At 46.8% G+C, this 60,480-nt stretch overlaps 5 protein-coding genes across 9 annotated transcripts; 1 reads left to right on the plus strand and 4 right to left on the minus strand.

The window, feature by feature from the left end:
• Positions 1-374: 374 nt before the first annotated feature.
• On the minus strand, positions 375-18,771 carry USP21 (ubiquitin specific peptidase 21). Of its 2 annotated transcripts, XR_014493881.1 has the most exons (16): positions 18,555-18,771; positions 15,697-15,790; positions 14,625-15,456; positions 10,377-10,436; positions 10,134-10,257; positions 9,301-9,412; positions 8,569-8,706; positions 7,211-7,275; positions 6,414-6,517; positions 5,576-5,662; positions 5,054-5,132; positions 4,589-4,696; positions 3,750-3,864; positions 2,121-3,494; positions 996-1,246; positions 375-462 (listed from the first exon to the last, which is right to left on the minus strand). XR_014493881.1 is itself a non-coding variant. In XM_083374709.1 (14 exons), the coding sequence occupies exons 1-14, from the start codon at positions 18,748-18,750 to the stop codon at positions 3,404-3,406; spliced, it is 2,205 nt and encodes a 734-aa protein (XP_083230835.1). In that variant the 5' UTR covers positions 18,751-18,771; the 3' UTR covers positions 1,818-3,403. The 2 variants fall into 2 exon arrangements, 1 of the variants encoding a protein (XP_083230835.1); XM_083374709.1 differs by lacking the exons at positions 375-462; positions 996-1,246 and having other exon boundaries at positions 1,818-3,494.
• A 1,377-nt stretch (positions 18,772-20,148) lies between these two features.
• On the minus strand, positions 20,149-22,574 carry UFC1 (ubiquitin-fold modifier conjugating enzyme 1). Of its 2 annotated transcripts, none has more exons than XR_014493886.1 (6): positions 22,323-22,574; positions 21,949-22,016; positions 21,470-21,533; positions 21,238-21,314; positions 20,932-21,132; positions 20,149-20,389 (listed from the first exon to the last, which is right to left on the minus strand). XR_014493886.1 is itself a non-coding variant. In XM_083374749.1 (6 exons), the coding sequence occupies exons 1-6, from the start codon at positions 22,443-22,445 to the stop codon at positions 20,318-20,320; spliced, it is 495 nt and encodes a 164-aa protein (XP_083230875.1). In that variant the 5' UTR covers positions 22,446-22,574; the 3' UTR covers positions 20,149-20,317. The 2 variants fall into 2 exon arrangements, 1 of the variants encoding a protein (XP_083230875.1); XM_083374749.1 differs by having other exon boundaries at positions 21,042-21,132.
• Positions 22,575-24,166: 1,592 nt separating this feature from the next.
• Positions 24,167-27,881, minus strand: LOC310647441 (uncharacterized protein). The gene is made up of 3 exons (XM_083374740.1): positions 27,304-27,881; positions 25,290-25,461; positions 24,167-24,895 (listed from the first exon to the last, which is right to left on the minus strand). The coding sequence occupies exons 1-3, from the start codon at positions 27,353-27,355 to the stop codon at positions 24,778-24,780; spliced, it is 342 nt and encodes a 113-aa protein (XP_083230866.1). The 5' UTR covers positions 27,356-27,881; the 3' UTR covers positions 24,167-24,777.
• A 4,016-nt stretch (positions 27,882-31,897) lies between these two features.
• Positions 31,898-42,365, plus strand: TOMM40L (translocase of outer mitochondrial membrane 40 like; the record flags this gene model as incomplete). Of its 3 annotated transcripts, none has more annotated exons than XR_014493884.1 (10): positions 31,898-32,003; positions 32,728-32,795; positions 33,105-33,197; positions 34,366-34,467; positions 35,220-35,325; positions 35,998-36,120; positions 38,265-38,341; positions 38,948-39,050; positions 39,640-40,302; positions 42,227-42,365. XR_014493884.1 is itself a non-coding variant. In XM_083374731.1 (9 exons), 9 exons carry the CDS (start codon positions 31,898-31,900, stop codon positions 39,777-39,779), a joined length of 918 nt encoding a protein of 305 aa, XP_083230857.1. In that variant the 3' UTR covers positions 39,780-40,829. The 3 variants fall into 3 exon arrangements, 1 of the variants encoding a protein (XP_083230857.1); XR_014493885.1 differs by having other exon boundaries at positions 42,094-42,320; XM_083374731.1 differs by lacking the exon at positions 42,227-42,365 and having other exon boundaries at positions 39,640-40,829.
• On the minus strand, positions 42,223-55,081 carry NR1I3 (nuclear receptor subfamily 1 group I member 3; the record flags this gene model as incomplete). The annotated part of the gene is made up of 8 exons (XM_083374726.1): positions 53,917-55,081; positions 53,492-53,622; positions 49,824-50,020; positions 48,684-48,889; positions 47,319-47,464; positions 44,616-44,732; positions 43,339-43,444; positions 42,223-42,361 (listed from the first exon to the last, which is right to left on the minus strand). The coding sequence occupies exons 1-8, from the start codon at positions 54,063-54,065 to the stop codon at positions 42,223-42,225; spliced, it is 1,191 nt and encodes a 396-aa protein (XP_083230852.1). The 5' UTR covers positions 54,066-55,081.
• Positions 55,082-60,480: the final 5,399 nt, after the last annotated feature.

Raw genomic sequence — 60,480 nt, forward strand, 5'->3', positions numbered from 1 at the left:
GGTCTACAAATCACACCCTGCTCTTCCGACAGCCATAAATCAAATTGATGGGTTGGAAGGGCAGGTTCTCACCTTAGATGCCAGGGAGCTTCTGGCCAGGTAATAGCAAGCGGCGAGACCACTCACCCCTCCGCCCAGGACAGCCACCCTCAGCTGCATCGGGAACCTGATGGGAGAGAGGATGCGATAAAGCCGGGTGTCCAAAAGCTGGGTGAATCCCCCCAAACTGGGCGGAAGTGGTTTTTCTTTGGGTTGACGGCACACAAACCCATGACCCAATCAGAGCAGGGGCCAGGAAATTAAATGTAATTAATGACATTGCCTCTAGAAATTGTGGGTGTCCCAACCTGGGAGGTTTTTCAGAAGAGACTGGGCAGCCATTTGTCTGAAATGGTATTAAGTATAAGGTCTCCTGGTTCAGCAGGGGGTTGGACTAGATAACCTCTGAGGTCCCTTCCAGCTCTGTTATTGGGAAGGAAGGAAGGAAGGAAGGAAGGAAGGAAGGAAGGAAGGAAGGAAGGAAGGAAGGAAGGAAGGAAGGAAGATCAGAAGCTGATCCACATGCAGCATTAGGCTGCTCTTCCTGCATTGCTTTATTTACTGTTTATTTACTATACTGTTATTTCCATCTCCATTTCACACACCCACACCCAAAGTCTTAACTCTTTTCACTTTTCACGGATCTTTCCTTCCTAAACCTTGCAGGGTGTGAAGCTTTGGGTTGCACCGATCCTGGATTTATTCCTCCCCTCCCTAATCGTAGATTAAAAACGCCTTTTTAACCTGCCTTTCAACTTTCCCCACGCTTGCCAGAGGCTTCGATAGCCATCTTCTGCAAGCTTTCCTCTCCGCCCCGCTTTCCCCGCCCCACCCCGCTGTTCTGACCGCTATTTTTGCAAGAAGCAATCCCTCCTGCGTCCAAATCCCGCCTTCTCCAACTCCCGGTTGCATTCATACGATCAGCGATGACCCGCGAGTCGCAGCGACCCCTTTACCTGCTCTTCCCACGCCGAACGAACACGGGCTTTCAATCCCCCAGTGCAGCTGCCATGCAAGCTCCTCCCCTCGGCCGGGATTGGTCGAAACAGGCGGTGACGCCACGCATCACGGATTGGGCCGATCGCCTCCAATCGGAGGTCGAGGGGCGTGGCCAGCATGGGCGGAGACACCGGATTGTTGACGGAAGCGGCGTGGGGCAGCATTGCGCAATCCGTAGCTTTCCTTCTCCAAATCGTGCCTAAATTACCTTTGAAAGCAAATCGATCGGATCTAATAGAGATGAATTCATGAGGACTAGGATTTTCACCTCCTTTGATAGCAGATAGGAAGATTAAAAACCACCTAAGATGTGATGGCAACACTCTGCAAGGCTGTTGTACGGTTTAGAATGAGGCAGTATAGATTAATGCAGTTATTTATCATCTCTGCCTTGTAATAATTTTAGTTACATTTTGACTCGCAAATGTTTCCAGTGAAACACTGGCCTTCCCTATTTACTGAATGCTATTTTTTAAAAAAAAAATACTCTGGCCAGCTCAGGCCTATAGACTCCCTCTGTCACTGGAGGTTCTACATCCTGAGGGACCTCTTGTGCTAATTTTGTCCCAATGAGGTGGTTCCAGATGGGTCGCAAGGCCTAAATTCAAAATATGGGGATTTTTTTATTCATTATTAGCAATGAAATGACATCAAAAATTAGTTTTATTAACTTTATATGCCTCCTGTCTCGCTATCCAGTTTCAGAATTGTGCAGGAATTACTACAATCCCCACCCCCACACACAGCCATGCACACAAAGAAACACCATACACACACACACACACACACACACAGCCTTTTAGCCTAGAGGAAATTGCAAATTTGCAGAGAAGTGAAAAACAGGTTACAGAGGCAGCAACAGACCTTAAATTAAGACACATAAGCCTGCATCGCCAAACTGCTGGCATTTTTGCTTTCTACCACTTTGACCCCGAGGGAAAGTAATTCAGGTTGTAGACAATTCAGTGCCAGATGTTTTGAAAAGGGGATCACTAACTGATGGGAAATGGCAGTTCTCGGCAGCTGTTGAGAATAGATGCCAGCTTAATGGAACCTCCACAATGAGACGCAGTATATCTCACTTCATTAACTCCAGCAGAGCAAAAAGAGTTTGTGTGTTTCACATCTGACTGGAATAGCTTGCGCTCATCAAGATGCCCCTATCAATTAGGATGTGCGTTGTTTTTTCTCTCTGTAAGCATCAGATGGTTAGATCAGTTAAAACACAGAAATTCTCAGTCCCCCCCTCCCCAATTCTCCAGGGATCTCACAACGAAGACCCTTTTCAAAAAGCCAGCCCTTTGGGGACTCATATCCCTCTCCCCAACAGAACCAAGACAACATGGAGTGTTTCTTTTTTCTTTTCTTTTTGTTAAATAAATTTATTCACAAAAGTTTCAATCTCTTCATTTTCTCTCAATCGTCTACTGCATATGTTGAACAAACCCCCCTTCATTGTGTAGAAAGTTGTTAAAACCAAGCACGATGCCCCGGTCTCTGACTGGGGTGTATATTTGTGTGTCGCAGCACACCTTAATTTTGGCCCTGAGGGTTTTAGGAGGAAGCCAGGAAAGGAAGGGAAGGAGGCGAAGAAAGGAAGAAAAAAAAAAAACACAGATGCGCAGGCGAGGATAATGCTGCATCCCTCTCTGAGGTTTCAATCCTCCAATCCTCAATTTCCTACCAGGTCCATTTTTAGTAATAATAATTATAAAGGTGGAAGGTACCTTGGAGGTCATCTAGTCCAACCCACTGCTGGAGCAGGGAACCCTATCCCATTTCAGACCAATGGCTGTCCAGTCTCTTCTTAAAAACTTCCAGTGTTGGAGCGTTCGCCGCTTCTGGAGGCAGGTTGTCCCACTGGTTAATTGTTCTAATTATCAGGAAATTTCTCCCCCTTATCTTATAAATTCTGGGCAGTTCAGGAGCAAGGAAAACTGTCCCCCAGAGGCAAAAAAGAAAAGAAAAGAAAAGAAAAAAAAGAAAAGAAAAAAAAGAAAAGAAAAGAAAAAAAAGAAAAGAAAAGAAAAGAAAAGAAAAGAAAAGAAAAGAAAAGAAAAGAAAAGAAAAGAAAAGAAAAGATTTTAAAAGCAAAATAAACCTGGATAAAATCGTAGGAAACGGAAGCGGAGATCCAGCCTGGGGAACGCGGGGTGGGGGGTGGGCCCTTTGGAGAAACAAATCTCACGCGGATATCGTTCGTTGGTTTTATTACAATTATTTTTCCCCTCGCCACTGCTTTCCCCCCCCCTCCCCACCACCGCTTTTTCTTTGAAGGTTAAAAAGACCCAGGTGTGAGTCTCTTGAGGTAAAAGGGGTCTGAGGGTCAAAAAGGGGGCTGCCAGTCAATACTTAATTTTTTTTTTTACTGTTTCTTCCAGTGGAAGTCATCCAGCTCGTAAAAAAGTACATAACCTTCGCTGGAAGGGACCTGATTCTCGCTGATCGGTGACACCCTGCGGAAAGAGGGCAGAAATTGGGGGATTGGGGGAGAAGGAGAGAGTTAATATGCTTGGATGCATATTAGTCCTCAACTTACGTACCACAAGTGAACCCATATTAAACGAGTGGCTGTAGGTCAAGGGCTGCAGCTGTACGGCACGGCTGGATGTTAGTTTTATGCCTTTCCTTTCTCCGCACATCGCTGAGAACTTTCCACCCAAGTCTCAACGGTGCGCGCGCCGTTTTAAGTGCACAATGCGCACGCTTACCGGGAATCGTTAAACACTCGCCAGCCAGACTGATCCTTACAGAAGGCTGTATAATGACCGTAGTGGACACTTCCGGAGTGATTGCACAAGGCGTAGAGGTTGTATACTGGGGTGCCTTCAAAAGAGAGAAAACGGCATGTAAGGTACGCTAGAATACTTTTCTCTGCTTCCTGGATCCTTAAAAGGCCATGTTTAAAAACACAGGTTTGATGCTACTAATGAGATTGGATTGGTTTAAAAAAAGCTTTTTAAAATTCGGGGGTGCTGGTATTTTGGGGGGATTGGATCAAGATTAAAATTATCTATTTCGTTCTATATTTTCTATTCTGTTCTATTCCTTTCCATTCCATATTCTGTTCTGTTGTTCTATTCTATTCTATTCTATTCTATTCTATTCTATTCTATTCTATTCTATTCTATTCTATTCTATTCTATTCCTATTCTAAATTCTATTCCATTCTTCAATCCTCTATTCTATTCTATTCTATTCTATTCTATTCTATTCTATTCTATTCTATTCTATTCTATTCTATTCTATTCTATATTCTATTCCATTCTTCAATCCTGTATTCTGTTCTGTTCTGTTCTATTCTATCCTATCCTATTCCTATTTCTTATTCTATTCTATTATTATTAAATTCCAATTATTGTTCTTTTCCGCTCCGCTCCACTCCATTCCATTCGTTGCTTGTCTGTACACTGAGAGCTTCTGCACCAGAGACAAATTCCTTGTGTGTCCAATCACACTTGGCCAATAAAAAATTCTATTCTATTCTATTTTTTTTAAAAAAAAGACACCCCAAAAAAAGAATCATCCCCCAATCCCGGAAATGACTTACCGGCCTTTTCGCTGGCAAACTCCTTCAGGTTGAGCTGCTGGAGGGGGAAATCCACATATACAGAACATTTCTTAATGGAATAGCGGGTGGTGGAAAACCGGTTGAGATCTGAGACAACCGAGGGGTGTGTGTGTTAAGGAGCGAGTTAAACTCACAGCTTTGCCTATGTCGGTTTCCCCCCCAAGGGATGCACAAAAAGCAGACTCGACTCAGGCTGGGCTGCTTTCGAAGCCACACTTCTAGATTTCGTTTATTTCGTTCATTGGATTAAATTTACAGGCAGCCCATTCTTGCGGTTAGGTGACTCCGTGGGGTGGGAGGGGGGGGGAAAGGGGCTTACAACACACGTCACCTTTCTCACTCTTTCTCCTGGACTTCTCCCCTGCCGCCGCCGCCCCCCACATAAAAAAAACAACAACCCCAAACCCCAGGAGAGACACAGAAGCAAATAATGGGAAAGGATACGTAGCACGAGTATACGGGGGAATCGCTGGATGGTCAGTTTCTTGGTGCTTCGGGTCCTCTGTCGGCACTTGTCACATACCTTGGCCGAAAGAGAGAGAGAGAGAGGAGAGATTGAAGAGAAGAGAGAGAAGAGAGAGGAGGAGGAGGAGGAGACAGAGACAGAGAGAAGAGTGAGGTGATTGAGTGTGAAAAACACTCCTAAGTCCCTTTCTTCAGGGCCGTCGTAACACTGGTCGCTAAATGAATGGCTGTAAGTCGAGGACTATCTATACCCGGGCTGAGACCTGCTCACTTCATCCCTTGGCTGCGTACTGCTGGTGCGGCCTCCGCTTCCTTCCCTGCCTCGTTTGGCAGTTTCAGCCCGTATCCACAACCGACCGAATCAAAGCCAGATGTCGCAATCAAAGCAAGCCAGCATGACTGCATTCCTAATCTCCTGGGCTGGAATTACCTCGCGGCACCCAGAAGTGGAATGCCCAAAGAACGGGGGGGGGGGGGGGGGGGAAGAAAAAAAAGTCTTACTGGGGCGTTTTCGGAATCTAACTCCTCTTCTTTGGTGAACAGATTGAAACAGTCGAGCAGGGAGACCTTCCCGCTGGCAAATCCTTTCTGCGGAAGGCAAATGAAGCGTTGGGTTGGGGGAGGAAAAAAAACAAACTCCCTGCCTCGCCATTTGCCAGGCAGAAGCCCGAATACAAGTTAATAATAATAACAATAATAATAATAATAAAAAAGTTGGAAGGGACCTTGGAGGTCATCTAGTCCAACCCCCTGCTCAGGCAGGAAACCCTATACCATTTCAGACCAATGGCTGTCCAGTCTCTTCTTAAAAACTCCCAGTGTTGGAGCATTCACAGCTTCTGGAGGCAGGTGGTTCCACTGGTTAATTGTTCTAACTGTCAGGAAGTTTCTCCTTAGTTCTAGGTTGCTTCTCTCCTTGGTTAGTTTCCCTCCGTTGCTTCTTCTCCTGCCTTCAGGCTCTTTGGAGAATAGCTTGACTGCCTCATCTTTGGGGCAGCCCCTGAGATATTGGAACGCTGGTATCCTGTCTCCCCTCGTCCTTCTCTACGTTAAACTGGACATCCCCAATTCCAGCAACCGTTCCTTGTAGGTTTTAGCCTCCAGTCCTCTAATCATCTTTGTTGCTCTTCTCTGCACTCTTTCCAGAGTCTCAACTTCTTCGTTAGCACATAGTATTGTATGTGCTGCTGATAATCACCGTTGTATCCCGTCTTTCAAACTGGCAGACACGGTTCTTGCCTGCTCCCATTTTATCCTCGGGCACACGTGTCTTCAGGTAGGCCACCAGACCGAGGGTGTGGACTGGCTACCCGCCCTGGGTGATCCCTTGGAAACTCACCTTGGGGATAGGCAGGGAGAGGTCGCAGAAGACTTCAAAGGTGGTTGACCGGTAGCCACAGGCCTGACACTTGAGGCAACTCTTCAGCTGGCCGACGAAGAGGTCTGGAGGAAAAAGGTGGAGGAGGAGGAGAGAGAAGATAGGATACGAGGTTCTGTTACTACACGGATCAGGGTGGAATCTTGGGATCCAAATATTTTGCCTGTTAGACCCGAAGCAACGGTACGGTCAGTCCTTGCTTAATGACTGCTCTCTTGGTGACTATTTGATCTCTCCAGGGCTTCTTTACGATGCGGTTGCTGAGTTCTGAAGGCCCGCACACCCGTAGGTTCACGCCTACCTGGCGGACACGTGAATATACAGGGAGTCCTCGACTTACGAGAGATTTCACGACCGTTCGAAATTACAATGGCACTGGAAAAAGGGACTTGTGACCGCTTTCCCAGAGTTACGGCCGTTCCGGCCTCCCCGTGGTCGCGTGATCAAAATTCAGAGGCTTGGCAACTTGACTCATTAGCCAGATCCGATTTAACAACTGGCTTACTAGCTTAACAGCTGCAGGAATTCTCTGAACAACCCGTAGCCCAAAAGATTGCAAAATGGAGCACAGCTGGTTTAACAACTGTTTCGTTTAGCGACAGAAATTTTGGGCTCAATCGTAGTCCTAAGTCGAGCACTACCTGTGTTTTGGGTGCTTGGCAACTGGCTCGCATTTGCAGGCATTTGCAGCACTCTGAAGTCACGTGACTGCAATTTGGGGGGGGGGCTTTTGCCAGCTTCTGTCAGGGTCTACTCACCTACTATTTTGCTGTCTTCTCTTTCTAAGTAGCGTTTCCACATCTGGTTAGCTTGTTCTTCGTCACTGGAAGGAGAGCAGAAACCCAAGGGGGGGGGAAATTGAGAGAGAGGAAGGAAGGAAGGAAGGAAGGAAGGAAGGAAGGAAGGAAGGAAGGAAGGAAGGGGTGTTGATGGAAGGGAAGAGAGGGAGAGAGAGAATGGGAAGGAAGGAAGGAAGGAAGGAAGGAAGGAAGGAAGGAAGGAAGGAAGGAAGGAAGGAAGGAAGGAAGGAAAGAGAGGGAGAGAGAGTGGGAAGGAAGGAGAGGGAAAGAGTGGGAAGGAAGGAAGGAAGGGAGGGAGGGAGGGAGGGAGGGAGGGAGGGAGGGGTGTGGATGGAAGGGAAGAGAGGGAAAGAAAGTGGGAAGGAAGGAAGGAAGGAAAGGGAAAGAAAGTAGGAAGGAAGGAAGGAAGGAAGGAAGGAAGGAAGGAAGGAAGGAAGGAAGGGAAGAGAGGGAAAGAGAGTGGGAAGGAAGGAAGGAAGGATGATTGGGGGCCAAAATGGAGTTATTATTTTGTGTCAAGTAATGCACCCACATTTTTTAAGCCAAGAAAAACTAGCAGGTCGTTTCCTTGGCATTCAGTTTTTGAAGACAAGAAAACAAAAGGTGATTCATTTATTTATTTATTTTCTAAAAATAGTAATTTGTTTATTTTAGGACAAGTTTTTTAAAAATAGACCACGATGCAGAAAGGTATATCCAGCTCACTTCCAAAAATAGAACAAGGGGGGGGGGGGGGAAATGTTACGATGAAGTCAACAAACCTTATCGAATATATAAAGCTGATACAAAAAGGCAAAGCAGATACCAAGAAAATTTCACGTGCAAAAAAAAATAATATGTCAGAATTAAGTGAAAGGAAGTTTAAAAAAAAGTAATAACCCACCATAACGAGGCAAAAAAGAAAAAAAAAGCTATTTTAAAAAGCATTTGCTGATGTGTCGAACAGTAAACCACGTCTGAAAAGTTCAGATTAAAAAAAAAGGGAAAAAAGCCTCCTCTAGTGTTGTAAAACGCCCACAAAATTTGTGCAATGGTGACACCAACCAATAAATTAAAACCGTCTGGATACGCAAGGAAATAACAATAATAATATTAAGAAGAAGAAGAAGAAGAAGAAGAAGAAGAAGAAGAAGAAGAAGAAGAAGAAGAAGAAGAAGAAGAAGAAGAAGAAGAAGAAGAAGAAGAAGAAAAAGAAGAAGAAGAAAAAGAAAAAGAAGAAGAAGAAGAAGAAGAAGGAGAAGTAGTAGTAGTAGTAGTAGTTGGAAGGGACCTTGGAGGTCATCTAGTCCAACCCCCTGCTTCCTGCCCTGGCTCACCTCAAAGTTTCGGATTCCTCTAGTACGGAGGCCCACTTGGCATCCGAGAGAATGCAGGGACTCTTACGGCCCTTCCGGTTAATCTCCACGTGGAGCCGATCCATGAGGAACTTCAGAAATTCCTGAGCGTCTTGCTGGCTAGAAGGAAAAGGGCAGGAAGATCACAAGTTGGTGTTAATTTCCCAATGTGTGCGATAACACACCCCTGGACAAGAGAGACTGATCATAAATCCTTTTTAAAAATTCAGGGGGGAGCACATGACCTGGCCTCTAACAGCAGCGTTTCCCACATCTTAGCCATTTTTAGCTGGTTGGGGAATTCTGGGAATCGACGTCCACCTCTCTGAAAGCATGCTGGCTAGGGGATTCTGGAAGTTGGAATCTACCCAGCTTAAAGCCTGCTGGCTGAGGAACTCTGGGAGTTGAAGTCCACCCATCTTAAAGCATGCTGGCTGGGGAATTCTGGGAGTGGAAGTCCATCCACTTTAGAACATGCTGGCTGAGGAACTCTGGGAGTTGAAGTCCACCCATCTTAAATAAAGCTGGCTGAGGAACTCTGGGAGTTGAAGTCCACCTATCTGAATACGCAGCTGGCTGGGGAATTCTGGGAACTGAAGTTCTCCCCCTTCTCAAAATGGCTAAGCTTGTGAAAATTTGTAAGAGTGCAACGTTTGCTTCTAGTGAGCATTGGGAAAAATAGGTTAGGCGCTGAGGGGACCGGGCGCGTCTCACCTGTATCCTGTAAAAGATGGGACGTATTTCTGAAAGACGGACTTAAAGCGGCTGGGGTTGGCGGCCTCGACGGTATCGGGGTGCCACAACGTGGCGATGACATCTGCAAAGGCTGGAAAGAAGACGGGGGACACACCCAGCCCTGGTCATTTTCTCCACCTTCCCATTCCAACTATCAGCAGCTTGCCCAAAAGCTCACACAGCGTGGACTCTTTATACATAATTCACTAGGTCAATAAGTTAATGGGCCTAAGTCTGCACTTCTGTACATCCTGTTGGGGATGAATTTCCTAAAGCGTACTGAACTGAGAGGAACTTAATTTTAATTGGCGACACAATTGTACAGTGAACAGAAAAGCTTCTCTCTCTCTCTCTCCCCCACCAATGGTTTAATTAATGGCTGAGATATTCTGGGGTTTATCAGAGAACTGGGCGGCAGAGAAATGTAGTCAGTCAAGGAAATAAATTGTCCCCGAGAACAGACCCCGTGGGCTCTGCGAGGGTCTTCAAGCAAGCTCAAGAGAGCATCCCGAGCTACAAAGCTTCTCTCCGGGCTGTTCTGAGGCTTCGTGGGGCGGTGGCTCTCCCATTTGCAACCCCGGGCTAAAAACAGCCCCCAGGTGACCGAGGGACAGGATTGCCCTGGCATTAAGGCTTCTAATTATACCCTGAAGACCGGAGTGCTTATATAATCGCAGCCTGCAAAACTCGGATTAAGCTTCTCTCGGGAGACCAATTAAGCTCTCTGGGTGGCGGCGAGCGTATTTACGAGGGCGAGAAAGAGGGCTGGTGTGTGTGTGTTGGCAATCTTGTCGCCACCCCTCTTTCTTTACCTTCCGTCAATTCCTGCTGGGACCGGAGCGTGCATGGCTGCTCCTGCCGAAACTCTCGACGGAGGCAGTAGTCTCGTAAGGCCTTGGTGCTACTCAGGCATTGCAACACCGCGTTCATGAAGCACTAGGAAGGAGGGAGGGAGGGAGGGAGGGAGAAAAAGGGCAAGGTGAGACCTCCCACCTGCAGCCCAATTGTACTGGGGTGGGGAGGTGAGGGCGGTTGACTCCTCACATCTTGCTTACTGTGTTGCCAAGGTTGCGTAGACCTATGTGCCCGGAGCCTAGCAGGAGCGTGTGATGTGTCTAAAAGGAAACAAAACAGAGAAAATGAATCGGTGACGGGCTTGTTGTGACAGCTGGCGTAACGAGGTAGTTTGATTCACGTCCCACCCCCCCACCCACCCCCCGTTAACGTGGACTAAATTCCTATATGCAAATAGACAAAACGGAACGGCCCATGACAGGGAAATGTAAGCTTGTTTGAAGATGCCCTTCCTCTCACTCTGGGATGCTCACCGTTGCCAGCCCCTTCGTTGCTGGAAGGTACCTTGGAGGTCTTCTAGTCCAACCCCCTGCTCAAGCAAAAAAACCCTATCCAATTTCATGGTTCTCCAATCTCTTCAGGAAAACGTCCAGTGACGAGGGAGGGAGGGAAGGAAGTAGAATAAGAGTTGGAAGGGGCCTTTGAGGTCTTCTAGTCCAACGCCTGCTCAGGTAGGAGACCCTATACTATTCCGTACAAATTATTGCCCCATCTCTTCTTAAAAACCTCCAGTGTTGGAGCACCCACAACTTCTGGAGGCAAGCAGTTCCACTGGTTAATTGTTCTCACGGTCAGGAAGTTTCTCCTTAATTCCAGGTTGCTTCTCTCCTTGATGAGTTTCCATCCGTTGCTTCTTGGCCTGCCTTCGGGCGCTTTGGAGAAGAGGTTGACCCCCACCTCTTCTTTGGGGCAGCCCCTCAAATATTTGAAGACTGCTATCATGTCCCCCCTAGTCCTTCATTTCATTAAACTAGGCACCTGTCTCTGCAGCGTCCTGTTGCAACTCTCCACCCACCCGCCCTAAAGGCCATCAAGCAAACAGCTTCAGGTTTGAAGATACAACGGCACTTCACACAACCAAGCTCAGAGAACACCCAGGACCCCACAATCCTCCTCCTACTCGCCAAAAATCCCTTTCCTGCTAGCACTGATGTTACCTAGTTGGGTCACAAGACGTCTGCAAGGAAACCACCAAACTCAGAAAGCAACATGGACCCCACAGACTTCCTCTTCCTCCTCCCTTCTAGCACTGATCATGTTACCTAGTTGGGTCACGAGACGTCTGCAAGGAAACCAGCCAAGCTCAGAGAGCACCAAGGACCCCACGGCTGAATCCTGAGCTACAAAGCGTCTCTGCCGGTGGCATTCCTAGTGTTACCTTGCTGGTCATCAGCAGAAGCCCCATCGTTGCCGTATGGACGACCGACTCGGAGATGTCCGTCCCTCGGCCATTGACCTTGCACTTGGCGCAGAGGGTGCGGTGCAATTTCTGAGGCAGCTCCACCAAGGTAACCCCCTGGACCTCCGGCATGGCTCCCACTGGGTCCCAGACGTTGGCTGAAGGTGCTGTGCCTTTCCCCGTTCGGCGCCGAGTGCGAAAGGGCCGCCGAGCCCTCCCCGCTGTCTCTATAAGCCATCAGCTCACGAGCCAATCCCCTTTCCCCCAGCTATTCTTGGCAATTCTGGAGGCTCGCCGCCCAGGGATTAATTAGCCGAGCGTGCTACTTTAGGGATCCGGCGAGGCAGAGGGAACAGCGGAGCCGAAGGGGAGAAAATAAAATAAAAAACAAGCCAGCACAAACACCAGGAAGGTGACGGCAACCAGGATTGCCAGTTCTGGGGAATCCACAAAAGAGCTAAAACGAATCTGGAGAGAGGGATCCAAGGAAAGTTTCTCGTCTACACAGGCAGTTTGCCCTGAAGGCAGGTGGATGGCTTTACAGATGGCCCTCGATTTATCACCACTCCCTTAGTGACGGTTCAAATTAGGAAGGCGCTGAAACAAGTGACTCAGGCATAAAATCATCACGGTGTCCCCTCCGGTTACATGATCAAAATTGGGGCACTGGGTAACCAGCCTGCATTGATGACAGCTGTACAGACAGTCCTTGACTTACAGCAGTTCGTTTAGCGACCGCTCAAAGTTACAGCGGCGCTAAAAAAAAGGGGACTTGGGGCCGTCTGTTTCACACAACTGTGGCAGCAGCCCCCACGGTCCTGTGATTGACATCCAGTTGCTCGACAACCGGTTTCGTATTTATGGCGGTCACAGCGTCCCTGGATCGCGTGATCCCCTTTGGCGACCTTCTGACCAGCAATGTCAACGGGGAAAGCCAGATTCGCTTAACGACCGCGTGACTAGCTGGACAACTGCAGTGATTCCCTCAATGGCTGCGGCAAGAAAGGCCACAAGGCGGCGCAACATTCACCCGGTGGCTGTCTCGCTTAGCGACGTAAAATGTGGGACCCCACTGTGATCGTAAGCCAAGGACTCCTTGTGGTGTCCTGGGATCAGCTCATCTCCATTGGTGACCTTCCCACAAGAGGGGGAAACCAGATTTGCTTAACGATGTCATTCGCTTAACGACCCTGGCAAAGGGAGGTCTCCAAATCGGGCGCAGCTCACTCACCGGCATTTAGCAATGGGCGTTCTAGTCCCAAGGTAAGCCGTAAGCCGAGGACTTCCTGAACAGCTAAGCAAGTTGGCAGAAACTGCGAAAGAAATCTCTCTCCCCCCCCCGCCCACCCCCCAGTGGGAATTAATTAATGGTTACCACCTTTTGCCAGCACTGGACTCACAAATGAGTTGGGAGAAATAGCTTGGGGGAGGTGGGGGGGGCAAGGCTTTTCAGCGGGGGATTGTGGGTACACAACCGAGTAAAAATAGGGACGCCGTCTCCCTTCGGATGACTCCAAGGGAGGGTGAACAAACTAGAGACGTACAACAAATTAAACAGAAGACATCTGAGAAGGCAACTTCTCTTAGCTGCCCCGCCAGTCGGGAAAGACGGAGTCTGTATTAAAAAGGAAGATATTTGGGGGGGGGGGGGGAAAGAGATCTGCGATATCTTACGCGTGTTTCTATGGAAACAATCCACTTTTTTTCTCATGTGTTTGTGTGTTTGTGTGTGTCTGTGTGTGATTAGCAATGATACCTTCCCTTCCTGCCCTTCCCCAAACCTGCCTTGTGCTAAAAAAAAAAAACACCTGAAAACAACAACAACAACAACAACAAAACACACCCGGAGCAATTCCATAATCCGAATTTGAATTGTCCGCTCACGCAACTAAGGGGGGGGTGTCTCCCTGAGCGGGACAGCTAGGATGGAAAGACAGGGAGGTTCAGTTAAAAGAAGAAAAAAGCAAATAAAGGGAATGAAATGCAGAAAATGCAGGAGCAACGAGGTTGCTTCCTACAGCCAGGTGTTTTCCCAAATGCTCCCCTGATCTTCAGCAGATCGTGGTAAAACCAGCAAAAAAAAAAAAAAGAGGGAGGGAGGGAGGGAGGGAGAGAGAGAGAGAGAGAAAGAGAGAGAGAGAGAGAGAGAGAGAGAGAGAGACTTAAACAGAAAGATCGGAATCAATGAAGGAGAATATTTGCAGCTCAGGGTTGCAATCAGGGGGCCTTGATGCTCTCCGAGCTTGGTGGCTTTCTTGCAGACGTTTCATGACCCAAACAAATAACATCATCAAGGCTAGAGGGGTTTGCAGGGAGGAGGAGGAGGAGGAGGAGGAGGACTGTGGGGTCCTGGGTGCTCTCCGAGCGTGTTGGGTTTTCTTGCAGGAGTTTCACCACCCAAATAAGTAACATCAACATTGCTAGTGGGATTGGTTGCCAAATAAAATTTGAAGCAAATTTTTAAAAAAAAAACACACCAAAAAACAAAAAAACGACACACCCCTAAGAAAGGGAGATTTCCCACCAGGGGAGGAAAAACCAGACAAATCACAGGTAGTCCTCGACTTAAGAACAGTCCGTTTTAGTCACCGTTCACTGTTACAACAAGCGCTGAAAGAAGGGACTCGTGGCTGTTTCCCACACTTTCCCACCTTTGCAGCCTCCCCGCGGTCACACGTGATCAAAATTTAAGACGCCCGGGAACTCATTTTCGTGACGGTTGCAGAGAGCCGGGGTCACGCGACCACCCCCCCCTTTTGCGACCCTCTGACAATGGGGAAGCCAGATTCACTTAACAACTGTGGCAGGAAAGGTCCTTAAATGGGGCCAAACCCACTTAGCCACCGGCTTGCTTAGCAAGCTAGCTTTCTGCCTCAGGTGTGGTCGTAAGTCAAGGACTAGCTGGGTCAACCCTCTCCTAAAGCCAGAGTCTGGCCAAGGTAGCCCCTGGCTGCCCCAAGGTAATTTTCCCAAGCAAGCCGGGGACTGCAATTTTCCCACCCGGCGTGACATTTGTCACTGGGTTCCGCAAATACAAATAGCCCCTTACGGCGGCCTTGTCTTCCAGCCTACTCAGCACCGGCATCTTGCTTGGAGGCGGGCTGGCCGACATCAAGATATCTTGGGAACGGGCGTACTCCGCGGCCAGCGGGTCGATGTTGCAAGTCCTCAGGTAGCTCTCTGTGCGGACAGACAGGAGCGGAGCGGTAGGTCTCCCGTCCAGGCCGGACGTCACGTTGACCCGCCGGAGCGAAGAGCTCCTCTTTAAGGCCAGGGCGCCCAGGCCAAGCTTGTGACTGCAAGAAGGGCTGTGGTCCTGCAGGGTGAGCCGGCTCAGCGCCATGGTCAGCTGCTCTTCACCGCGGCTGCCGGGATGGCTTAAGTCCCCGATGCTGATGGACTTGGAGCGGAGGAGGTTGCTCTGCCGCCACTCGGCATCTGGCCCGCCGAGGAGGACCCCAAGAGGCATGGTGAAAGAGGTGCTGCCGGAGACCGTGCCGGCTTGCGGGCAGCTGGGCACGCGCAGGGCATGGTCAGCTTTGAGCGGCCCCCGGCGGGAGGCCGAGGCCCGAGGTGCCTCGCTCCGTTTGGAGCTCCTGCCTCGCTCCAGTTCCACTTTCTTGCTCCTCTCCTCCAGGTTGCCCGGTCGGGGCGGCAAAGGCCGGAGTTTGGAGGCGGTGCTGATGGTGGCGGGGGTGGAGAGCCCATTGGAGAGGGCGGAAGAGGGGCAGCAGGCCCGGTGCTCTTGGCTGGGGGCCCGTGGCCCGTTGAGGAGCTTGGTGGTGGCTTTCGGCTGGGAGGTGATGACGGCTTGTTCTCGAGCCCGGCTCATGCGATGTTCCGAAGCTTGGGGCATCGTGGAGAGAAGGATGTGAAGAGCTCTGAAATGAAAACAATGGAGAGAGGGAAAAGCAACAGGGTAAGCCACGATCCAAAGGATCTCAGCTTCTGGAGAAGTCCCCGATTAGAATTTCAGACAGCTAGCTAGCTTTGAACGCAGAGCCTCAACCGAGATCCAGAAAGCACGTCAGTGTGTGTGTGTGTGTGTGTGTGTGTGAGAGAGAGAGAGAGAGAGAGAGAGAGAGAGAGAGAAATTTCCTTTCCAGCGACACAATACACACCTCTGGCAAGTGGAGAGTCTCTCAACTCTGCTGGCCCCTCGTTCACACCTCACAGAGGTGCCTGACTGTACCGGGCTTCCCCTTGGCTGTGGCCCTGCAAAAGAGAACGGGGGAAGCGGGGTCACGCAGGGCTCTTGGTTCATGGGAGAAATTAAGAGGCGCCCCGACGATGCAGAGATGGTTACAAAAAACAGACGCAGGTTTTAAGCCTGCGGAACGGGGGAGCAGGTTAGGAAACAGCTCAAGTTCAGCTCCACCCTAAGTCGCGGGGTGTTGAGAGAAAGAGAGAGAGAGAGAGAGAGAGAGAGAGAGAGAGAAAGGGAAAGCCCGGGTCTTTGTTTTGCAAATTCCCTTACTAGAGGCTGTATCAACAAAGAAGAATTCCACACAAACTTGCAGAGTTTGTTCCTGACCTAGCCAGCTGGCTGACAAATAACACCCTGCTACCCGTCTTCCAAGGGGAAAAAAAAATAGCTTAAAGGTAGCTTCTCCAGAGCTCTGGCTGCTATAATAACAGTGAAGGATTCTCACAAACACGCTGCCACCAGCAATGACAGGGCAAGAGCCACTTCATCTATAAACACAGAGCAATCCCTTCTAGCACTGATGAGGTTACTGAGTTGGGTGATGAAACATCTGCAAGGAAACTACTAAGCTCAGAGAGCACCAAGGACCCCACAGTCCTCGTTCTCCCTAAAACACGTCCTTTCTGGCACTGGTGATGTTACCTAGCTGGGTTATGAAACGTCTGCAACGTTTGCTTCATCGTCAACACAGAGAAAGCTGCGCATGTAAATGAACTGAAGCAAAAATAAATAAATAAATCCTAACAGTCCTTCCAGAATTATTTTTTTTTAAAACAAAATCAAGCCATCTCATCTGCTGAGCAGATTTAATGAGTAAAGCTGTATTATAAAAACGGGAAATTCAAAATTTGAGCTATATCAATCCATGAGTAGAGCTGTAGAAATGGACAGCGACGTGTGCTTCAAGAACAGAGGCGGTTTCTCTCTAAAAAAATCAGCCCGGAAATAAATGCTGTTTTTAGCGTCAGGGCCAATAAACTGTCCTTAGATCTATCCTCCTTAGGATGAGCCTTAAAAAGAGTTAATTTGCAATAGCAACCATAAAGGCGCGCTTGGACAGGAAACCACACAATCAGCAATCAATATTGCGACAAATTATGACAATTAACAGACTTTCTCCCCCCACCTGAAAAATACACCGAACAGAGCCAGGAAGGAAAATGGGATAAGGAGAGGAATCAATTTCCCATCTGAATCCCACTTCCCTAAATAGACTAATCAAAATCTGAATCTAAGTGATCAGATCTAACTGGAAATTCCCTAAATGGACAATGGAGCCGTACCGTAAACAGCTCCAAGGCTGCTTACTAATATTCTTATTAGCAAGCAGATAATCAGCTAAAAATGGGGAATATTGAGTGTAAGAGACTGTTAGCACAGAGATTCTTTTTTTAAAAAACAAAACTTTTGAGTTTACACGCTCTTGCCGAAGTACTAAGTATGGGGAGGACAATGTCTAGTTAGTAATTAACATAGCTGGGAACAATAGGAATTGTAGTTCCTGGCATCTAAAAAGGATCAAATTGAAGGGAGGTTTATTGGTGTCTCTGGGAGGGAGAGGGAGGATGGGAAGGAAAGGAGGGAAGGAAAAATAGAGGGAGGGAGGGAGAGAGAGAGAGGGAAAGAGAAAGGAGGAGGGAAGGAAGGACAGGGAGAGAGAGGAAAGGAAAGAGGAAGGAGAGAGAGAGAAAGAGAGAGAGAGAGAAGAGAGAGACAGAGGGAGAGAGAGAGAGAAGAAAGAGAGAGAGAGAGAAGAAAGAGAGAGAGAGAGAAGAGAGAGAAAGAGGGAGAGAAAGAGAGGGAGAGAGAGAGAGAGAGGGAAAGAGGGAGAAAGAGAGAGAGAGAGAGGGAGAGACAGAGAGACAGAGAGACAGAGAGAGAGAAGAAAGAGAGAGAGAGAGAGAAGAGAAAGAGGGAGAGAAAGAGAGGGAGGGAGAGAGAGAGAGAGAGAGAGGGAAAGAGGGAGAAAGAGAGGGAGAAGAGAGAGAGAGAAAAGAAAGAGAGAGGGAGAGGGAGAGAGAGAGAGAGACAGAGAAGAGAGACAGAGAAGAGAGACAGAGAGAAAGAGGAGAGAGAGAGAGAGGAGAGAGAGGGAGAGAAAGAGGAGAGAGAGAGAGAGGGAGAGGAGAGGGAGAGAAAGAGGGAGAAAGAGAGAGAGAGAGAGAGAGAGAGAAAGGGAGTATATACACACACACATACATATACACTACACACACACACATATATATACACTACACACACACACACACACATATATATATATACACTACACACACACACACTACACACACATATATATATATAAATGGCTGGGGAGGGTCTCGGGGGTCCCCCAGGCTCGGGGGCAGCGCCTCCTGAGGTGGTGGGGACCCCTCCCCATATTCTATCCAGAGCAAGGGGAGGCCACCTGCCCCCCCCCCAAAAAATAGGGGCGCCTACTCCCCCAAGGACCCCTCCCCCGAGGTCGAGACTCACCCACCTCTCCCCCCACCGCCTGCAGGTTACATAATAATGCCCCCCTCGCTCTCCACGCCCTTCCCCCCCCCCGTGTGACACCTATATAATGTATAGGCGGCGCCCTCCCCCCCTCCCGCCCCCCACGGGCCCCTCCGCATCCCCACGGCGCTGGGAAACCTCGGTTACAACGGCGTTCTCGAGACCCCCAGTCGGTGGGCCGCTCGCCCCGGCCCCCTCAGCGGCCCTGACGACCCCTCCGCTATCCCCGCACCCCCCCAAATACAACCCCGAGGCGCGAAGGTGTGCGGGCCTCACCGCCGGCGCGACGCCATGGCAACGACTCCTGCCGCTCCGGCCGCCATCTTTGTTCCTCCTCGCCCTCCCGCGCCGCGTAGCGCGTTGCCCGGAGCACGGCCGGCTTCGCCGAGGGCTTCTGCGCAAGCGCCGACTGGCGTCGGCCGACCACTGAACGCGCCGCCTCAGAGAGACCCGGCGATCGAGCGAGGCGCATGCGCACCTACGTCCTGTTCTCGTTTTCTGGAACGTCCTCCAAGGAGGCGCTTCTCTTGTTTTCCTCCCGGCCGGGCAGAAGCCACGCTCTCGTTGCCACGGCAACGGGGAGCCGCTTTCCAGCAGGGATTTAAAGAGGCCGCAGCATGTTTTTCAAAAGTGGCTGCTTTGCAATGTTAATGTAATGGGATTCCTGGAAAAAAAAGTAATTATATAGGATCCCTTTATTCGTCAATACAAAAATTCCTATTAATAAAAGAGGCTGCATTTTGTTTAAGCAAGGAAACCCATCAGGATGCAAATCAGAAGAGAACGCTTTAATGTACAGTAAATGCTCCGCTTCTCCAACTCGTGGAGACCTGAACTAATCCTAAATGGATTGGCCCCCCACAATGGGATTTTTCCACGTATTTTACCAGGAAACCTTGATAACAATGAAGCTCAGGGTTGAAATGAGGGGCCCTTGGTGCTCTCTCAGCTTGCTTTGTTTTCTTGCAGAGGTTTCATGACCCTAAGTCAGGAGTCTTCAAACTTGGCCCTTTTATGACCGGTGGACTTCAACTCCCAGAATTCCTCAGCCAGGCACGCGTGGAGTTGAAGGGCCAAGTTTGCCCTAACTAACGTCTGCAAGAAACAAGCAAGCTCAAAGACCACCACGGAGACCTCAAACCATGATAAAGCAGGCTTGAAAAGTCAGCACCCTCCTATGCATAGCCCTGTCCTACAAATCCATTGGAAATGTCCATTTTGCTGTCCGAATTCGTGGACACCTAGCCCTAAGTGGATTTGCGCACACACACACAAACCCCGAGATATGCAAATATATGCCAGTTGCCATATGTCGAAATTTTGAATATAGGAACGGTGCAAAGGTCATCAAATGCAAGGAACTTCTCACTTTTTTTAAGGGCTGTTGTAACTTCGATTAACCACCAAGTCAATCGTTATAAACCAAACATTACCTGTACAATTCATTTTTTTAAAAAAACCATCAACACCTTAAAATCCACCAATGAATGTCACGGACAAAATTAAAGCTAGGTTGAGAAACAAGAAGAAAAAAAAATGAAGGTTGCGAATAGACTCCCTCCGAGCACAAGCTAAAGAATTTATTTGCAAATCAGAAATGAGGTTGATGGGTGTTTTGCACAATCCAGCTGTACCAATTTTATAGCATAAATTGGCAGAAAACCTCAGGTCATGTTCTTGAAGAGGTCAATCTGTCTGGTCTTGTTTCAAGTTGTTCGCATTCTATGTTTTCCATAATCTTTTAAACCATTTTTTTAAAAAAAAAGTAGCATGCAAATTGCAAGTAGTCTCCAAAGTTCTGAAAAATTGGCATGCTGGTACTTTTCTTAAATAAATAAACTAGGTCAAATATGTCTCGGCGAACTCCAAGTCATGGTTACGGATCAGAAAGATTATTTTTAATTTGTCGTGCTAGACAGACACAATGCACAGATTGGCTAGCAATCCACAAGAAGAAATTAAGACACAGAAATATATGACAGTCACTATCAAGGATCCGAGTGCCGGAGGGTCCTAGCAGAATTAGTGAGGTGGGGGCTTCATTTGTCTTTGTGTTCGATTAGCCCTTTGGATATCAGATCAGGAATCTCTACGGCTAGCCACGGCCCCAACTGTTAAGGCAAAGGAAATAATAAAGTAAGTTTGTACGACACGCGAGGCTAGACAAAAAAACAGAACTACGTACAAGTTGTCCTTGCCTTACAACCATAAATGAGCCCAACATCGCAGCTTGTAAATCATGACGGTCAATAAACAAGGCATCCCATGACCAGCCTGAGTTTATAACTTCTCCCCCACCCAATAGTCATTAAGGGAGTCTGGTCGGAAGATTGCAGCTGATTTTACAGCCTTTTTTGCCACCGTTAAGTGAATCACTGCAGTTCTTGAGTGAATGACACAGTCATTAAACAAAGCTGGCTCCTTTCACTGACTTTCCTTGTGGGAAGCCAGCTGGGAAGGATGCAAGTCCAGGACGCTGCACCCATTGTAAACACCTGTCAGTTACCAAGCACTCAAATTTTGATCACGTGACAACAGGGGGAGGGAGGTCACTGTAACAGTCGTAACTTGCAAAAATAGGTCGTAAGTCATTTTTCCCAGCATCGTAATTTCAACTAAACAAGGATTATAAAAAAAAATAGCGCTTGCTCACTGAAATCTGTCACTGTGGTATCTGCATCCAACCTAACCCAAATTTTGCTCCTTTTCTTTTGAAGTTCTTCTCCTTCCAGTCAAATGCTCCCCAACGTGTCAGAAACTCACCCCCAAGGCCATGAGGTGGGCTAGTCCAAATTTGGGTACGTTCCGAGCCCACAAGGGCTTGAAATGGTCCGTCAGGCATATCTTGCCTCCCCTGTAAGAAAAAAGTGTGTGTGTCAGATTTTAAGAAAGTGCAATTGACAGATTACAGGAGATATCAAGTACCCTCTAACAAGTATGAATTTTAAGCACAACTGACCTGTACATTTTGGCTGTTTTGCCATCCAGTTCTGGAATAGCAATTTCCGGTGCAGTAGATGGATAAGTAACTGGAATCTGAAAAGGAAGCAGACTAGGAGTGCCAAGCAATTCTTAGGAAAGAAGTCCCATCAGGATGGAGAAGGAGAGACCAGGAATTCAAATTAATTCAGAAAAATAAAAGAGAAAAAAGGAATAAGAAAACATCAAATAATATATTGGGTAAAACTCACATCAAACTCAACAGCAAATTCGTATTTTAAGAGGTTGTGGATGTACCAACACTTCCCAAACCACCTACAGAGAGAAAAACAGAAAGGGAAAAAAGGAATTAAGGTAGTCATCAACTTACAAACGTTGTTTTGATGACCGTTCAAAAGTTACAACGCACTGACAACAGTGACCATTTTTCGCATTTACGACCGTTGCAGCATCCCTGCAGTGATTCACTTTACAATTTGGGTAAGAAAGTAAAATGGGGCAAAACTCACTGAACTGTCTACTTTAGCAACATAAATTTGGGGCTCCATTGGGGTCATAAGTCAAGGACTGCCTGTATACCACCCAAATTTTTCACAGAAAGCAAAGGGAAGTCAGAACCAGCCCACTTGCCCCATCCTGAGCGATGCCAAGCACTGAATCTGGAAGCTTCAACAGATGCAGCGTGCATTCCCTCAATAAATATATCTTTTTTTCCCTTTATCTCCCTTACCTGGTACCTTCCTTGTTGGATTCTAACCTGAACCAGTCATTGTCGGCATTCTTATTGTTCTCCACGTACTACAAGAACAAACAAACAAACAAAAAGACATTTTGCAAAGCAACGAGGGATGCTTCAGGCAGGCATGGTGGTCCTGCCTGAAATTTTGCAAATCCAACTTTTAAGTTTGAGGCTGCTGTCTCCCTTGATCGTCTTCCCCACGACCGTATTGACTCGCCTGACTTGAGGGAAAGGAGCAGAAGCGTTCCTGCGTCCTGGCTTAGTTTGACCCTCTGGAGCCACCGTCGGCAACGCGAACCACTGAAAAAGACACGTAAACCGCCGGAATATAACTTTCCCTGCCTTTAAGTAAATAAAGTACGGACCTTAATGAGCGCTTGGTACTCCTCCTTCAGCCGCTGGATCCACGGCTCTTGATCCCGCGGCCCGGCGTTGGTTTTCAGCAGCGGCAACGCAGCCACTACTCGCCGGGTCGCCTCGTCTGCCATCTTTACTCAGGGAGAAAGAGGAAGGCGGGGCCGGAAGTGGCTTCACTAACGCAAGAGCAAAGCAGCCACAGTCGTCCTCCTGATCGAGGCCGAAGGGCTTCAACCGGAAATGCGTGAGGAAAATAGGGAAAGGAGCCGCCATGATGACTGCTGGCGGAAGTGGTGTCGACCTGCCGGCCCGCGGGCCGTTCGCGTCATCAGGAAACCGCGCCCGCTCCATGGCCGGCAATAGAGAAAAAGATCCGAGACGTCGCGTGAGGTCGCGAGTTTGACAGGTCGTATGTGCGAAACGAATGAATTGCGGGTAGAAGGCAGGTTGGGATGGGAGGGGATGCGAATGACGCATCGTCCTGAGCCTAATCTGGTTGGTTTGTGTGGGCCACATATTGTGTGTATGTGTAATTTATATTATATTATATTATATTATATTATATTATATTATATTATATTATATTATATTATATTATATTATATTATATTATATTATATTATATTATATTATATTATATTATATTATATTATTATATTATATTATATTATTATATTATTATATTTATTATATTATATTATATTATATTATATTATATTATATTATTATTATATTATATTTATTATATTATATTATATTTATTATATTATATTATATTATTATATTTATTATATTATATTATATTTATTATATTATAGATAGATAGATGATAGGTATATGATAGAGAGATGGATGGGATAGATAGATAGATAGATAGATAGATAGATAGATAGATAGATAGATAGATAGATAAACAGACAGACAGACAGACAGACAGACAGACAGACAGATATAGATAGATATATGCAGGTAGTCCTCAACGCATGAGCACAATTCAGCCCAAAATTTCTGTTGCTAAGTGGAACAGTTGTTAAGTGAATTTTGCCCCACATTATGACCTTTCTTGCCACAGTTGTTAAGTGACTCAGTAGAAACACGGTTGTTAAGTGAATCTGCTTCCCCGTTGACTTTGCTTGTCAGAAGGTCCCAAAAGGGGATCACGTGACCTCAGAACACTGCAACTATCGTAAATAGGAGCCACTTGCCAAGCGTTCACCTGTCAAGTGTCTGAATTTTGATCACGTGACCACAGGTATGCTGCAATGGTCATAAATGAAAAATGTTCATATATATGACATGTAGATAGATAGATAGATAGATAGAATATATTTATATTTATTTATTTATTTTAATCCCATTTATATCCCGCCCTTCTCTGAAGACTCAGGGCGGCTTACAATCTAAGAAGCACAAATCAATGTGCTTAGCAGTAGCCTTCATTCTATGTCTATGCCTGCTTATTAGGGCTTTCGACCCCCCCCCCACGGCATTATTACAAAGTCAGCTTAATTGCCCCCAACAATCTGGGTCCTCATTTTAGCTGCCTCGGAAGGATGGAAGGCTGAGTCAACCTTCAGCCTGGTGGGACTCGAACCTGCACTAATTGCAGGCAGCTGGTGTTACTTAAGGAGGCATTAGCCCAGTGCTCCACCAAGGCTCCTTTGTGGGACACAAAGGATATTCTACTTAAACTTATATTTTTATTTGTGTGCATAATGCACTATATTAGAATTGTGTATCACTGAACCATGACCTCTGTAAATATGTTGTTGTTATTAAATATTTATAAATAACTCAAGGTGGTGAACCTACCTAATATTCCTTCCTCCCCCTATTTTCCCTACAACAATCCCTTGAGGTGGGTTTTATCTATGGCATCTATCTGTTCATTCATCCATGCATCCATCGGTAGATCTTTCTCTATCTGTCTGCTTATCTATTTGTTTATGTTATTGTCATCCAACCTTTTCCTTCACCTTGCAAATCAATCTTCAAGTATTTTACCTTCTTGGATGAGTCAGCCATTGGACTTTGGTCCTTCTGTATGCAGATGATCTGCTCTGTTACCTGGAGCTTCTCCTACAGTTCAAAGATTCTAGCCCTTATGGTACTAAATGAGATTTGAGTTCCCGAGAGCCAAAAGCCTGGCAGGGGGTTCCCGAAGCTGATGACTTAAGATGGCTGGGTGAAGCCAGGGCCGGGATTCCAGGAAGTCAGGCGCCCCAAAAAGCAGGAAAACAGACCGGAGGTAGGTGTCCAGAATGCAAAACTGGGACACCACTGGGCATCTTTCCTTAAGACCCCGAGTTTTCAATCAGATTAGACACACAGATAAGGAAAGGAGAAACGATTTGTCTTTATTTATCTGCCAACATTTTCAATTCAGGAAAAAGCGCCAGGATTTTGCTAAATATACACCTTGCGCAGAAGGAAACGGAGAACACAATTTTGAGAGAGTCGACTTCACGCTCCTTCGGCAGGTTGCTGGGCCTGAACAGGGAGTTTGAACAATTGGGCCACATGTTGCTTCATCTGCTCGGTGAAAGGATTAAGGCTGTCTTGAAATTGCTGAAATGCTGTCCTGCAAGGGGGGGGGAAGGAAAAAAGAAAATTAAAAAACAAACAAACAGAAACTTACTCATTTTCTACCCCACAGAAGCACCTCGAAGAGCTTTTAACCCAGGGGCCTTCCGCTCTTAAGGTAGACTGCTGCCAAACGTGGAGGTTCCGCGTTTAATAAAATCAGTTATGCCTGCACCCAAATTCCAGGCATCATCTGAATGCAAGTCGTCGAATTACGACAGTTTCTTTAGTGTTCCTTTGAAGTTACCACAGCAATGGGGGGAAAAAGCGCCTTTTGGCCCTTTTCCCCCCTACTTACGACCATTGGACATAAATTTTGGGCTGAATTGTGGTCGTAAGTCGAGGACTAGAAGGAAGAAGGGACTTGGGGGGGGGGAAACCCCAGCTCTTACTCTACTTGGGTCCTTATGTCTTCTACCGTCGTTTGCCCAAATTTGTCGATGGACGAAGCGAACCCTTCGGTTTGCTGCTGCAGCCTCTGGATTAATTCAGCGAACTGAGCAGTGAAGCGGTTTGAGGCTTCAACTGGAGGTTCTTCCTCCGCTTGACGTTTCACTACACCGCCTGTGTAAAAAAACACACAGGAAACATGGATGAGAATCAAGAGCCCAGGAAGGCTCCCGATGGAACGAAAGATATTATATATATATATATATATATATATATATATATATATATATATATATATATATATATATATATATATATATATATATATATATATATATGTTTAAGTATTTGTCAAGGCTTTTTGAATGGACCTTGCTAATTAACTCTTTCATTCCTGTTTTGGCCCGGCTCAGGGCTTATCCACAGGATATAGTCAACTATGACAGCTCATTATTTGTGCAAATTATTCAAATTGCTAATAAAGAATTTGGGAGGCTAAGATGATCATTTCGAACTTTTTATGTTCTCATCAGTTAGTCATACCCTTTATCTGAGGTTCGAATCTCAGATAAAGGGTATGACTAACTGATGAGAACATAAAAAGTTCGAAATGATCATCTTAGCCTCCCAAATTCTTTATTAGCAATTTGAATAATTTGCATATATATATATATATATATATATATATATATATATATATATATATATATATATATATATATATATATATATATATATATATATATACAGGGCCTATTTTCTCATAGAACGCTCAGAACGGAGTTCCGGCACCTTTTTTGGACAGAACCTTGTAGGGAAGGCAAGGCGGGTTATATGACGTGTGAGTTGCGGCACCTTCTTCTTTTACAAAAAAAGCACTGTATATTTGTGTGTGTATATATAATTTATATAATTTATATAATGATACATTTATATATTTTTATATATATACATATTTGTTTTCTGAGGTTTTCGCGGGTGTTTGTATGTAGATCTTTGGTCATTCGGGTTTTTCCCCACGTAGAATTGAAGGTATAAGAGCAACGTTTCGACGAAATCTCATCCGTCATCCTCAGGCTGGTGGCTTCAGCTTCGTTCTTCTGGGAGAAGTGTGTGGTACTACCACACTACCACACACTACCACACACTTCTCCCAGAAGAACGAAGCTGAAGCCACCAGCCTGAGGATGACGGATGAGATTTCGTCGAAACGTTGCTCTTATACCTTCAATTCTACATGGGAAAAAACCCGAATGACCAAAGATCTACATATATACATATACATATATAGATATAGAGACAGATAGAGATAGATAGGGATGTGGTGGCTCAGTGGGTTAGGACGCTGAGCTTGTCGATCAGAAGGTCGGCAGTTTGGCGGGTCGAATCCCGAGTGCCGCGTAGCAGAGTGAGTGCCTGTTACTCGTCCCAGCTTCTGCCAACCTAGCAGTTCGAAAGCACGTAAAAATGCAAGTAGAAAAATAGGGACCGCTACGGTGGGAAGTTGACAGCGTTCCGTGCGCCTTTGGCGTCTAGTCATGCCGGCCACATGACCACGGAGATGTCCTCGGACAAGCGCTGGCTCTTTGGCTTTGAAACGGAGATGAGCACCGGCCCCTAGAGTCGGAAACGACTAGCACGCATGTGCGGGGGAACCTTTACCTTTACCTTAGATATAGATAGATAGATAGATAGATAGATAGATAGATAGATAGATAGATAATAAAGATATAAATTATGCCAGAAAAGGACAGGGCTGTGTCCCACAAAGGAGAAAAACTAGGATTGATTTTCTTCGGCGGATAATAACCCAGTCTTACAAATGTCGCTTGGTAGATTCTGTCATTTCATATAAAATTGGGGTCCTTCCAAATACTCTATTTTCATTGGTGGAAAGCTGGCCTTTCCAAAACCTTCTAATGGTCAATGTGTCTGTTCAGGCATAATATTTTCTCAGAAATCAATAGCACCAAGTTGGCTGCTTATTAAAAAAATACATCCTCTACTTTTACATACCTTTTACACAGCAAATGCTGATCAGCAGGAGGATCAAGGCAAAAACTTTCATTTTCTCACCTGCTTTGAGTTCAGCCTACTGGAGAGAAAGGGGGACGAAGAAGGGGAAACAGACAGAGAAGGGGGGAAAATATCATTAATTAATCATTCCTTGCCTAGCTCATCCAGCTGTCCTTCTCTTGGAAATTTATGACTCAGCCAGTTGAACTTCTGATTATTATTTTTTAATGCCATCATAGGGACTAGAAACTTTGATACTTGACATGCCAGAAAACTCCTTAACTTCCTTAACCAGGTGAAGTGATCTGACAATGGACAACAGTCCTGGTTTGATTTAGTAACCCAACATCTATGCTTAGACAGAGTCACGCAGAAGAGGGATATGTCGGAAATATAAAATGGTTTTTTCCCCCAAACTAAAAAGATGGTTGCCACGGTTGGTTGCTTGCCTGCCCCATATTTAGCAAAGCCATTTTAAATGCATATATTAAATAATGAGAGACAGACAGACAGACAGACAGACAGACAGGTAAATAGACAGATTAGGAGATAGATAGATAGATAGATAGATAGATAGATAGATAGATAGATAGATAGATAGATAGATAGATAGGTAGGTAGGTAGGTAGGTAGGCAGGCAGGCAGGCAGGCAGGCAGGCAGGCAGGCAGGCAGGCAGGCAGGCAGGCAGATAGATAATAAATAGACAGACAGAAAGATTACTATTATTTGCTTACTTTTCATTTTTTTAAAGAAAAGCCTTTGATCCTTACCTGTGTGAAGAATTTAAAGAGACTATCTGGAGAAGAAATGTGTTTTAAGCAGAGGCTGGGTATTTTATACCTTCTCCTAAGAGCACAACCCTTCGTGCCTGATCTTTTCTGACCATGATTGGCGCTTATGTCCACTTCCACCCCCACCCCACCCCACCCCACCCCCGTCTATACCGGCCAGCCCCATCAATTCTCTTGTGAAGGGGACAATTGCTGCTTGTGTAATTCTTGTGTAAACAGGTGTGTGTGTGTGTGTGTCTGTGTGAAGACTAATCTTTCCCCATAGGCACAGACTTTCGTGATAACGTTCAGTTCTGGCCAGAAGCTTTACAAGAGGGCAAAGCTCAGACTGAAACCCTGAGTCCTTCAGGAGATAGGGCGGGATATAAATCCCATCAATAAATAAATAAATAAATAAATTTTCCTGTTTCTGACTTTGCTGAACGGGTGTCTGCTAAGGGACGTCCCGGCCAGGGGTAGGCAACCTTGGCTGTAAGATGAGGACTCCCTACGTTTGGCTGGAACAGGAGGGAGGGATGGCCATCCTCAAAGACCTGTTTTTGCCAGCTCATACGATTTGGGAGCAGGGAAAGGGCAACCTCGGAGTTATCTCTTATCCACTGGACATTAACCTCCAGCATGGCAAGGTGGGAGAGGAAAAAAGCTAACAGAGCAGAATTATTTTTTTTAAAAAAAAATCCATGATGGACAGAGAAACATCCTGATCCAGCTGGCCCCGAAATCAGAATAGAATAGAAAGAAAATAGAAAATAGAAAATAATAATAGAATAGAATAGAATAGAATAGAATAGAATAGAATAGAATAGAATAGAATAGAATAGAATAGAATAGAATAGAATAGAATAGAATAGAATATTTATTTATTTATTATTGGGACTTATATGCCGCCCTATCTCCCGAAGGACTCAGGGCGGCTAACAACAGTAACAGAATAAATACAGAAGTTAAGATAAAAATTAAAATTAAAGGCCTCTGTACAATAAATAATTAAAATTAAAATACATTAAAAGTTAGAGTTAAAAATTAAAAACATAATTAAAATCCCTGTCAGTCCAGGTCAGCCAGGTGGAAAAGGAGTGTTTTGAGGCCGCAGCGAAAGGACCGGAGATCTTGGGCCATCCGAAGCTCAGGGGGGAGCTGGTTCCACAGGGCTGGCGCTCCCACAGAGAAGGCCCTCCCCCTGGGGGTCGCCAGCCGACATTGTCTAGCCGACGGTACCCTGAGGAGGCCTTCTCTGTGTGAGCGTACTGGGCGATGGGAATTCGTTCCTGGCAGCAGATGGTCCTGCAAGTATCCCGGTCCTAAGCCATGTAGGGCTTTAAACGTAAGTACCAGCACCTTAAATCTCACCCGGAGGGCAACCGGTAACCAATGCAGCTCACGCAGGAGGGGTGTAATATAGAAAATAGAAAATAATAGAAAAGAGAATAGACCACAGAGATGCCCATGAAAAGAAGAATCCTGAATACATCAAAGATCGGATTTAATCCTACACTTCCTTGCATTGTTTTGATCTCTCAACAGTTGTGACAAGGAACTCAAGGCAAGTGACAAATTAACTCCCTGAGTTAAGGAGCAGGTGATTGATTGACCCAGATATCCTGAACAAGCCAGCGTCTCTTCTGCCACCCACCAAAGTCTTCCTTGTAAATACCCAAATGCCTCATCCTTATTCTCACAATCTGTAGGGTAACAAATTTAACTGAAGGGGCAGACAAGAGAGGGAAGACAGGAAAGGAGGGCTTAGTTCCAAGGTTTGTTTTCAAATTCCAAAGATCTGGAAAACTTTGATCCTCATGGGACGGGGTGTGTGTACGTGGCTTGCGGGTGATAAACACAGTGGACAGTCACCCTAATTTTGAAGGCCTTCGCTGAATTTCAAGATCCAGGAATAATCATTAATCATACAAGATTAATCATTAGGGAACACCGTGTTCTCTTCTTGTGGGTTTTAGAATACAAATCAAACAGCTTTTGTTTGGTAATGGCGTCAAATCAAGGTCTTGCAAGGATCCGAGAGAGGGAAGGCTTTAATGGCATTTTCCAAAATTGGGGGGGATTTGACACCTGCAGTACAGGTGATCTCCCTTAGGTGAGATAAGTGGTGTAGAAGATAGAAAGATAGATAGATAGATAGATAGATAGATAGATAGATAGATAGATAGATAGATAGATATAGATAAAGACGGATAGCTAGATGGATGATAGAGGTATTAGAAAGATAGATAGATAGATAGATAGATAGATAGATAGATAGATAGATAGATAGATAGATGGATGGATGTATTGGATAGCTAGGTGGATGATAGAGATATTAGAGGATGGATGGATGGATGATAGAGGTATTAGAGAAGGATGGATGGATGGATGATAGAGGTATTGGATAGCTAGGTGGATGATAGAGATATTAGAGGATGGATGGATGGATGATAGAGGTATTAGAGAAGATGGATGGGTGGGTGGATGGATGATAGAGGTATTCGAGAAGATGGATGGATGGATGGATGGATGGATGGATGATAGAGGTATTGGATAGCTAGGTGGATGATAGAGATATTAGAGGATGGATGGATGGATGGATGGATGGATGATAGAGGTATTAGAGAAGATGGATGGATGATAGAGGTATTAGAGAAGGATGGATGGATGGATGGGTGGATGGATGATAGAGGTATTGGATAGCTAGGTGGATGATAGAGGTATTAGAGAAGATGGATGGATGATAGAGGTATTAGAGAAGATGGATGGATGGATGGATGGATGATAGAGCTATTAGATGGATAGCTATGTGGATGATAGAGGTATTAGAGAAGGATGGGTGGATGATAGAGCTATTAGATGGATAGCTATGTGGATGATAAAGGTATTAGAGAAGCTGGATGGATGGACGGAGGTATTAGAGAAGACAGAAAGATGATACAGGATACAGAGCCAGGGATAGCGGCCTGGCGCTTAATCCGGATTCCTTTTCACACGTTCACAGGTGGAGAAGAGACCCGCCTGGCTAAGCCTCCCCGTCTCTCCCCGCCAGCCGCCTGGACCAACGCGCGGCGCCTTCGGAAAGCCAGCCGAACGTCGGCGGGACATTGCCAGCCAATCCCGGAGCGGCTCGAGAGAGAGAGAGAGAGAGAGAGAGAGAGAGCGGCCGGCTCCGTTGTCGTCCAATCCCAGCCCAGCTCGGCTTCCGCTCCTGCCAGGAGGGGCGGGCTTTGAAGCCTAACGGCGACCAATCGCCTCCTGAAAGAGGGCTGGGGACAACCTGGGGCGGGGAAGATGGCCGCCCCCATCAAGATCAGGGAGGAGGAAGAAGAGGAGGAGGAAGAGCAGAGGGGGTCTTGTCTGACGTCTTTCTGACCTTCCCCATCTCTCCCCTTCCCCCTTTTCCAGCCAATTCCCACGCTCTGGCTTTCTCCTTTGGGAAAAGGGGAGGTCTGTTTTTCCCACCCCCAAGCCCCCCCCCAGCATTATTTCTTGCTGGATCCCTAACCTGCGGGTCCCCCCCCCCCCGCTCTTCTCAAAGCAAGAGCAAGGGTCACCATTTTTTAAATTATTTGTTTTATTTTTCTGCAGAAGGATTTGTTTTTCTTTCCCCCACCCCCACATCCTCCTCCCCATCACACACACACACCACACCACACCTACACACACACACCAGTGAGCCACTAAGGTGCGGTTTTTAATTCTTTTCTTTTAGTCGAGGCTCAAGGTTGCTCAAGCCTGAAGGCGATGGGCCAGAGCCGTGGCTAGGTAGTCTGGCTTAAGGAGGTGAGGGCCTGGGTGGGTGGGTGGGTGGGTGGGGGTCATGGGGAATATATTCACCCCCTTCCCTGCCCCACGGAAAGGGGCTCGCCGGGCCGAAGGACTCTCCAACCCAGGTAGCTTTGATGAACTTCACCGCAAATGCAAAGGTAAACACACTTTTATATATATATATATACACAAATTTACACAAATACGAGCTGCCACTGCTGTGGCTACTGCCTGTAGATGGCCTTGGGCTAGGCTGAAACAGGAAATAAGATTTGTCCCCCGTGTCTGGGACTAAGCAAGTGTATTCTTTGGTCATTCGGGTTTTTTCCCACGTAGAATTGGAGGTGTGTGTATATATATCTATCTATATCTATATATCTATCTATATCTATATCTATCTATCTATCTATCTATCTATCTATCTATCGTCCAACCCCCTAAGAGAGGACTATTTATAGAGGACTAATAGGGGCAGTCCTCAACGTACAACAATTCGTTTAGTGACCATTTGAAGTTTGGCACTGAAAATAGTAACTTCTGACCATTTTTCACACGACCGTTCCATTTAATGACTAACGGTCACTAAACGAGCTGTTGTCAGTATCGTTTTAACGACCTTGCTGGGGGTTTATCTGGAGTGTTACAAAACGTGTTTTACTTTTATTATCCCGGGTTTAGGGGTTGTTTCTGTAAATGGCCAGTGTGTCGAATTTCCCTTCCGTCTCTCCCTGTTCATATTTAGGGTTGCCAGTGCTTCTTTTTATTCCGTCGTTTTTATCCTGTCGTAAGTCGAGTGCGAGATGGGTGGCCTTTCGTAAATAAAAAAAAATAAACTTAAAGGTGGCTTCAAACTCTCTTTCCCCCCCCCCGCTTCCGTTTCAGATGTTTTCCCTCAACAAATGGAAGGCGTCAAGCTGATAATTAATAAATCTCTGAGCAGCCATTTTCAGGTGGGTGTCCTTGAGTCTGTAGTTAGGGGGGCGGGGGGTGTCTCTGTAACACGTTTCAGACCCTCGGCAAGTCTCGTACTTACAATGGTTGCAGTGTCCCCGGATCACGCGATTCCCCCTTTTGCGGATTGGTTTCACAACCGTGTCACTAACTGAACAACGGCAGGGATTCCCTTAAGGACTGCGGCAAAATGGGGCAAAACTCACATTAACAAATGTCTCGCTTAGTGACAGAAATGTTGGACTTGACAGTGGTCGTAAGTTGAGGACTGTCTGATTTTAAAGCTGCTGTGGGTGGCTTCCCTGCAGGTATCCCACACCATTCACCTGAGCACGATTGGCCACTCAGGTTACCATCTGAATACGACCTACGTGGGCGATCAGCAGCTTGGTCCCACCGAGGTGAGTGAAAGTAGATTTCTGGGCAGGATGGGATTCAAAATTGTCTTTTTGATTCTAATTTCCAGGTTACGACAAGTGGGTGGGTTTCGAGTCCCTCAAAGTTTGGCTTGTGAAATCAGATTAGTTAACTAGCCTTAGGAATGAGAGGCAGCTGGGTGACCCTTTAGGCCAATCACTAGGAGACAGTGAGTTCTAGTCCTGCCTTAGGCAAGCGAGCCGGCTGGGTGACTTTGGGCCAATCACCACGGGACGGCAAGTTCTAGTCCTGCCTTAGGTATGAAAGCCAACTTGGTGACTTTGGTCCAATCACCAGGAGACGGTGAGTTCTAGTTCTGCCTTAGGTACCAAAGTAGGCTGGGTAACTTTGGGGCCAATCACCAGGAGATGGGGAGTTCTAGTTCTGCCTTAGGTACAAAAGTAGGCTGGATAACTTTGGGCCAATCACCAGGAGACGGTGAGTTCTAGTTCTGCCTCAGACATGAGAGCGGCTGGGTGACTTTGGGCCAATCACCAGGGGACGGCAAGTTCTAGTCCTGCCTTAGGTATGAAAGCCAACTGGGTGACTTTGGTCCAATCACCAGGAGACGGTGAGTTCTAGTTCTGCCTTAGGTACCAATGTAGGCTGGGTAACTTTGGGCCAATCACCAGGGGATGGTGAGTTCTGGTCCTGCCTTAGACAAGAGAGCCCACTGGGTGATTTTGAGCCAGTCCCTTCCTCTAATCCCAACCCACCTTGCAGGGTTGTCGTTGTGTGTGTGTGTGTGTGGGGAAATAGGAAACAGGAAGGAGTATCAGTTACGTCCCCACCTTGAGTCATTTATTTAAAAAACCCCAAACAATTCATTTTAAAATGTATAACATTTAACCATTTAAAAAAAAAGAGTTAAATTCAATTAAAGTTCAGTCTTTTGGGAAAAAGGCTTCATTTGGGCACCTTCAAAGCAGACCAACCTCAGCCCATTTTCCTAGGATGGGAAATTGTTTTTTTTTTTCCTTTTCACAGAAGTCAACAAATACAGTTCGTGGAACGATTAATAATTGAAAAGTTTCTTGGGACACCAGTTGAAATTTGGACCAAAATTATTAAGTTTGAAAGAGAGTTTTTTTTCCCCAGCTTTTTTTTTTTAAAAAAATTCATCCAGTCCTTTTTTCCATGGTTGTTTTCTAGACTTTTCCCACCCTTGTTGGTGATATTAGCAACGTCGGGAGCCTCAGTGCCCAAATTCTCCATCTCATAACAGAGCGGATACGGACCAAAGCAATTTTCCAGGTACTGCATTTCTCCCTCCTTGTCTGTCTGTGAATTCAAACCAGGATTTTGATGTCCTCCAATTAGCCCTAAACAGCCCTATGCTGTTTCTTTGCCTCCCTCGCAGGACTGTTGTAAAGATGACGGAGCATTTTAATACCCAAAGCTGCAATTTGCAGCCTGAAACAAATGGCAGGTTGTTTTTTTTTTTAAAAGGCTCTTTGACTTGGGAGGCCGGTGTGCGATGTAGTTGGTTCACATGGTGTGGTAGGATGGAGGGTTTGTTGTCACTGTGTGTTGGGGGGGAGAGAGCACGGGGGGGGGGGAGGCTCTGCTAATCTCAGTGTACACATGTTGTACTTTGACAATAAAGGTTTATTATTGTTTAAAGCAAATAGAGACACAGATTGGAAGTAAATGTAAAACACACACACACGACTTTTAATTAACTTTTCCTGTCGAATTTAAACTGTCATCGCCTCCTTTTAATATTTTTTTTTTAAATTTTATATTCTTTTTTTTATGATTTTAAGATTTGCGTGGGTACACCGCCCCAAATCCCGCTGTGAGGGAGATGGCGGGTGTTCTAAGTGTGATTGACAAAGAAAAATAAATGATTCATGATTATGAAATAAAGAGAGAGAGAGAGAGAGAGAGAGAGAGAGAGATGATTTGGGATAATGACTTTTGAATGGCCCAGGCTGAGCTTTTGAGATGTGGGTTAGGATTTCTTTGTTAAAAAGGGAATTGCTGACTGATTGAACCTGTTCCAGACTCAACAGGCCAAATTCACAACGTGGCAATTTGATGCGGAATATCGTGGGGATGACTACACCGCCACCCTGACTCTGGGGAACCCCGATTTGATCAGCGAATCGGGTGAGTGTGCCGTTCAGATAATCTTTGGCAGGTATTGACATCTCTTCCTTCTTCATCCCTTTACTTCCTTTCCTTTCCTTTCCTTTCCTTTCCTTTCCTTTCCTTTCCTTTCCTTTCCTTTCTTTCCCTTCCCTTCCTTTCCCTTCCCTTCCTTTCTCCCTTCCCTTCTCGTCTTTCATTTTCCTTTCCCCCTTTATTTTCCTTTCCTTTGTTCCTTCCCTTCTTTTATCTTCCCTTCCCTTTCCTTCTTTACTCCCTCCCTCCCTCCCTCCTCTCTTTCTTTCCTTCCCTCTCTCTCTCTCTTTCTCTCTCCCCTTCTTTTTCAATCTTCCTTCCTTTCTCTCCCTCTTTCCCTCTCTTTGTTTTGTCTCTTTCTTTCTCAATCTTCCTTCCTTTCTCTCTTTGTCTCCCTCCCTCCTTACCTCTCTTTCTCTTTGTCTCTCTTTCTCAGCCTTCCTTCCTTCCTTCCTTCCTTCCTTCCTTCCTTCCTTCCTTCCTTCCTTCCTTCCGACTGACTTTCAGAAACATTGTGGTAAACTATACAACCGAATGGCTGCTTGTGCACTTGCAACCTGGGAATGGCTAATGCAGGGGTCACTTTTTAAGTGGTGGGGCCAAAGGGCCGCCCCTGCCACTGCTAACCGATCCTTGACCATCTTTTATTCCACACAGTCATTGTTGTTGCGCACTTCCTCCAGAGCATGACGTCACGGTTGGTCCTAGGGGGTGAATTAGTGTATCACCGACGTGCCGGAGAAGAAGGAACCATCGTCACTCTGGCTGGCAAGTACACCGGTGAGTTCCTTGGAGGGAGAATCAGATTATCCCCAATTCTCCAGATGCTGTCAGAGCAAGAATTCCTGGATCTTAAAAGGTAAAGTAAAAGTAAAGGTTCTCCCGCACGTGCGTGCTAGTCGTTTCCGACTCTAGGGGCCGGTGCTCATCTCCGTTTCAAAGCCGAAGAGCCAGCGCTTGTCCGAGGACGTCTCCGTGGTCATGTGGCCGGCATGACTAGACGCCAAAGGCGCATGGAACGCTGTTACCTTCCCACCGTAGTGGTCCCTATTTTTCTACTTGCATTTTCACGTGCCTTCGAACTGCTAGGTTGGCAGAAGCTGGGACGAGTAACAGGCGCTCACTCTGTTACGTGGCACTTGGGATTCGACCCGCCAAACTGCCGACCTTCGGATCGACAAGCTCAGCGTCCTAACCCACTGAGCCACCGCGTCCCTTTTTGTTTTCTTCTACCTTTGTCCAAAGACAGTTCTAGAAAGAACAATACATAATTTTTCAGGGGAAGGATGAGCGGAGAAGCCAGGGAAAAACAGGGAAAAAAATAGTGGAAAGAAGGGAAGGGAAGGGAAAAAAACAGAGAAAGGAAAGGAAAAGAAAGACAGGAGGGAGGAAGGAAGGAAAATGAAAGAAAGTGAAAAGGGAGAAGGAAAAAAGGAAGGAAGGGAGGAAAGGAAGGAAGGGAAATGAAAGGAAGTGAAAAGGGAGAAGGAAAAAAGGAAGGGAAGGAAGGAAGGAAGGAAGGAAGGAAGGAAGGAAGGAAGGAAGGAAGGAAGGAAAATGAAGTGAAAAGGGAGGAGAAGGAAAAAAGGAAGGAAGGAAGGAAGGGAAATGGAAGTGAAAAGGGAGAAGGAAAAAAGGAAGGGAGGAAGGAAGGAAGGGAAATGAAAGGAAGTGAAAAGGGAGAAGGAAAAAAGGAAGGAAGGAAGGAAGGGAAATGAAAGGAAGTGAAAAGGGAGAAGGAAAAAAGGAAGGGAAGGAAGGAAGGAAGGAAGGAAGGAAGGAAGGAAAATGAAGTGAAAAGGGAGGAGAAGGAAAAAAGGAAGGAAGGAAGGAAGGGAAATGGAAGTGAAAAGGGAGAAGGAAAAAAGGAAGGGAGGAAGGAAGGAAGGGAAATGAAAGGAAGTGAAAAGGGAGAAGGAAAAAAGGAAGGAAGGAAGGAAGGAAGGGAAATGAAAGGAAGTGAAAAGGGAGAAGGAAAAAAGGAAGGAAGGAAGGAAGGAAGGGAAATGAAAGGAAGTGAAAAGGGAGAAGGAAAAAAGGAAGGGAGGAAAGGAAGGAAGGAAGGAAGGAAGGAAAATAAAGAAGTGAAAAGGGAGGAGAAGGAAAAAAGGAAGGAAGGAAGGGAAATGAAAGGAAGTGAAAAGGGAGAAGGAAAAAAGGAAGGGAGGAAGGAAGGAAGGAAAATAAAGAAGTGAAAAGGGAGGAGAAGGAAAAAAGGAAGGAAGGAAGGAAGGGAAATGAAAGGAAGTGAAAAGGGAGAAGGAAAAAAGGAAGGGAAGGAAGGAAGGAAAATAAAGAAGTGAAAAGGGAGGAGAAGGAAAAAAGGAAGGAAGGAAGGAAGGGAAATGAAAGGAAGTGAAAAGGGAGGGGGAGGGAAAGTAAAAGAAGACAGACAAAGGAGGAAGGGAGGGGAAGGGAAGGGAAAGTAAAAGAAAAGATGAGGGAGGGAGGAAAGAAGGAAGAAAGGGAAGGAAGAAAAAAGGAAAGGAAGGAAGGGAGGAAAGAGAGAGGAAAAGAAAAGAGAGAACTTGTGACTCTCTCAGGCTGAAACAGCAGCGTAATCCAAAATCAAATATCGAAGTTCAGCGGAAGACTCCAGCTGGATTTCCGATGGATCAGCAGTAGCTCCGTTCTTCCCGGGTCGATCCTCGGGGGCCCCGTTGGGAATGGCTGGCGGAGACGTGGGAATTAGCAGAGAGGCCCAAATTGTCTCGGTGGGTTGGATTAAAATGCCTCTCTGGCTGGCTGGCTGGCTGGAAATCCTGTCTGGAATCTCGGTGGTGGTGGTGGGGGAATCTGCTCAGTCAGGCCGGAGTCGGCGAAAAACGGTTTACTAAGGAGAGGAGTTCTACTCTTGCTTCGTGCTCCAAATAAATAACAAATAAAGTACGCTTATTTGTACTTTTGTTTTTGCCTTGTTTTAGCTCTGAAATGGCTAGCCACCCTAAATTTGGGGTTTGGTGGGGCTCACGCTAGTTACTACCACCGGGCTAACGACCAGGTGAGTTTAACCGTCTTCCTTCGCCTCCATCTTCTCGTTCTTCGTTTCCTCCTCGTTTCCTCCTCTTTTCATCCTTCTCTTTCTCCTCCCCATCTTCACCTTTTCTTCCTGTCTTCTCCTCGTTCTCCTGCTTGTCTTCGTCTCTTTCTCGTCTTTTCTCCTTCTAATTTTCATCTTTCTTTTCCTTCTCCTCCTCCTCTCCATTTTCTCCGGCTAGTTTTCATTCACCTCTTTCTTTTGTTTCTTCTTTTCTTTTTCCTCCTCCTCCTCCTCCCAATCCTCCTCTCTTCTTCTCTTTCTCCTTCTAATATTCCTCTCGTTCTGCCTTTCATTTTTTTCTTCTCCTCTCCCTCTATCTTTCTTCTCCTCCTTTCTCCTTTTATTCTTCCCCCTTCCGGTCTTTCTTCTCCACCTTCTCTTTCTCCGTCGCCTCCTCCTCTCCCTTCATCTCTCCTTCACTTCTTCCTCCCTCGTCTCTCCTTCCTCCTCCGTAGTTTTCTCCTTTTTCTCCACCTTCACCTTCTTCCCTTCCTTCACTTTTCCCGGGTCCCAATAGCCTTTCAGTTCGGCTTTGATTTTTATTTTATTTTTTCCTTTCCTTGGCAGATTCAGCTGGGAGTGGAATTTGAGGCCAACACTCGGCTTCAGGACACAAGCTTTGCCTTTGGCTATCAGCTCACCCTGCCCGAAGCCAACATGGCCTTCAAGGGTGAGTGAAATTAAACTCTCCAACTGCCCTTCACCATTTAAGGGACAAGAATTCTTTTTCATTTTGCTTGCCAAAAGTCTTCTTGTCCAAGGGAGGACTAGAACTCCCAATTTACTAATGATTGGCCCAAAGTCAAATCAGTCGGCTTTCATGTCTCAGATGGGACTAGAACTCCCCGTCTCCTGGCAGTTGGTCCTAAGTCACCCAGCCGTCTTTCCTGTCTCAGGTGGGACTAGAACTCCCCGTCTCCTGGCGGTTGGCCCTAAGTCACCCAGCCGTCTTTCCTGTCTCAGGTGGGACTAGAACTCCCCGTCTCCTGGCGGTTGGCCCTAAGTCACCCAGCCGTCTTTCCTGTCTCAGGTGGGACTAGAACTCCCCGTCTCCTGGCGGTTGGCCCTAAGTCAGCCATTTGGCTTTCATGCCTAAGGCAGGACTAGAAGTCCCAGTCTCCTGGCGATTGGCCCAAAGTCACCCAGGGAGCTTTCATGCCTAAGGCGGGACTAGAACTCGCCGTCTCCTGGTTTCTAACCCGGGGCCTTAACCACTAGACCCGACTGCTACTAATGGCTCTTTCCTCTTCTTCCTTCAGGCCTTCTGGACAGTAACTGGCGCGTGGGCGCAGTTCTGGAGAAGAAAATCCCCCCCTTGCCCGTGACCGTAGCGCTGGGCGCCTTCCTCAACCATTGGAAACACCGGTTCCATTGTGGGTTCAGCATCATCGTGGGTTGAGGGCCTGCACGCCAGCCTGGCTCTGTTACAAAGGAGAGGCAGTTGGGGTTGAAAAGTGGCGGGATCGCTTGCTTAGAGTGTTGCACCCCTGGATGATGGGCGCGAGGGTACTGGTGCCCGTGCAGGGCAAGAGCGTTCTCCCGCAGGCGCGTGCGTGGCTGGTGCCATGACCACCTCCACGGGTCCGTGCGCAATTCCTGCCCGGAAGGAAACAACACCCTGGCGCGAAGGTGCCCGATCTCTTAACCCGGAAGTCCGATTTCGGTTGGCTTAGGGCAAAGTTAAAACCGGGCACAGGATTTTGGGCTGGGTGGTTGCAAAGCTTTCTTCTTTAGAGAGTTCTAATCACCGGATTCCCCAGCAAGGTATCGGCGCCATTTTGTGTGGGTGACGTGGGGGTCCTGAAATTCGGAAGACACCCCCCTCCCCCCCCCAACTCAGCTGCTGTGTCTTGGGAGCGTCTGTGCTCTCCGGCTTCTTCAGGGCAGGGACCAAAAAGCTGAATTACTACTTCTGTGCAATGGTGAGTCTAAATACGATTAAAATAATGATGAGGCTGGGCTTTCTAAGCCCTCAAAAAAAAAACAGCCCCGGTCTGGTTCTTTAGCTCCTTTGTCTGATATTTCATAGAGGGGAAATCGCGCGCCTTTTTAAATCAAACTTTACGGATAGTCCTCTAATTATGCCATTTTTGAGTGTGGAAAACGATAGATGCTAAGAACGGATGACAATAGGTAAAAAGCAGAAGAGATAAATAGATTCGATAGATTAAAAAGAAAAGGCGATAGATAAACTCAGGGAAAGATAGCGGATCAAAATGAAGAGAGACAAAAGCAATGTAAAGAAAAATGAAGGGTTGAAAAAAGACAAGGCGATAAATAAAAACCGAATAGATAAAATGGGTAAAAATGTATGAAAAGAACGATGACAGAGGAAAAAAAAGAGAGAGATGAAAATAAAACGCAGGATCGATGAAGATGGTAGAAAAGGAATCTAAAAGTAAAGCAAAACAGCTACATAGATAAAAATTGATGAAAATAAAAAAATAAAGCAGATAAACTCAAAAAGAAAGATGGTGAAGAAGAGATGAAAGGTAAAAATGAAAGGATAGATTGAAATAGACGAAAATGGTAGAAAAGAGGTTCGCTAAAAATAGATAAACAGCTAAAATGATAAAAGAAATACATAAAAATAAAACGGGTGAAATAGATGAAAGATTAGATAAAAATAAGTTAAACAGAACAGGTGAACAGAAAGATGATGGATAAAATATTGCTTGATAAAGCTGCAGCGAAAGCTTTTGAGCGAACCCACAAAAGAAGGGATAATGTGGAAAAATAAACCGTGTTTTTATTTAATTAATGCTACCATTAAAGTGCTACTGAGAGAGCAGGGGGGAAAGGTCTGTTTCCTGGTTGCGCTATAAACTAGCAAAATAGCATTTCAAAAAGCCCAGATGTGGTGCAGAAAAACATCTGCCAGCCGGAATTCAGTCCAAGATGCCCTGTAAGTCCTTGACTTACGTCCACAATGAAGCCCAAACTACATTGCTAAGTGAGACATTTGTTAAGGGAGCTTTGTCCCATTTTACAACAGTCTTTTGCCACAGTTGTTAAATGAATCACAAATATGTGTGTGTGTGTGTGTGTGTGTTTTCGTAGATTTTCAAAGGTACAGGTATGTAGGTCTTGGCGTATTCGGGGCTAGAACTGAGCAAAGATTTTGGGGTGGGGTGTTTTTTTTTTTTTTTTTTTTGTTTGGCTGTACAAGTAGTCCTCTACTTGCGAACAACAATTGAGTCCATCGTTTCTGTGGCTAGTCCTTAAGTGCAACTTGTCCCGTTTTACGACCTTTCTCACCACAGTCGTTAAGCGCATCGCTGCAGCTGTCGAATTAGTGACCCGGTCGCTCAGCAACCTGCCTTCCCTTCTTTTGCTGCGGATGTTAAGCGAATCACGAGGTCATTAAACAGATCCGACTTCCTCCCATCGACTTTTCTTTGTCAGCCGCTTTCAGTGATAATAAGAGTTGGAAGGGGCCTTGGAGGTCATCTAGTCCAGCCCCCTGCTCAGGCAGGAAACCCGATACCATTTCAGGCGGGGGGCTGTCCAGTCTCTTCTTAAAGTCAATGGGGAAAGGCAGATTACCTTAACGACCGTAGCAAAAACGGGGGGAAATTCACTTGGCTGGCCAGAGGGTTGCCAAAGGGGGTCCCGCGATACGGCAACAGTCATAAATATGAGGAGGTTGAATTTTGATTGCCTGTCCCTGGGGATGCCACGAGGGTGAGAAACGGTCCCCATTTTTTTTCCAGCGCCGGCATCACTTTGAAGCGGTCGCTAAACGAACGGTCCGTCATTCGAGGACCGCCCGACTCGGCCTTCTAGGATTTTGCCAAGCAGAGATTCTCCCAATCCAGGTTTTGGTGTTTTTGTTTTTTTTTTTAGCTGATAATTTCGGACAGTAGAGGGGTCATGGAGGAGATATTCTGGCTGTCGTCGATATGAAGGATTTGACGGGTGTTTTCCACTTTAAGCGTCCGGAGTTCGGTCAGCAGCAGCAGAAGTTTGGCATAGAGAAACCTCAAGGGAAAAAAAAAAAGATTTTTAAAAAGACCATCCGCTCAATTTGTTCGGTCTGTTTTCCTCCTTCCTCATCTTTCCTTCCTAGTTCCTAATTCACTTAACGACCGTCCGGGCTTGGAAAATATTGGCTTAGGCCAGGGGTAGGCAACCTTGGCTCTTTTATGACTCGTGGACTTCAACTCCCAGAATTCCTGAGCCAGCCAGGCTGAGGGAAAAGGGAGAGGTTTCCAAGCTGAGCCATGCTGGCTGAGGAATTGTGGGAGTTGAAGTCTGCAAGTCATGAAGGGGCCAAAGTTCCCCCATGCTGGCTCAGGAATTCTGGGAGTTGAAGTCCACGAGTCGTAAAAGCGCCAAGGTTGCCTACCCCTGGCCTAGGCCAATATTTTCCAAGCCCGGATGGTCGTTAAGTGAATTTTGCCCCATTTTGGCCACCTTTTCCACCACGGTTGTTAAGGGAATCACTGCCACAGCCGCTAAGCAAATCTGCCTTTCCCCATGGATTGAAACCCGTTGACAAATTCGATGGGGAAAGGGGGGGGAGCTGGATTCGTTTAACGACCTGGTGATTCACTCCAAAACGGCAGCGATTCGCTGAACATCCATAGCAGAAGAAGCCCCAAAAGCAAAATCCGGCGTGACTCGCTTATCAACTGCCAGAAATTCCGCTCTCCACTGTGGTCGTAAAGCGAGGACTCCCTATAATTCAGGCCTCCCTTTTGAAATAATTCACGCAGAGCCATTTTCCGTTTGGAGGGTGCAGAAAGCTAATTAGAAGAAGGAGGAGGAGGAGGAAGAGGAAGAAGAAGAAGAAGAAAGCAGTTTGAGCTGGCTTTGAATATTTGCATACCTGGCAGAGAAGAGAAAAGAAGATGGGAAAAGCTGAATTTTCAGCAGTTTTGAAGCCGGCTGGGAAATCAAAGCCAGACTCACTTTAACAACTGTGGGGCTAATTTAACAACTCTCTCCCACCTTACCTGCCTTCAGGCCAGGGATGCCAGCGGTCGATGTATTTCTTTAAGGTCAGGGCGATCTTCTCCTGGGTCCGGTCGATCTCCTCCCGTTGGGTCACCTCTATGTGATCTACAAAGGGAGAAAGTTGTGGGTGAGGAAGAGGAGGAGGAGGCGGAGGAAGGCTGGGGTGCTCCCCGATGAATCGAAACGGGACAGAGGAAAAGGAAAGGGGCGGCTGGAGCCACCCTAGCTAGGCACGTTGGGGATTCAGGTTCAGAATGCGAAGCTTTGGAAGGGGCTCTTAAGAGGTCATTTAGTCCAACTCCTTGGCTCGGGCAGGATACAGTGTATTGGAAACAGAAAAATAGCGGGGTATGACCTTAGAGGTCCTTTAGTCCAAACACACACACACACACAGAGAGAGATGGCTGGAATTCAGTGCATAGGATCCTAGAACGAATAGGCGGGAAGTGACCTTAGAGGTCATCTAGTCCAACCCCGTGACCAGGGCAGGAAATCATGGTATGGCAGTCCTAGAACAGGAAAGGACCTCCGAGGCCATCTAATCCAAAACCCCTGGCCACAGCAGGGATCTATAGAATCCTAGAACAGAAAGGCCAGGAGGGACCCTAGAGGTCATCTAACCCAACCCCCCCCCCTAGCCAGGGCAGGAATCCAGTACATAGAATCCTAGAATAGAAAAGCTGGAAATTACCTTAGAGGTCATTCTGGTCCAACCCACCCACCCCCGACTAGGGCAGGAATTCAATGGATAGGATCCTAGTACACGATCCTGGAAATGACTCTAAAAAAGGTCAAGGTTCCCCCGCGTGTTAGTCGTTTCCGACTCTAGGGGCCGGTGCTCATCTCCGTTTCAAAGCCGAAGAGCCAGTGCTTGTCCGAGGACGTCTCCGTGGTCATGTGGCCGGCATGACTAGACGCCAAAGGCGCACGGAACGCCGTTCCCTTCCCACCGGAGCGGTCCCTATTTTTCTACTTGCATTTTTACGTGCTTTCGAACTGCTAGGTTGGCAGAAGCTGGGACGAGTAACAGGCGCTCACTCTGCTACGCGGCACTCGGGATTCGACCTGCCAAACTGCCGACCATCTGATCGACAAGCTCAGCGTTCCTAACCCACTGAGCCACCGCGTCCCTGGAAATGACTCTAGAGGTCATCTAGTCCAACCCCCTCATCCAGGGCAGGAATCCTTGTCTTCCGTGTGTGTGTGTGTGTGTGTGTGTGTGTGTGTGTGTGTGTGTGTATATAGAGCCTGCCCCCCTCGCAAATGGGGGTCTTACCTGGGTAGAACAACACCAGGGCTTGCAGCAAGACGTACTCGGCTTGGTGCAGCCTCAGTCTCCGCAAATTGTTGTGGAATTTAAGCAGCTGCTCTAAATAAACCTGCTGAAGTCCAACTTGGGGGGGGGGGGAGGAAAAAAAAAAGGGGGGGGGAATCAGAGAGGTGTCACATTCTTAAAGCCAACCTGGTTTTTTCTATCCCGACTTGGATAAAATATACCTCGTTTGGCCATGGGAGGGTGCTTTCACACAACCCAGGCAGTGTTAAAAAGAGTCCAGAGGCCATGCCAATTGGACGCCCTTGTGAACCGCCCTCCCTTCAGTAATCTCTGTTCCATGCTTGGCTTCGTGGCTGTTTAATCTCTTCCCCGAGATTAATTACAGTTTGTTCAATCTGGGATGGAGGGGGGAAAAAAACAAAAACAACCCACCGTCCAGATGTCCAGGATCGTTTATCTGGGGTCTTAATTAGTCAAATGCTTTTAATATTAAATCCCCCACGGGGGGGGGGTTCTCAAGGACGAGGGGAGAGGATCGGAGGTGGCTGTGTGAAACGGATGTAGTTGGGGCACCCCTGTAGCCTTCCAGCGATGGTCGAACTACAGTTCCCAGCAGCCTCCTTGGTAGCAAAGGCTCTTGGGAGTTGTAGTTCAATCGGTCCCCCTATCAATGCACAGCACGGCGGGAGCTTGAAAACAAATTCCACCCCTTTTTACAGGTTGCCCTCGACTTACAACGGTTCGTTTAGCGACCGCTGAAAGTTACAACAGCACTGAAAAGATGGACTCGTGACTGTTTTCACGCCTAACGACCACTGCTGCAAATGTGATCAAAATTCAGACACTTGGCAACCCAGTCAGATTTATGACGGTTGCAGAGCTCACTTAACCAATGTCTCACTGAGCCACATAAATTCCAGACTCAAGGGCGGTCATAACTTGAGGACGACCTGGAGTGCTTTGGGCGGAACCTGCCTGCCAATTAACTATTTCAGCTTCTAAAATGTCCTTTTCTTGGCCAGTTTTTCTAGCGATGGAAACCTAGAAGGAGCTACAGTTCATAGGGATTGTCTTTGACTTATGGCCACAACTGGAAAGGGAATTCCCCTTGCTAAGCCCCTTGGTTATTAAGCGAGTCGCGCCTGATCTTACGACAGCCACGGCTGTTCAGCGAATCGCTTTGGTTGTTAAGGGAACCACACGGTCGTTAAGCGAATCTCATTGACTTTGCTTGTCGGAAACTGGCTGGGAAGGCCCCAAAGGGCGATCCTCTGATCCCAGGACACCGCCACCCTCGGAAATACATAAAAACCAGAAGTTTCATCATATTACAATCCTTTGTCACTCCAAGAACTGGCCCCAAGTCATGTTTTTCAGTGACGGTTGTAACTTGGAACAGTCACTAAGCGGTCCGTCCTAAGCCGAGGACCACCTCTCAAGCTTTTCCTCCCTCCCTCTGTGTTTGATAGCGCAAATTCGCCCATGAGATCCTCTCCGACCGGTTTGAGCGAACTCAAAGCAGGCTTCTCAATTTAATTAATTGAGAATTAATTTCTCAACGGCCCGATGCAGCGTTCAGCTTCCATCCTCGGCATGGGGGCAGAGGGGCCCTCCTAGCCTAGCCACCAATCATAGTTAGCTTGTTTTGCAGCTCAAAGGCTAGTTTGTGAACCACAAGCTAGCCAAGCCTCTTTTAATCACGGCGCCGGTCAGAGCGAGCCACATTTTATACTGCAGCGCATAAATTAATCATTGCTCTGTTTTCGTCTGCAATCTGCACATTGCTTAATATACTGTGGCAAAGATCAGAGAGCTTTAAATAGGGAACGTAGTTCTGCATCACAGACACACACACACCACAAATTTAGAGATTAAACGTGGTGGTATAGAACCGAGCGGGTGGTGGCAGCCCAGATAATCACAATATTTATAATCTAGGAGCGTTGATGTGTGTTTGGCTTGGGATGATGGCTCGGGCCTTCGATCCGAGGACTGAAAAAACGGATCGATACGGTTTTATGCAAGCGAGTTTCCTGGAGGGTTTAAAAAGGGGAGCGAATATTTTCTCGCAGATAATGAAATATGCATTTGGGCTTGGCTGTTCGGTTCGTCTTTCCCGTCAACTGCTTGCCGGGTCCGTTCTCTTTCACGGAAAAAGAAATTAAAAATAGTTTTGTGAGCCCTATGTTATTGCACAGGGCGTTTCTCAGCCTCTGCAACTTTAAAAGGGGTGGACTTCAGCTCCCAGAATACCCCATCTAGCCTGCTTTAAAATGGATGGACTTCGACTCCCAGAATTCCCCAGCCAGCATTCTTTAAGATGGGTGGATTTAGACTCCCAGAATTCCCCAGCCAGCATACTTTAAAATGGATGGACTTCAACTCCCAGAATTCCCCAGCCAGCATGCTTTAAAATGGATGGACTTCAACTCCCAGAATTCCCCAGCCAGCATGCTTTAAAATGGATGGACTTCAACTCCCAGAATTCCCCAGCCAGCATGCTTTAACATGGGTGGAGTTCAACTCCCAGAATTCCCTAGCATTCTGACATAAGGCGGACATAGAGGCAGCTCAGGACAGCTCCTCCCTGCACATGGAAGTGTCTGGTGCGATACACCAAGGCTGTGAATTCACAAGAGGCACACAGTGAGTTCTCTTCCCAACCCCAACGCCCCCCCGTCCCCCCCCCCCCCCCCGATCTACCCAGCGCGGCATCTTGGATGGTGTAACAATGTGGGCCACATTTCCAAGCGTTAGTTTCCTCGTTGAAGACCGTGTTGAACTGGATCTGGCAGATCTCCAGCGTGGCTCCTTTCAGGAGGGAGATCTGGTCGTCGATGGGCAGGTTTCTGAATAGGAGGAAAGATCAAGCTTAGCCAGAAGTTGGGTGATGCTCTTAAGAAGATCCAACTGGATCCCGTGGCAACTCGGCTGGATTTGTTCCACCTTGTGATGAGTGGCTTTGTTTGATGGCTTGAATCCTGGTGAGTTTGGGATCCAGTGGACCCAGCAAAATAACCACAACCGGGACCAGGAATTCTATTCTAATGAACAGAATAGAATGGAATGGAATGGAATGGAATAGAATAGAATAGAATAAAGAGAGAAGAAAAGAGAATAAAGAGAAGAGAAATGAATAGAATAGAATAAAGAGAGAAGAGAAGAGAATAAAGAGAAGAGAAATGAATAGAATAGAATAAAGAGAAGAGAACAGAAGAGAATAAAGAGAGAATGGAATGGAATGGAATGGAATGGAATAGAATAGAATAGAATAGAATAGAATAGAATAGAATAGAATAGAATAGAATAGAATAGAATAGAATAGAATAGAATAGAATAGAATAGAATAGAATAGAATAGAATAGAATAGAATAGAACAGAACAGAATAGAATACAATAGAACAAAGAGAGAAGTGAATAGAATAGAATAGAATAATAGAATAGAATAGAGAGAGAAGAGAAGAGAAATGAATAGAATAAAGAGAATAGAATAGAATAGGACAGAGTTGGGAGGGACCTCGGAGGTCTTCCAGTCGAACCTCCTGCTCAGGCAGGAATGAAATACCATTTCAATACCAGACAAATATTTCATTTGTCTGAAATACCATTTCAGACAAATTGCTGTCCACTCTCTTCTTAAAAACTTCCAGCGTTGGAGCATCAACAACTTCTGGAGGCAGGTTGTCCCACTGATAAATTGTTCTCACTGTCAGGAAATTCCTCCTTCATTCCCTGTTGCTTCTCTCCTTGCTTAGCTTCTTCTCCTGCCTTCAGGCGCTTCGGAGGAGAGGTTGACACCCCCCCCACCCCCTTCTCTTCTTTGGGGCAGCCCCGAGACGTGGGAACGCTGCTATCATGTCACCCCTCGTCCTTCATTAAACTAGAGATGCCCAATTCCAGCCACCATTCAGCAACGGACCGAGGGTGGGTGGGTGGTGTTGGTCTGTTCTTGCCGGACTCCACCACAGGGGGGATCAGAAGCGAGCGAGACCCCCCTCCCCCACCCCCCCAAGTCCAGGGAGGATGGAGACCCCAGAGGACAGGGTCCGCCCTCCCACCGCCACTCACCTGAAAGCCGGGATGGCCTTGGCGAACTGGATGATCTGCTGGATCATGAAGGTGCTGAGGTCGGCGAACAAGGGCAGTAGGGAGAAGACATCCGGCAAGACCTCCTCCGAATGGTCCTCGTGGGGGGGCAGAAGGTACAGCGAAGGGAAGGCAGTTTCCGGAGAAGCCTGAGCCTCCGGATTGTGGATGCAGAGACGGACCGGCGGCTGGGGAGAGAAGCTGGGTCAGGTGCCTTCACCGGGGACGTGGTGGGCGACCCCTTTTCCCAGAAGCGGGACGGCCCCGTCCTCAACTTAACAAACCATTTGTTTAATGACCGGTGGAGGTTTACCCACGGCACAAAGAAAAAGGGGGCTCGTCACCAGTTTGCACACTTAACGACCGTCGCAGCGCAGACACACACCCCAGGGTCACAGAATCCAAATTTGGACCCTCGGCAATGGGCACGTACTTAACGACGGTTGCAAGGGCCCAGGGCAGGGGTAGGCAACCTCAGCTCTTTTATGACTCATGGACTTCAACTCCCAGAATTCCTGAGTCTGCTGACTCAGGAATTCTGGGAGTTGAAGTCCATGAGTCATAAAAGAGCCGAGGTTGCCTACAGCTGACTCAGGAATTCTGGGAGTTGAAGTCCACGAGTCCTAAAAGAGCCGAGGTTGCCTACCCCTGGCCCAGGGTCACCTGATCAAAATTTGGACCCTCGGCAACGGGCACGACCTTAACGACGGTGGCAAGGGCCCAGGGTCATTTTGCTGCCTTCTGACCAGCCACATCGATGGGGAAAGCCAGGTTCACCGGAAAAAAACCTTCTCGGCTAGCTTTAACCACACGACTCGCTTACCGGCCGCGGCCGGAAAAGTCGTCAAAGGGGGCCAGACGTCAACTCTGGGACTCCGCTGGGTTCGTAAGCCGAGGGCTGTCGGTACGAGCAGGCCCGGCTTTGCTTTCGACAGCCAAATCTGGGACTGCCTTCAAACCCAAAGGAAGAGGAGCTCTTGTGCAAGTGAACCCGGGTTAGGAGAGTTGTGTGAATGGAGCCCCCGGAAGGCCGACGGGAGAGAGAGAGAGAGAGAGAGAGAGAGAGGCTTTGGAGGGGAAAAAAATGATAATAGAGCAGATCCATCCTTCTTAATGGCTCACTTGGTAGTGGGTGAACTGGGAGAAATTGGAATCAAAGTGTTTCTTGTGGGCTTCTGTCAGGATCTCAATCAGCTGTTCCTGCTCCGGAGACAGGCCACCATCCTCCGGGGGTTCGGCCGAGAGAATCGGGGGGCTCTTCTGCAGCTTCCGCTTGCGCAGCGCCCGGCGAGCGTACAGGGCCTCCTCCGACATGATCACTGCGGGGGAAAAGGGAATCGGGGTTCAGATTCTGCCTTGACGGTAGTCCTCGGGTTACGACCGTTCGTTTAGTGACTGCGGCTTTACAACAGCGCTGAAAAAAGTGACTTACGATCGTTCCTTGTCCTTCTTTCCTTCCTTCCTTCCTGTTCTCTCTCTCTCTTCTTTCTCTCTGTCACTCTTTCTCTTGTCTTTCCCTTCCTTCCTTCCATCCATCCTTCCTTCCTTTTCTCTCTTTCTCTTCTTTCTCTCTGTCACTATTTCTCTATCTTCCTTCCTTTCCCTGTCTTTTCCTTCCTTCCTTCCTTCCTTCCTTCCTTCCTTCCTTCCTTCCTTCCTTCCTTCCCCTTTCTCTTTCTCTTTCTTTGTCACTATTTCTCTATTCCTTCCTTCCTTCCTTCCTTTCTCTTTCTCTTTCTTTGTCACTATTTCTCCCTTCCTTCCTTCCTTCCTTCCTTCCTTCCTTTCTCTTTCTCTTTCTTTGTCACTATTTCTCTATTCCTTCCTTCCTTCCTTCCTTTCTCTTTCTCTTTCTTTGTCACTATTTCTCCCTTCCTTCCTTCCTTCCTTCCTTCCTTCCTTCCTTCCTTCCTTTCTCTTTCTCTTTCTTTGTCACTATTTCTCTATTCCTTCCTTCCTTCCTTCCTTTCTCTTTCTCTTTCTTTGTCACTATTTCTCCTTCCTTCCTTCCTTCCTTCCTTCCTTCCTTCCTTCCTTCCTTCCTTCCTTTCTCTTTCTCTTTCTTTGTCACTATTTCTCTATTCCTTCCTTCCTTCCTTCCTTTCTCTTTCTCTTTCTTTGTCACTATTTCTCCCTTCCTTCCTTCCTTCCTTCCTTCCTTCCTTCCTTTCTCTTTCTCTTTCTCTTTCTTTGTCACTATTTCTCTATCCTTCCTTCCTTCCTTCCTTCCTTCCTTCCTTCCTTCCTTCCTTCCCCTTTCTCTTTCTCTTTCTCTTTCTTTGTCACTATTTCTCTATTCCTTCCTTTCTTCCTTCCTTTCTCTTTCTCTTTCTTTGTCACTATTTCTCCCTTCCTTCCTTCCTTCCTTCCTTCCTTCCTTTCTCTTTCTCTTTCTTTGTCACTATTTCTCCCTTCCTTCCTTCCTTCCTTCCTTCCTTCCTTCCTTCCTTCCTTCTTTCCTTCCTTCCTTCCTTTCTCTTTCTCTTTCTTTGTCACTATTTCTCTATTCCTTCCTTCCTTCCTTCCTTTCTCTTTCTCTTTCTTTGTCACTATTTCTCCCTTCCTTCCTTCCTTCCTTCCTTCCTTCTTTCCTTCCTTCCTTCCTTTCTCTTTCTCTTTCTTTGTCACTATTTCTCTATTCCTTCCTTCCTTCCTTCCTTCCTTCCTTCCTTCCCCTTTCTCTTTCTCTTTCTTTGTCACTATTTCTCTATTCCTTCCTTTCTCTTTCTCTTTCTTTGTCACTATTTCTCCCTTCCTTCCTTCCTTCCTTCCTTCCTTCCTTCCTTCCTTCCTTCCTTTCTCTTTCTCTTTCTTTGTCACTATTTCTCTATTCCTTCCTTCCTTCCTTCCTTCCTTCCTTCCTTCCTTCCTTCCTTCCTTTTTTTTTTTTTAGCATGTTAGTTTCCAACTTTGCTTGCTCTTCTCCGGCTTGCCAAAAGCCGACTGGTTTGCTTAAGAAAGACTGCAGCTGGCTGGTCTCAAATTCCTTTGCCCTGCCAGCCTCTGGGGGTGGGGGGGTTTCAAGCTTCTCTCTCTCTCTCTCTCTCTCTCTCTCTCTCTCTCTCTCTCTCTCTCTCTCTCTCTCTCTCTCTCTCTCTCTCTCTCTCTCTCTCTCTCTCTCTCTCTCTCTCTCTAGCCCCCCGGCCCCGGCAGGCGAGGGCAGCTGCTGTGCTGCCCGTTTGCCTCGCAAGCTGCCCAGGATGGGGACTGCAGGTCAGAAGGCAAGACTGCAATGCATCACGCCTCGCCCGCCTGCAGTGGCTGCAGCTGCCATCTTGCGCTCCGGGTTTCTGTCCTCCCCCCCCGGTCCCCCCCCCCAAATCCATGCCCTGCGGGGGAGGGGGGAGAAATCCAGCATTTGGCTGGATCCTGATTTCACCTCGATTGGATCAGTGGCGGCTCCAGAGCGCCTTGCTGGATTTGGGGCCCAGGCTGTTCTTTGTTTGGGGTGTGTGTGGGGGTGTGCGTGAAGCTTCCTTCCTTCTTTCCTTCTTTCTTTTTTTCTTCCTTTTCTCCCTCTCTCTTCTTTCTCTTCTTTTTTCTCTCTTTCCTTTCCTTCTGTCTTTTCCTTCTATCCCTCCTTCCCTCCACATTCCATCTTCTTTTTTTCCTCCCTCTCTCTTCTTTCTGTCTTTCTTTTGCTTTCTCTCTTCCTTTCCTTTCCCTATCTTTTCCTTCCTTCCTTCCTTCCTTCCTTCCTTCCTTCCTTCCTTCCTTCCTTCCTTCCTTCCTTCCTCATTCCATCTTCCTCCCTCTTTTCTCTTTTCACTCACTTTCCAGTTCTCTTTCCTTCCTCCGTAAAAGATAATCCAGTGGATGGATGGAGAGGCAAAGCCTCTTGGGCATCCTTCTCTATCTGCCTTTCCAAGCCCCGTTGCCTCTTCGGGGGGGGGGGAGCGGGGGGGGGCTTCCCTCTTCTCGCCAAGGTAGCTGGCAGCTGCCAAGCCACCTCGGCTTCCCTCTCGAAATCAGCAGGGCTTTGCAGAGGCTCTGGGGGTTTCCCCCCACAGAGGGAGTGGTAGGGTTGAGAATCTCCCACAAGTTCTCCCTGGACCAAAGCAGCCCTCTGCCCCCCCCCCAAAGGCTGCCATTTGAAGCGCTTGCAAGGCAGGGAAATGCCATCTATTCATTCTGGCTTTGCCTTTAAGAGTGTCAGATAGGGAATAGAGATAGGGAGGGAGGGAAGCAGAGAAAGAGAAAGAAAGAAAGAAAGAAAGAAAGAAAGAAAGAAAGAAAGAAAGAAAGAAAGAGGGAGAGAGGGAGAGGACGGGGAAAAGAAAGGAAGAGAAAAAGAGAAAGGAGGAAAGAAGGAGTACAGATAGGGAGGGAGGGAGGGAGGCAGAGAAAGAAAGAAAGAAAGAAAGAAAAAGAAGGAAAGAGAGAGAGAGGGAGAGAGAGGGAGGACGGGGAAAAGAAAGGAAGAGAAAAAGAGAAAGAGGGAGGAAAGAAGGAATAGAGATAGGGAGGGAGGGAAGCAGAGAAAGAGAAAGAAAGAAAGAAAGAAAAAGAAAAAAGGAAGGAAGGAAGGAAGGAAGGAAGGAAGGGGAAAAGAAGGGAAGAGAAAAAGAAACAGAGGGAGGAAAGAAGGAGTAGAGAGGGAGGGAGGGAGGTAGAGAAAGAAAAAGAAAAGAAAGAAAAAGAAAGAAAGAAAAAGAAAGAAAGAAAAAGAAAAAGAAAAGAAAGAAAAAGAAAGAAAGAAAGAAAGAAAGAAAGAAAGAAAGAAAGAAAGAAAGAAAGAAAGAAAGAAAGAAAGAAAAAGAAAGAAAGCAAGAAGAGCTCCCCGCACTTACTGTCTTTCCTCATCCCAACCGCGAGGCATTTTTTGTACCGGCAGGCCTGGCATTGTCGCCGCTTGGCTTTGGTGACGGGGCAGCTCTGAGTAAAGGGGCAAGTGAACTGGACGCCTTTCAGCACCGTCCTCCTGCAAGGCAAGGGGAAGTCATGAGGACTAGAAACCTATGTGCGCGCCTGCATCCACCCAGAGTCGCGGGGACTAGCGTCCGAGTTTGCTTTCCTGGCATTGGCCGATACTAACTAAAAATACTCTTTTCAAAAGGGAGCAAAGCGCCCAGGGAGAGGAAGGCAACTTTCCCCCTCCTCGGTGCCTTAGGGGTTTGCTGAGAGAACGCCTGGCCTGACGTGGGCAGACCACGCAAGGCGCTAGTCCTCATAGGGGCTGAGGAGGAGGAAGAGAAAGCCAGGCCTCCATGCCTACCGGAAGAACCCTTTGCAGCCTTCGCAGGTCATGACATGGAAGTGGTAGCCGCTGGCTCGGTCCCCACAGACGGCGCAGGTCTTCTCCTCGGCTTCCAGGTCCGGCTCACCCCAGAGGCTTCGGCCTTCGCCGTCCGAGGAACTCTGCATGATGCCAGGCGCCGGCTCCCTAGGGGGAATGTCACAGACTCATCTGCCTCCTTTTGTTATTGTTTAAAGGGATTCGCCGGAAGGAAACGCCCAGGGCTCGTGCATTTTTTTCCCCCCAACGACAAGCCTGCGAGGTAGGCTGGCTGAGAGAAAACAACTAACTCACAGCCTGCTTAGAGAGCTTCTCTGGCTAAAACGGATCTTGAACCCAAGTTTCCCCAATCCTCACCGGCATTGACAAAATCCCCATCGGTCAATTGCGAAAGGCAGCTTTGCTTGGAAGAGCTGCCACAAAACCTTTACTATGAATTAAACATCTGTCCTCAAGAAGGACCCGGTGGGTGGATAAAAATGCTTATATTTGACCTTGCATGTCACAACAGCGGCAAGAATTATATATGCGCAACGTTGGGAAAATGAAGGAATACCCTCAGATGAAGAAATAATTAAAAAAAAATACTGGAATGCGCAGAGATAGATGGAGTATGAGATCGAAAGAAAAAAAAATGGAATATTGTCAAACTTGGGACTTATTCTATCGATGGCTAGAGGAAAAAAATAAAGGATTAGGAATTAAATAGGTATTAACAAATGTAAACATAAGACAGCACATCGGTTGAAAAATTATTACTGTATGTATGAAAAAAAAATAATAAAAACCTTTCCCAAAAAAATGCCATTTTTAAAACAAACAAACATCTGGCTGATAAGTCAACCAGCCCTAATGACTATTAACGCTCGCTTTATCCTATTTTTCATCAGTCGATTATAAAAAGCCAAGTTGTTCCCAGCCACGCAACTACTACGCCAATAAATTGCGACATCGAATGTTCCTGGAAACGAAGTGACACAAATGAAGGTCAGCTAAAGAACTGGCAGCTCTGATTTTACCTTGTTGCGTAGCACAATAACCGTCCTCTGCAATAGTGACAATGATTAATACGCTACGCAGGTCGCCCGCGACGTACAGTCCCGAAATTTGTGTTGATAAGCGAGACGGTTGTTAAGCAGATTTTGTCCCCCTTTGCAACCGTTCTTGCCTCAGTGCTCAAGTGAGTCACTGCCGTTGTGAAGTTAGTAACCAAGTTGTTAAGTGTCTGTCAGAAAGTTGCAAAAGGGGATCACGTGACCCCAGGATAGTACGGCCGTCATAAATATGAGTCAGTGGTTAAGTGTTTTCATCTCGATCAGCTGAGCATGGGGGATGGTGCAACGGCCGTCGGTACAAAAAAAAAGGATCCTTAAGTCACTTTTTTTCAGCACCATCGTAACTTGGAACGGTCGCTATGAGGACCGTCGTAAGCTCTGTAGATCAGAAACGACAAAGACCGCAAACAGAACGACGGCGGCTTAGCAAACAGAAAATTTGCATTCAGTTGTGTCCAAAAGTCGAGGACTACCTGAAGTTTATCAAAAGTTTGATTTGACCAGAAAGATAGTTCTGGTTTCCCCACCCAAAAAGGTGAAATCCTTGGTTGCTTACAAGGATTAAATTATTGCAAAGCGGGAAGACCACCGATTTTTTTTTAAAAAAACAAGTCTAACATGGGAACTCATCGCCAATCCTTTAACACACACACACAAACACACACACACACACACACACAAACACGGATTAAACGCAGAAATTTGGATCACCGTTTCGTGACATCCAGCCAGGACCTGGCTTGCTTTCTCCAGCCACCCGTGAACCGTCGTGGGCCACACGTTGTGGTCCTCCGTCTTCTGCCCCTTTTGGCTTTCCTTACCTTTTTTTCTTCGCGGCGTGAAGTTCTCGCTCTTCCCAACCCCTGAAAACCCTCTTCAGGGGGATCTCCAACGTGCAGGGGGTGTGGGGAGAGATCCAGACTAACTTTCTTTGATAAGGGAGGATACGGTCGGTCGTACTTTGAACCCGTGAGCCAGCAAAAGAGAAAGTGCCAGCTGGCCGGTGGGTGAAGGTTAGCAGGGAGGGAAGAAGGGAAGGGAAAAGTACGCGGCCGGAGAGATGGAAGAAAGGCTGGAGGTCACCAAACGCCAGTGGCGCGAAAGCTAAGCTTCCTTCGAACAAGATTGCAGCTGCTCCTCGGTTTACGACCATTTGTTTCGAGTTACGAACGGCGCTGAAAGAAAGCAGAGAGAGTCCTCAGCTTACGAGCGCAACGGTGCCCCAAATTTATGATACGTTCCTTGTCCTTTGAAGTCTGCCTGGACCAACAGTCCTGCGAGGTAGAATTTAAATTCAAGATTTTCAGTGCCGTTGTAACTTCGAACAGTCACTAAACGAATGATTGTAACTCAAGGACTACCAGTCGTTCCTTTTTGACTGAATCAGCATAATAGTGTGAAAATTAAATAATTTTTGGTCTCTCCCTCTCTCTCTCTCTTCTTTCTCTTCTCTCTCTTTCTCCCTTTCTCTCTCTCTCTCTCACACACATAAACACGCACACAAACACAGAGACAAGTTGACAGACCTAGTGTTTTTATTCACAGTAACTTACCTCTCACCTGGAATCCTTGAGCAACATTCCCACAACATTCCCACAACCAGGTTCCCACTTCAGTTCTGGGGCCAGATTGCCCTTAGCCCAAAGACAAGCAGCCAATTTTGGGGAGCCTGCTTTGCAACCGCTGGGGGGTCCCCCATGGCTGTCCAGGGTCACCGGGAGGTAACCATGCGCCTCGCCAGGCTCCGAGTCCTGGTAATGGTTCTTGCAATCCTCCTGGAATGAAGTTCAACCCGTTTGGTTCCTGACAGGCAAATGAGAGAACTCACAACTCACAGCCGGATTGTCTCCAAGTGGCTGACGCATGTGGACAAGAAAGAAGTCGGCTTGTTCCGTTTGAACTGGGTTTACAGGAGGGTGGAAGGTACACAGGGGGTCCTTGACTTACGTCCACAACGGAGCCCCAAATTTCCGTTGCTAAGGCGAGACGTTTGTTCATCAGGTTTTGCCTCGTTTTACAACTTTCTTTTCCCCAGTTGTTAAGTGAATCACTGCAGCTCCGGAAGTTAGTCAACACGGTTGCTAAGTGGATCTGGCTGGCCCCGTTGACCTTTAAAAGCTGATCATGTGACCCCGGGATAAGGCAACCATCATAAATGTGAGTCATCTTTGCCCAGCGTCTGAAGTTTGATCATGTGACCCCGGGGAGGCTGCGACGGTCGTAAGTATGAAAAACGGTCATATGCCGCTTTTTTTGCAGTGCAAAAAAAAAATGGTCAGTAAATGAACTTATAATTGAGGGCTACCTATATATGGGAATGAATGGGGCTGTCTAGGCTCCTCTACAACGTCCCTGCGAGGTAGGCTAGGGGGCAGGGACTGGCTGGACCTTTTGGCCCCATTTTTCCAAGCTACGGCTAGTCCTCCACTTAGCACAAACCCCAGTTACAATCTCTCTCCCCCAGTTGGATGCAGAATTCGTCCTGATCATGGTTTGTTAAAGAAGGCTAGACTCATCTTGTTGGATCAGCTGAGCATCGGTTGAATTTCCAGCCCCCCTCAATTAAATAGATAGATAGATAGATAGATAGATAGATAGATAGATAGATAGATAGATAGATAGATAGACAGACAGACAGATGATAGATAGATAGATGATAGATAGATAGATAGATAGATAGATAGATAGATAGATAGATAGACAGACAGACAGACAGATGATAGATAGATGGATAGATGATAGATAGATAGATAGATAGATAGATAGATAGATAGATGATAGATAGATAGGTAGATAGATAGATAGATAGATAGATAGATAGATAGATAGATAGATAGATAGATAGACAGACAGACAGACAGATGATAGATAGATGGATAGATGATAGATAGATAGATAGATAGATAGATAGATAGATAGATAGATAGATAGATAGATAGATAGATAGATACTAAAATGACAAACAGGATAAGGCAGGCTTTTCAGCCGAGGGAAAAAAAGATTTTAAACAAGCTAGAAGTAATAAACTGATATCCAAAGGCGGTTTCACAGGGTGGTTAGTTGCCAAAGAGAGATGGGGGGGGGGGAGAAGGAATATAAATGGTCCAGCGCTAGCCTCAGTCTGGTCCTGGCGTGGCCTGAAGACCTGCCAATTTGATGAAATCAAATTTGATCTTTCCACGTTGATTAATGATTTCCTGTTTGGGCCCCAAGATACGTGGGGTTTTAGGAAAGAACATAGCAAAGACAGCCCTAACCCATCGCTCAACCAGCTCCCTGCTCTCTCTCGCTCTCTCTCTCCTTCGCCCCCTTCCCCAGGCTGGGCTGTGTCACATGAATTTTTTATCTTCTGCTCTTTTGAGCTTTAAATTAAACATGATGGGAAAAATCGAGCAGAGAGGGCGAAGCAGACAAAAACACAAGGTTTTAATCAGGTTTAAAGGGAGAATTTAGAGATGCACCCTGGGTGCGAAAGAGGACAAGGAGCCACCTTTGGAAATACGGTGGTTGTATTTAATAGAATGACAGAGTTGGGAGAGACCTTGGAGGTCTTCTAGTCCAACCCCCTGCTCAGGTCGGACGAAGGCTTCCTTGTCTGTTTGTACCCGGCCTCAATTATTTTTAAAATAACTCCAGGTGGAAAATATAGCCAAAACACCTTTCTCCTTATTTTTCTCACAAAGTCTTGACCCGAAGTCACCCAGCTGATTTTCATACCTAAGGCGGGACTAGAACTCACCGTCTCCTGATGACTGGCCCAAAGTCACCTAGACGGCTTTCACGCCTAAGGTGGGACTAGAACTCACCGTCTCCTGGTAATCCACCCATCTTAAAAGCAGGTGGGCCAAAGAATTCTGGGAGTTGAAGTCCACCCACCTGAACCTTGGCAAGGTTGAGAAACCCTGCTCTAATGATACCCTTGCAAACACACCATTTTTTTGCCCCTTCTCTATAAAAAAAAAATCTTAGCTACCGCATTCTTTAAATCCCTACCCTCCCAATTTTTGCAGCTGAGACTTCCCAAGCCTGGGGGTCTCCAGTGCTCTTGGGGAAACCACCCCCAAATCTCAAATCACCACCGCCCCAATCTAAATTGACCAAACTTTAATGAGGTCTTCTTCTGAAATCAGCAGAAACTAGCATGAGATATTTTTTTTAACACACACATCAGCATCGCTGCCCATCCGCTGGGCGTTGTGGGTTTCCCAGAGAGAATTGCTGAATTGTGCAATCTCCCTGGGATTCCTCTCTTTTTCTAAAAAAAATAAAATAAAATTACATTTAAAAAAAAACAGGGGGGAAAAAAGAGAGGCAGTTTGTTTACTACCACCAAGCTGGTTTTATGCTCCACTTTGGCAAAGGGGCTGTAGAAAGCCCTGGCTCCTCTCATTGGCTGCCCGGCCCTGTCAATCAAAGTGCCGGGTACCTTTGAGTACAGCTAAGTGTGCCAGTGAGCTGGGAATTGAAGCAGAATGCTGTCTGCATGAATGAAAACCCAACAGAGAGAGAAGAAGAAGGGATATAGCATCTTCCTTGGAGCATCTCCTGAGCATCCGACTGCAGGCACTATGAGTAAGGTACGGGGAGGAGGAGGAGGAGGAATAGAGAAGGGGAAGAGGAAAATAGACAAGAAGAAGAAAGGAGGAGAAGATAAAGAAGGAAGGGGGGAATGCAAGAATTTGGAAGGATGAGATGCGGAGAACGGCAAAGAGAGTACCAGCCTGAAGCTTCCCGCTTGGCTAACGGATTTCCCTTCTGTAAAAAAATAAAAAAGCTGAGAGCCTTTCCTGATGGAGCAAAGTGGTGCCAAAAGGTGATCCAGGGACAAGCGCTTTTAGACCCCCTGCAAAGGGGAAAGGCTCAGTTTAGATGGCAACCGTCTTTTTGTGTGTGTGTGTGATTGTGTGTTTTGAATTGCACGCTATAAATTTAACTGCAAGCGGCGGCGGGGGGGGTTTACGGCTTAGGGCGCACTGCACCTGTAGGCACCCGGGCAGGGCGGGTGTGCGAAAGAGAAGGCAAGGCGAGGCAGGAGGAGAGAATAATAATAATAATAATAATAATAATAATAATAATAATAATAATAATAATAATAATAATAACAACAACAACAACAACAACAACAACAACAATAGCAATAATCCGGGAAAAGAGTGGGATTACTTGAGCGTGGCGTCTACGAGAGTAGGCTCAGATGGACGGGGTGCCTCAAAAAAAGGCTGGGAGAAATTGAAGAACTGTGCCACGGCTCAGTGTGGCCTTTGCACGCCTGTCTTGCGAGGGAGGGAAAGGCTGCCTTTATTTGCCTCTGTTCACAGACATTTCCAGGCTGTCTTGTTGGTTTTTCATCCCCTTCCTCTTATGCCTCTTCAATATACCCTGATCCTGCTTGCAAGGAGGGATGGGAATAAATGGATTAAAAAAAAATGTTCCTTATCCTGTATGTGTGTGTGTGTGTCTTTCTCTCTGTGTGTGTGTGTTTGTGTGT

The sequence above is a fragment of the Vipera ursinii genome (genome assembly GCF_947247035.1).
Source record: "Vipera ursinii genome assembly, chromosome: 15".
Taxonomy (NCBI): Eukaryota; Metazoa; Chordata; class Lepidosauria; order Squamata; family Viperidae; genus Vipera; species Vipera ursinii.

Excerpts from the sequence above, each read along its gene's own strand:
- UFC1 (XM_083374749.1), bottom strand. The coding sequence starts at position 22,445 with ATGGCAGACGAGGCGACCCGGCGAGTAGTGGCTGCGTTGCCGCTGCTG. Across the intron at positions 22,017-22,322 it reads AGTACCAAGCGCTCATTAAG|TACGTGGAGAACAATAAGAA; the intron begins GTCCGTACTTTA and ends TTGTTCTTGTAG. Across the intron at positions 20,390-21,041 it reads CCCACCTCATGGCCTTGGGG|TTGGGGCCGTGGCTAGCCGT; the intron begins GTGAGTTTCTGA and ends TTGCCTTAACAG.
- USP21 (XM_083374709.1), bottom strand. The coding sequence starts at position 18,750 with ATGCGCCTCGCTCGATCGCCGGGTCTCTCTGAGGCGGCGCGTTCAGTG. Across the intron at positions 10,258-10,376 it reads TACGCAACCTTGGCAACACA|TGCTTCATGAACGCGGTGTT; the intron begins GTAAGCAAGATG and ends CCTCCTTCCTAG. Across the intron at positions 3,865-4,588 it reads GTTTGCCAGCGAAAAGGCCG|GCACCCCAGTATACAACCTC; the intron begins GTAAGTCATTTC and ends TCTCTTTTGAAG.
- LOC310647441 (XM_083374740.1), bottom strand. The coding sequence starts at position 27,355 with ATGAAAGTTTTTGCCTTGATCCTCCTGCTGATCAGCATTTGCTGTGTA. Across the intron at positions 25,462-27,303 it reads CAGCATTTGCTGTGTAAAAG|GCGGTGTAGTGAAACGTCAA; the intron begins GTATGTAAAAGT and ends TTTTTTACACAG. Across the intron at positions 24,896-25,289 it reads GACATAAGGACCCAAGTAGA|GACAGCATTTCAGCAATTTC; the intron begins GTAAGAGCTGGG and ends CCCCCCTTGCAG.